Below are 65,953 nucleotides of genomic sequence, written 5' to 3'. Positions count from 1 at the left end.
AAGCCAAACCATCAGAGTTAGTTGTGGGATATTCATGGCATCTTAATTATATACGGAGTAATAATTATAGTCTAATTGGGTGGAGCCCTTCGATAGAGAGGGGCAAAGATACCTTGTGAAGTTCAAGTATAAAATGTTGAATATTCGAGTATCATACAAATTATCATGTGGTAGTTCTGTCTTCAAGTTCTTTGGCGGAGGACTAGATCTTGGAGTCGAATGAAAGCTACAGTTCAATCAACATTTTGTAGTGTATGGTCATCATTTGACGGTGGTATACAACAAACCACCAAAAAAAAATTATCGGTATTGAGGATGGTTATTCAGGTGATGGTTTTGACCTCAATTACGGTAAGATTTTTTTCTGAATGGAGATGAAATTAGTAATGATGCATGAGACCATATATTTTAGTATGTATATTTTTTTAGTCTCATTCATCATCTAATATTAAAGAGTCTTCATCTTGTACGTGTTGATATCAGTAATAGTGTATCAGCTTGGCTAGTGGATAAACGTGGGGACGATTCTCATGATTAGAATTTCATTCCGTCTATATCATTTGCCTTTTGTATTTCTCTATACAAAAAGAAAAATAATAGAGAGTATTAGTGAAACTACTTATGGCTGTATGATCTACAATTATGCATGTAATGCAACACTGTTCAACTCATTTTTTACATATTGATTTATGTGTAAAACCTCCAGCATTTAATGTAGAATAGAACTAAATTTCAAAAAGAAAAATAAATTCTTATACAACATACAAACTATTCCTCTCTCATTTGAAAGGAAGCCTATTGTTCAAGGGCAAATTCGCAAATTAAAAGTACCACTCCCCCGTTAGAGCTGTCATTTCGGGTAAACGGGTCGGCGGGTCAATTCGGAGTTATTCCATAACCTATGCGGGTCGGGTCTGGGTTGGATCATGCTTGAGTTGGGTCATACTTCTTATCGGGTTTGGGTCGGGTTTAGGTCGGGTTACATTCGGGTCAGGTGAACACTAGGTCGAGTTTAATTCTGGTTTTCACGGGTTAAAACGGGTTAGGGTAATTCTTGGGTTCGATTCAAGTCAAAAATTTGCGGGTTAAAATCGGTTCGGGTCATTCTCGGGTTTGAGTCGGGTTCGGTTCAAGTCAATAATTTGCGCATTATAATCAGACCGGGTCATTTTCAAGTCGGGTCATTCTCGTGTTCAAGTCGAGTTTGGTTCAAGTCAATAATTTGCGGGTTATAATCAGGTTAGGTCATTTCCAAGTCGGGTCATTCTCGGATTCAAGTCGGTTTATGTTCAAGTCAATAATTTACAGGTTACAATCAGGTCGGGTCATTTCCAAGTCAGGTTATATTCGGGTTCAACTAACTATAAATAGATAATTATCATTTTTATCAAGCTAATTATTTCCTTTGACTATAATATATATGACAATATACTAGGGAACTATAGTTTATAATTTAGGAAGATAATTAATTCCTTTGACCATACAACAAATATATACTATATTTAACTCTTAAATTTGAAGATGATGCTCCTTTCTTTTGTTGGTCTGGACCGACTTGGTCTCCCTAAACAAAATGCTTTGATAAACAATAATAAGATGGTCTAAATTGCATTTAAGGTGATTTGAAATCGGGTCAGGAACAATTTGGGTTGAATTTAGGTCGGGTCAATAACAAGTCGTGTTAATTTAGAGTCGGGATGGTAACATATCGGGTTGAATTTTTGGGTCGGGTAAGTAATAGGTCTGGTAAAATTCGGGCCGGGTCAATAACAAGTCGGGTTTATTTCGGATCGGGTTTGTAACAGGTGAGGTAAAATTCGAGTCGAGTTAGGAACGCTTCAGGTTGAATTCAGGTCAGGTTATTAACAAGCCGTGTTAAATTCGAGTTTTGACGGGTTAAAACGGGTTTGGGTCTATTTCGAATCAAGTCGGATTCAGTGCAAGTTAATTAAATTGGCCGTTGTAAACCAGTAAATCAGTGCAAGTTGCAAACCGGTAGATTGACCATTTAAAAGCAAATTGGATAGTTACACACACCCAGTTGGACTCCCGGAGAGTATTAGGGACCATGGTAAACGTTTCGGCAATTTTTATTTCTAGGCGAAAAAAAAGTCAAAAAAATTCCAAAATTGAAGGCTAATATCCACGCTTTTTGATAAATTTTGGAGGTTTTAGGGCCCGGTGCCGAAAAATCTTGAAATTCCAAGGGATGCATCTCGGGGTCATATAATGCCGTTTGAAACCTTATATGATCATTATTTGTTGTCATAAATGTTCGTGGTAGGCTTGAATTAATGAAATCGGAGCAAATTGTAAACCGGTGAAATGGTCGTTTAAAGGCAAATTGGATGGTTCCACCCATTCAATTGGACTCCCGGAGGGTATTAGGGACCATGGTAAAAATTGTAAAATTTCGGTAATTTTTATTTCCAGGCGAAAAAAAGTCAAAAAATTCCAAAATTGAAGGCTAATATCCACGTGTTTTGAAAAATTTTGGAGGTTTCGGGGCCCAGTGTAGAAAAGTCTTGATATTTTATGGGATACATCTCGGGGTCATATAATGCCGTTTGGAACCATATATATATGATCATTATATGTTGTCATAAATGTTCGTAGTATGCTTGAGTTAAAAAAATCCGTGCAAGTTATAAACCGGTAAATTGGTCGTTTAAAGGCAAATTGGATGGTTCCACTAACCCAATTGGACTCCCGGAGGATATTAGGGACCATGGTAAACATTTCGGCAATTTTTTATTTCGGGGCGAAAAAATTCAAAAAATTCCAAAATTGAAGACTAATATATCCACACTTTTTGAAAAATTTTAGAGGTTTCGGGGCCCGGTGTCGAAAAGTATTGAAATTATAGGAGATACATCTCGGGGTCATATAATGCCGTTTGGAACCATATATGATCATTATTTGTTGTCATAAATGTTCGTGGTAGGCTCGAGTCAATGAAATCGGTGCAAGTTATAAAGCGATAAATAGGCCGTTTAAAGGCAAATTGGATAGTTCCACCCATCCATTTGGACTCCCGAAGGATAGGGACCATGGTAATCATTTCGAAAATTATTATTTCCGGGGGGAAAAAGTCTAAAAATTCCAAAAATAAAGGCTAATATCCACGCTTTTTGAGAAATTTTGGAGGTTTATGGGCCGGTATCGAAAAGCCTTGAGATTCTAGAGAATACATTTCGGGGTCATATAATGCCGTTTTGAACCATATATGATCATTATTTGTTGTCATAAACGTTCGTGGTAGACTTTAGTTAATGAAATCGATGCAAGTTGTAAATCGGTAAATTGGTCGTTTAAAGACAAATTGGATGGTTCCACCCACCCAATGGTACTACCAGACAATATTAGGGGATCATGGTAAACATTTCAGCAATTATTATTTTTGGGCGAAAAAAATTCAAAATTTTCAATATTGAAGGCTAATATCCACGCTTTTTGAGACATTTAGGAGGATTCGGGGCCCAGGGTCGAAAAGTCTTGAAATTTTAGGAGATACATCTCGGGGTCATATAATGCCGTTTGGTAATATTTGATCATTATTTTTTGTCATAAATGTTCGTGGTAGGCTTGATTTAATGAAATCGGTGCAAGTTATAAACCGCTAAATAGGCCGTTTAAAGGCAAATTGGAATCCACCCAATTGGACTTCCGAAGGGTATTAAGGACCATGGTAAACATTTCAGAAATTTTTATTTTGGAGCCGAAAAAAAGTCAAAAATTTTCAAAATTAAAGGCTAATGTCAACGCTTTTTGAGAAATTTTGAAGGTTGCGAGGCCCGGTGTCGTAAAGTCTTAAGATTTTAAGGAATACACACTAGTTGAAAATACTAAATGAAAAGCGGTTCAAACCTCCTAATGGGAAGCGGTTCTGAACCGCATGCCCTTAAGGGGCTTGCCATTAGCCTTTTAAATGGCAAGCGGTTCAAAATCGCTTGCCATTTGTAGTGAAAGGGCAGCGATTTTGGCGCCAAACCGCTGCATATTAAGGCTAATATAAATTTTAAAAAAAAATATTCACTGAAATTGATACACAAATAAACTATATGTAAAAACAATAATATTTTTATTAATTAATTGTTGTAAGTATTACATTTTTAACCAAAAAAATTAAATTAATATAAGTAATTAAAGTTTGTTCCACCACCAGCACCACCACTTTCCACATGCACCACCACCACCACCATCCATGCGCACCACAACCACCACCACCACCATCCATGCGCACCACAACCACCACCACCACCATCCACGCGCACCACAACCACCACCACCACCATTGATGTGTCTATTTTATATATTATTTTACCCCCCGTCCCTTGGTCATAATTAGTAGTGTTTTTGGCTCTTTAGAGCCACTTTTATTACTAATTGGTGTTTTCTAGTGTTTTCATAGATTTGGTTGACTTTTGCAGGGATTTATGCTTTTGAAGTATTTTCCTGAGATATTTTGGAGCAATCACGAGCATTGGAGAAGCACGACCAGAGTTTATAGCCCAGGCCGGTTAGAGCCATCGAACCGGTGATTAAGGGCTCGGTATAGGTGATACCGGGGCATTTGGACCGAGTATTTAAGACCCAAAGAGGAAACCCAGATTGGCCCGAAGAATTGGAGCCCAATCGAAGTCCAAATAGTGGCCCAAATGAGCCGCCCGGCCTAAAAGGCTGGCGCCCGGAGGCGCGTCCGGCCGGGCGGGAGAAGCTTTGGCAGGCGCCCGGTGACGCGCCCGGCCGGGCACGAGATTTGTATTATGAGCAAAAAGGCGCGCCCGATCAGGCGGTGCCTCGCCCGATCGGGCGCGTGTTTTATTAGTTGACAATTAACGTAGTTTTAATTTGTTTTAGCTTAGGATTTTTGTACGGAGTATAAATACTCCTCCGTAATACGTTTTTAGGACGACTTATTTATCTACTTCTTTTTCTCTTCTTCTTCTTCTCATCTTTACTTTCTTTACTCTCTTAATTATTCTCTTAGAATTCTCTCTCTAAACTTTTATTCTTAATTCTACTCTTAATTCCAGATTTATTTCGGTAACGATTTCTCTTCCCTTAATCTTAGTTATTTATTCTATTCCTTTAATCATGTTTTATTTTATTGCTTTGATTTGTTTAGTTTCTATTATGTGTGAGTAGTTTAATTTCTAGGGTTTATGGGGATCTAATAAATAATATGAAGGGGTAATTTATTGTTGTTGATTATCAATGCTAGATTAATTTCCTATTGATTGATTTAATGCTCTGTGACTAGATTAGGCCTATCTTTTATGCATGAGTTTGACAATATTGATTCAAGATTCGAGAGATGAGAATTAATGTTTAGGTCTAGTTTCAATAGGCAGATTAATTTATAAATGGTTAAGTCGAGATTCGAGAGATGAGATTTAATACCGGTAGATTAATTATGTGATTGTAATACGTAGCGAAAGCCCTTTACAATCTGGTTAATTGATGCATTGATGATTGACTATTATTGATTATTGATATTGCATGATAATTTCCTATTGAATTGTTTTAATGTTTTACAATTGCGGCTTGTAAAAGTATAGCAATATTAAATTGATGAATCGAGCAGATGTTAATTTGATATTAAAGGCTATTTTCAATAAGAACTTAGATCTAGTAAATTGCGAGAGCCTGTTAGATCTATGTTGATTAATAAATTGCGAGAGCTTGTTAATCATGTTATTTATGCAATGTCAATGATTGGTTACTATGTTTTACCCTGGAGTATTATTTATTGGTGAACCTAGATCCTTTTATATATTGTTTTCTCCCTATTCCTATTCTTTGTAGTTTAGTTTCATACTCAAATACAAATATTGGTTACTTAGATAATTTAGATTATAATAATTAATTAGGAGTAAAAAGACTTGTTTCCCTGTGGAGATCGACCCTACTTCCCTATCTACTTTAGTTAGAGGATTTAGGTATTTACTTTTGATTAGGGGATACAACTTTACCCTGTCAACCATCCACGCGCACCACGCACCAAACCACCAACCAGCACCATCACCATCTACAGATCCATCCCACTTCGCCCACCAAAACCCCCACCAACACCAGATCGGCCTGAAACAAGCCAATTCAACCATACATCACCATAAATAAAATTTAAAAAAATAAAATAAAAAAAAAAACAAAAAAAGGGAACATACCATGAATCCCACTTAAATCACAAAATTGGATTGAAATTTGGTTTTAAGGGTCAAATTCGACTATGAAAACTCTAGATCTAGAGTTTTTACGGTCGAATTTGACCTAAAAAACTCGAAAACTCCACAAAATTAAAATCGAAACTCACAAAATTAAAATTGAAACCAACAAATTCGAAACCCACAAATCGAAATCAAAACCCACAAATCATAACCCACAAGTCGAAATTTGCTCGAAATTTTACTCAAAATGTGCTCAAATTTTTTAGGGGTTTTGGTTCGAATTTTTTGGATGTTTTAGTTCGAATTTTTACTCGAATTTGCCAGAATTTTTTGGGGGTTTTGGTCGAGGAAAGTGAGAAATGGAGGGAGTGAGAAAGAGATCGAAGAGAGTGAGAAAGAGATAGAGGAGAGTGAAATGGAGGGAGGAGTGAGAAACTGAGATACGAAGGGAGGAGTGAGAAATAGATCGAGAGAGGAGAGTGAGAAAATGAAAAAAGAGAAGATGAGAGAAAACGGGTGAGTATGGTTTTTTTTTTGTTAAAAAGGCAGGCGTTTCACGGTACGAACCGCTTGCCATTTGGGGCTTTTGCAAGCGGTTCACACAAAGCCGCTTGCCATTTACTATTTCGCAAGCGGTTCACCTAAACCATTTGCCATTTACAATTTTGGAAGTGGAATTCCATAACCACCTGCCAATTAGGGCTTCCCATTTACAATTTTATACTAGTGACATATGGGGGGTCATATAATGCCGTTTCGAACCATATATGATCATTATATGTTGTCATAGATGTTCGTGGAAGGCTTGAGTTAATGAAATCGGTGCAAGTTGTAAACCGGTAAATTGGTCGTTTAAAGGAAAATTGGATGGTTCCATCCACCCAATTGGACTCCCGGGGGTATTAGGGACCATAATAAATATTTCGGAAATTTTTATTTTTAGACGAAAAAAAAAAGTCAAAAAATTCAAATTTTGAAGTTATCCACCTTTTTGAAAAATTTTGGAGTATTCGGAGCCCGGTGTCTAAAAGCCTTGAAATTCTAGGGAATACATCCTGGGGTCATATAATTTCGTTTGGAACCATAAGTAATCATTATTTGTTTTCATAAATGTTCGTGGCCCTATAGGTTTGAGTTAATGAAATCGGTGCAAGTTGTAAACCGGTAAATTGGCCGTTTAAAGGAAAATTGGATGGTTCCATCCACCCAATTGGACTCCCGGGGGCATTAGGGACCATAATAAATATTTCGGAAATTTTTATTTTTAGACTAAAAAAAAAGTCAAAAAATTCAAATTTTGAAGTTATCCACCTTTTTGAAAAATTTTGGAGTATTCGGAGCCCGGTGTCTAAAAGCCTTGAAATTCTAGGGAATACATCCCGGGGTCATATAATTTCGTTTGGAACCATAAGTAATCATTATTTGTTTTCATAAATGTTCGTGGCCTTGTAGGCTTGAGTTAATGAAATCAGTGCAAGTTGTAAACCGGTAAATTGATCATTTAAAGGCAAATTGGATGGTTCTACCTACCGAAATGGACTCCTGGAGGGTATTAGGAACCATGGTAAACATTTCGGAAATTTTTATTTCCGGACGAAAAAAGTCAAAAATTTCCAAAATTGAAGGTTTCAAGGCCCGCGTAGAAAATTCTGGAAATTTTAGGGGATACATCTCGAGGTCATATAATGCCGTTTGGAACCATATATGATCATTATATGTTTTCATAAATGTTCCTAGTTGGCTTGAGTTAATGAAATCGGTGCAAATTGTAAATCGATAAATTGGTCGTTTAAATGAACATTGGATAGTTCAACCCACCAAATTGGACGCCCGGAGGTTATATGACCACGATTTTTGAGTAATTTTAGAGGTTTCAGGGCCCGGTGTCAAAAATCCTTAAGATTTAAGGGGATACATCTCGGGGTCATATAATGCCGTTTTGAACCATATATGATCATTATACGTTGTCTTAAATGTGTCAAGGTAGGCTTGAGTTAATGAAATCAGTGCAAGTTGTAAATTGGTAAATTGGTCGTTTATAAGCTAATTGGATGTTTCCATCCACCCAATTGGACTCCCAGGGGGTATTAGGGACCATAATAAACATTTCGGCAATTTTTATTTTTAGACGAAAAAAAGTCAAAAAATTCAAAATTTGAAGTTATCCACCTTTTTGAAAAATTTTGGAGTCTTCGGAGCCCGGTGTCTAAAAGCCTTGAAATTCAAAGGAATACATCCCGGGGTCATATAATGTCATTTGGAACCATATGTAATCATTACTTGTTTTCATAAATGTTCATGGCCTGGTAGGCTTGAGTTGAATAATCGGTGCAAGTTGTAAACAGATAAATTGGTCGTTTAAAGGCAAATTGGATGGTTCCACCCACCGAAATGGACTCCTGGAGGGTATTAGGAACCATGGTAAACATTTCGGCAATTTTTATTTTTCGGACGAAAAAAGTCAAAAAATTCCAAAATTGAAGGCTAAAATCCACGCTTTTTGAGAAATTTCGAAGATTTCAGGGCCCGTGTAGAAAAGTCTAAAAATTTTAGGGGATACATCTCAGGGTCGTATAATGTCATTTGGAACCATATAGGATCATTATATGTTTTCATAAATGTTCGTAGTAGGCTTGAGTTAATGAAATCGGTGCAAATTGTAAACCGATAAATTGGTCTTTAAAGGCAAATTGGATAGTTCCACCCACCAAATTGGACACCCGGAGGTTATTAGGGACCATGGTAAACATTTAGGAAATTTTTATTTTCTGGCCAAGATAAGTAAAAAAATTCCAAAATTGAAGGCTAATATCCACGTTTTTTGAGTAATTTTGGAGGTTTTGGTGTCCGGTGTTGAATAGTCTTCGGATTTTAGGAGATACATCTCGGGGTCATATAATGCCGTTTAGAGCCATATATGATCATTATATGTTGTCATAAATGTTCGTGGTAGGCTTGAGTTAATGAAATCACTCAATCAGTGCAAGTTGTAAATTGGTAAATTGGTCGTTTATAGGCAAATTGGATGGTTCCACCCACCTAATTGGACTTCCAGAGGGTATTAGGGACCTTGTTAAACATTTCGGCAATTTTATTTTCGGGCGAAAAAAATCAAAAAATTCCAAAATTGAAGTATAATATCCACGTTTTTTGAGAAATTTTGGAGGTTTCGGGGCCCGGTGTTGAAAAGTCTTGAAATTTTAGGAAATATATCTCGAGGTCATATAATGTCGTTTGGTACCATATATGATCATTATTTGTTGTAATAAATGTTCGTGGTAGGCTTGAGTTAATAAAATCGATGAAGTTGTAAACCGGTAAATTGGATGTTTAAAGGCAAATTGGATATTTCTACCCTCCCAATTGGACTCCTTAAGGGTTTTAGGGATCATAGTAAACATTTCGGCAATTATTATTTCCAGGTGAAAAAAAGTCAGTAAAATTCCAAAATTGAAGACTAATCCACGTTTGCGAAATTTTAAAGGTTTCAGGGCTCGGTGTCGAAAAGTCTTGAAATTCTAGGGAATAAATCACGAGGTCATATAATTCCATTTGGAACCATGTGTGATCATTATTTGTCGTCATAAATGTTCGTGGCAGGCATGAATAATTAATGAAATCGGTGCAAGTTATAAATCGGTAAATGGGTTGTTTAAAGGCAAATTGGATTGTTCCACCTGCCCAATTGGAGTCCCGGAGGATATTAGGGACCATGGTAAACATTTTGGCATTTTTTATTTTTGGGCGAAAAATGTTAAAAAAATTCAAAAATTAAAGGCTAATATCCACGCTTTTTGAGAAATTTTGGAGTCTTTAGGGCCTGGTCTCTAAAAGACTTGAAATTCTAGGGAATACATTTCGTGGTCATATAATGTCGTATGGACCCAAATATGGTCATTATTTGTTATCATAAATGTTCGTGGTAGGATTGAATTAATGAAATCGGTGCAAGTTGTAAACCGGAAAATTGGTCGTTTAAAGGCTAATTTGATGGTTTCACCCAACCAATTGGACTCACGGAGGGTATTAGGAACCATGGTAAATATTTCGGCAATTTTTATTGCGGATGAAAAAAAGTCAAAAAATTCCAAAATTGAAGGCTAAGATCCACGTTTTTTGAGAAATTTAGAAAGTTTCGTGTAGAGCTATCAATTCGGGTAAACGGGTCAGGTTTGGGTCGGTAAGGGTGGGTCGGGTCAATTCAGATTAATTCCATAACCTATTTGGGTCGGGTTTGGTCATGCTTGAGTCGGATCATACTTCTTATTGAGTTTTGGTCGGATTAAGGTCGGGTTAATAACAGGTCAGGTTATGTTCGGATTGATTACAAACTTAATTACGGCACATTAATGAGAGGGGCTAAATATTTGTGGCATAAATTGAGGACCGCCCATTCTTTAGTAAATGGGCCCCATAACTTCATATGATTTGGGATGGGGGGCGTCTGTTTCTGCCAATTTGAGCGATGCCCTTTCAAAAATCTTCCGGAACAGGACACAGCAAATGGCTGATGGCACACATGTCTAAATAATTAAAATTATTAAAATTAAAACAATTGCAAAACGCCAACTTAGACCAAAATGCCAATTGGTACTGCGTTTTACCAACCTCTAACGTTTCCCCATCATTTTACGAGGTTGGCCCTCTTGTATGAATCAAGGACAAGAAAGATATATTCTTCCGTTCTTTATCTATGGCAATAAATTAAGTAAGCACGTATATTAAAAGTAATACTTAAGGAAATGAGGTATATATAGAATGGAAATAGCATGCAGAAAGATTATAACGTAATTAGGAGGAATTAAAACAATATGGAAATTTACGTATGAGAAAAAGAACAATTAAACGGTGAATGATAGTTAGCTCCATTGGTTAACATTGCCAATAACACCAAGTCACTCGTGATATCATTGTTGTAAAAGATTTTATTTAGGTATCGTATTTGTGTAAAAAAAAAAAAAAAAAGGTATGGTATTTGTTGAATAGAAATCTTATAATTTTGAGACTTGTGAGTTGTAACAAATTAAGAAACTAATTAACTCAAAACTAACTATTATTTGTCGTGTCTTTTTTACTAAAACATAAATGTGCATTCAATACATAAAAGATACACATTTCACTCTCATATCACCATTCTACACGCTTGTTTCGGTAGTTAATGCATTAAATAATTAGCAATTTGAACACTACAAAATCAATTCTGTTTAGGACATGTGATGATAAATAATCAAAATATTATGGATTTTGCTATACATAGCCCTAAGGGCTATGCATAAGAATCAACAATTTCATATCATTAACTCTATTTTTCTTGTTCCAATGGAATCTTATAGTATTATTAATTTAAGTTATTATTAATTTAATGTAATATTGTTTATGGGATAAGTTATTATCAAAATGCATTTATTAACCCATTAAAGCTATTTTTATTTTCCTTTCAGGATTAAACTTTTGTATTTTATTTAATTAGTTAAGCACTAACAAATCTAACATCATACCAATAGAAAATTATATACACGGTAAAAAAGAAAAAATTTAAGTAGTATTAAAATCCAAAATAAACACCGTGCAAGTCAATCTTTTACCCACATTCTTTCAAGAAACAACATATAGCAACCAAACCATCTATTAGATAATACTAAGTGGACAATACTGCAATATATTAGTGTGCTGCTAAGATATTTATTTAAAAAAAAAAAATTGTTTATACGCCTGATTTGGTTTATTAGGAGATAAACTTAAGTTATTATCATCCTTTTCAAGCTTTTAATGGAGTACTATTTCCATGCCTAGCCAATCTTCATTGTTTCAAAATATTTTATTCATACATATCAAATAAAATAAAGGTATTTTACTAGAAGTGCCACATACGATCTCGCATATCTTCGGCACCCAAACAACCAGTTGAATCCATCTTAGGATAGATTGGACTGGAGAGAGTATGATGATATTGAACTTTATTTATTTATTTTTTTTTATTTTTTTTATTTTTGGAAAAAGCATTTTCATGGTAATTAATTGTTTAGGTAAGAAAACTAGAAAAGTATTAGTTACATTTTTGGGATGGATTAATTCTGGATTAATAGTAATATAAGATTCCATTGGAACAAAAAAATAGAATTAATGATATGAAATTGTTGATTCTTATAGGGCTATGTATGGCAAAACCCTTATAAACTCAATTTCCAGGCTGCAAAGGAAAGAGATGGAAGATTAATTTCTACTCACACCCGAGTTATGAGGCCAATTTGGCAATATATCACTTAACAACGAAATTAATCTATTTTCTCCTATTAAGGAAATAAAAAATTAAAGAAATAATTGAGGCTAATAGAGCTTAACCGTTAAAAAAATGCCACGTATAGTAACACGTGAGAAAGAAGTAGACACTCCTACAAATAAGTGGAGATTGAATGACTGATTCCTCACTCACTCCATTTTCAGTACAAAAGGGGTGTCCTCTTCTGAGAGAAACCAGCAATCAAAGCTTTCCTCGTTTAGAATTTCAGGTAAAGTTTTCATCTTTTTTGTTTAATACTTTAATTTCTGTGTTTATGTTTATGTTCTTGGTTTTGAATTTATCATAAAATGTTGTATTTGAATTGTTTTTCCTTGTAATTTTTGTTGAAATTTGGGATTTGGTAATGTAGATTTGTTGGGATTTGAGAATGGCATTTTAAAGTGTGTAAAGGAAATTAAAAAAGTTGCAATTTTTTAGAAGATTGCTGACATGGGGTAAGGGAATGTTTTTCAAAAATTAATTTTTTTATAAACATATAATAATATAATATGCTTTTATTGTGAATTTGTGATAATGTTTATGTTTTATCGTTTGAATAAAGTACTCATTTTTATTGTTATGTTCACCAAAATGTTTCTTGGAGTGTTTTACCCGTTGTTAGAGATTGTGACAACTTTCTCGTTAGGTGGGGGGATAAATTAGTGTTGGTTTCATGTTTAGTGATTTGACTTACTACCTCTGTTTCGATTTAGTTATCACCGTTATAGTTAGAGTAACATTACTGTGACGATTTTTCCAGGGCAAATGAGTATAATTTAGAAATTATGTGAGGTTGAATTTATAAGGAATTAGATCTGTAAAATGGCTTAGACTTTGTTCTCTTCAACTTATTTTGTAATAATATTTGCTAATTAAAATTGATTTGTACGGATGTGAACGGATTAAAATTGGTTTTTACTGATCAAAACTGATTTAAGTTGATTAGTATATCCTAAAACTGAATTTTGTTAGGTGATGAGAACATGTTTCAAATTCTTGGTCTAAGATCAGTAGTTAAATATGGTTCTGTTAGTGTTGTATTAATCTTTTCAGCCCATCTCGTCCCTTGTAATAATGGTGTCACTTTGTCTATGTTTTAGCCTATCTTTTATTCATGTTATTTGTCTTATAAACTGCAGTAAATCTTCTGATAAGATGATTTAAATTAATGGTCTAGGATCAGATTCTAAATACTTACTCATACTAAGTTCATGTATATTGGTTTCAGGCTAAGCAATGGCATCTGTTGCTTCCTCTCACTTTGTATCAAGTGGAGCGCGCATCGCAGGTCCAGAAACCAGGACAACTTTGGCGCAGATTGATCTTAAAAGCCGTCTCACCACTCACAATGGGTTGAGATCATTGAACATGGGTGACATGCTACAGATGAAATCCAACACGAAAGCATTGACTAAAGCTGTACGGAGCAAAGGGCACAAAGCTCAGAATGATGTGCCATTCAGAGCTGTTATACGTGGGATGAACATAGCATTTGTATCTACTGAATGTGATAAGTGGTGCAAAACTGGTGGCCTTGGTGATGTTGTTGGCGGTCTCCCACCAGCTTTGGCAGTGAGTCTTTTGATTCGCTGTTAGACTGTGTCGATTTAAATTAGTATTGACTAATGTTTTAGCATGTAACATTGTTTTTCTTCTCTTTATACCAATCTTTTAGAAAAGAGGACACAGAGTCATGACAATTGTACCTCGCTATGACCAATACAAAGATGCATGGGATACCAGTGTGCTCGTTGAGGTAATCTGTTACACTTCTGTTTGAAACTGTGATGTTTTGCTGGTCTACATCTCTATGTAATTGTTAAAATGCTTTGGGATTTGACAAACTGTTGATTATTCATTGCAGTTGAAAGTTGGGGACATGCTTTTCACTGTCCGATTCTTCCATTGTTATAAAAGGGGAGTAGACCGTGTTTTTGTTGACCATCCAATATTCCTTGAGAAGGTTTGCACCAACTCTATCGTGGAAAATAGTATAATTTATTAACGTGTGAGCTTTTCAGGTATCTTATGAACTCATGACCAAAATTCATGAACTTTCAGGTATGGGGCAAAACTGGTTCCAAGCTCTATGGTCCTACAGCTGGATCGGATTTTGATGACAACCAGCTTCGTTTCAGTTTGCTCTGCCAGGTAATTTTTTGAGTGCAATCTGATGTTATATTCTTTCCAACAGTACTAAGGAGAATGTTGGTGCTTCTAGCTATACCCAAGCACATTCATCCTAGTTTTTTTACTTGCGAATATGAGTCTTGAATATGATAAACTTTGTGCACTGATTTATTTGAATAACTTTTCCCTCATAAAAGTTCTGTTGGTTTTTTACCAGCTTCAAAGTAGTCACTGACTCACTTATTCATTAGCTAGCAGGCATTTGATGTTCTGTAAATACCTTTGCTGCAGGCAGCTTTGGAAGCCCCGAGAATTTTGAATCTGAACAGCAACCCGAAATTTTCAGGCCCATATGGTGTGTATTATTCAGCTTTTAGTTTGATTACATAAGATTCTCATCAACATGCACCACGATAATAAATATTTTATAATGCATATGCTGTTGCAATGTTCTTGCAGGGGAGGAAATTGTTTTCGTTGCCAATGACTGGCACACAAGTCTTCTTCCATGCTACCTCAAGTCCATGTACCAATCTAAGGGCATCTATCAGAATGCCAAGGTAAACCTCCTTTATTTGTTTTTATACTCAAATATCACTTAAGCAAAACGTGAAAACCAACCATGGATTGTTTGAAATGTATAATGATGGCAGGTTGTCTACTGTATCCACAACATAGCTTACCAAGGGAGATTCGCCTTTTCAGATTTCTCAATGCTCAACCTCCCTGACGAATTCAGGGGATCCTTTGATTTCATTGACGGGTAGGTGAAGTCATCATTCTGTTATTTGAAACATTCACCTTGTATGTTAACCAATAAAACTTTGTTTTAGAACCTTCTCCTTCTTTTCCTGATCCTGGAATTTTGTTGGATGTGCAGGCATGTTAAGCCTGTTAAAGGAAGAAAAATCAATTGGATGAAGGCCGGGATCTTGGAGTCTGACAGAGTAGTGACTGTCAGTCCTAATTATGCTCAGGAAATCCTATCAGGTCCTGCGAAAGGTGTCGAGTTGCACAACGCCTGTCGTACAGCAACTCTTACAGGCATCACCAACGGCACAGACATCCAGGACTGGAACCCATTAACTGATGAATACATTGATGTCAATTATGACAACACAACGGTAAAGACCCTTCTCCTCTTCCCCTTCTTTTAAAGTGATCTGTTTGTTGGGAGAAAATTAAGGTTTTAGCTTAAAAATAACCCCCAAGTTTTTTTTGTTTTTTTTTTTTAAATGGATTGTCGAACATAGCTTTACAGTCTTCTAGTCAAGTATCTGTGTGAAAATAAAAATCTAATCATCATGTGGGAACTTTTGTGCAACTTTCTGCTGCTTCCAGGTGATGGATGCAAAACCACTTTTAAAGGAAGCCCTTCAAGCAGAAGTTGGGTTACCAATTGATCCAGATGTTCCACTGATCGGCTTCATCGGTAGACTTGAGGAACAGAAAGGTTCTGATATTCTTGCTGCAGCAATTCCTGAATTCATTGGAGAGAATGTCCAAGTCGTTGTCCTGGTAAGTATTCTTTTCTCATGTTCTCCACGCCTAATGGTTGTTTCTTGTAAGGAAAACAAGCTGATGGTGTTATATCGTCTTCTCAGGGAACTGGCAAAAAGACCATGGAGAAGCAGCTTGAAGAACTTGAGACCATGTACCCCGATAAAGCTAGAGGAGTTGCAAAGTTCAACACCCCCTTGGCTCATATGATTATTTCTGGCGCTGATTACATAATGATTCCTAGCAGATTTGAACCTTGTGGTCTTGTCCAATTGCATGCCATGAACTATGGAACTGTATTGTCTTGACACCTTTCTGAACTTATGTGGTTGGTATATTGACTGATATCTATGTTTCTTATCGTCCCCTTTCCGAATGCTTGCATTGGCAGGTCCCTATTGTTGCCTCAACTGGTGGGTTAGTTGATACAGTCAAGGAAGGCTTCACTGGATTCCAGATGGGAGCTTTCAATGTTGAAGTGAGTTGTTTAATTCACTTTTTTTATGTTGAGATGAACTTTTTCTGTGTCTCCTATGAAACTACTATTTGCTGATGAAATTCACCTACTCCCTCCGTCCTGTAATAATCTATTTGTTAAGTTGTTACCTACTTTGGTAAAACTCCCTCCCCCCCCCCCCCCTCCTATGTGATGTGAATTCTAGCTTTTATCTTTCCTAAACACCAACCCTCTTTTTCTCTCAATTATATTCCTAAGCTTTCTCTTGCACTTGCTAATTTACCACTCCATCCACATTTTTTTTAATATAACCACTTTTTGCAATATCCCTACAGTTTTTTTTTAATGTGTTTGATTATAGGATGGAATGTAAGAATATCAGAGAAGTAAAATGCTGATTCTGTTCAAAATATTACATGCTTGATTAGCTTTGTATGACTGAATATGAATACTAAAGCTTGCCTCTATTATCTTCAGTGCGAAACCATTGACTCAAGTGATGTAGCCGCTCTAGCCACAACTGTCAAGAGAGCTCTGAAAACCTACCGTACCCCTGCAATGAAAGAGATGATCCAGAACTGCATGGCTCAAGATGTTTCTTGGAAGGTCTGTTACTTCTTCCTTTTACTTAAGACTTTGGCTTTCGATTTTTCATTTTGAAATGGCATTCTATGGTATTTCAATTATAGAAAAATTTGTTAGTTGGTCATAAATTAATGGTGTGAGTTGCAAAATACAGGAGCCTGCTAAGCTGTGGGAAAAGCTGCTGTTGAGTTTAGATATTCCTGGAAGCGAACCTGGTATTGATGCAGAGGAAGTTGCTACTTCTGCCGAAGAGAAGAAGGCTGCTGCTGTATGAACCTTTTGAATGCTGTGGGAACTACTAACAATACATTTATATATTATGCAAGCTGACATCCACGGGAACAGTTTCAGTGTTCCATCCTTATGTCCGGAATGAAGTCACATGTTATGTGGCTGAACGCTAATATAGTAATATGTATAGTATGTTCGAGCATTTGCATTTTAAAGAATGCGCAGTTCAATGCTAAGATGTATTTTATGTTCGAGCATCCGTATATGTAAGAAATGTGTGGTTATGCACCATGAAATCAATATAGGTGCAATGACACTTTCTTCCTAAAGCAATAAGTTGTATGAGGTTCTAAACCAGTAATAGAAACTGTTTAAGAGCTTCTTGTAATGCATTAGACCTCATTTCCACACCGAGGCTGTTGGTTCAGAATGCAATGACAGGCCAACCTTGGACCCATGGCACATAGAGACCCGTGGGCTGTTTCAGGACTGCACCAAGATCCCGGTGGGTCAAGGTTTGGCTAATAGCCCCATCTCTAAAAATCAGCTATTGAATTAAAACTTCTTTTAAATGTTATGTGCAACTTTAAAATATTTTATATCTCACAAATAATACCCAAAGTTGCATAATGTAGGTAGTAAATTGTTTGCATAAACACAGCAACATGACAATTGACAAACACACATGCATGATGCATCACAAGACTCATAACAGAGCTCTTGTCTCCTCAGATGATTTTAATCAAACAGGTTACAAATGTGGTCACCAAATATCAAGTGTTAGATTCTCTTGAAATTGAGTCATCGTTAGTCTAATTATTGCTGAAATTTCATTTAATTTCAAAGGCCTTTATCCATTTAACAACCGTCCCAACTCACAAATCATCAATAATCTCCTAATCTGCTAATCAAGTGATCATCTCTTTGATGAAGGCAAAAGTCAATAGCCCTTTTTGTTCCTATAAGTGTTTGTGCACAAGTTTAACCTTATAATGTATTGACAAAATAATGAAAAATTTATAGAATAATATTTGAAAATATACATTGATATTAATCCAACACTTGATATTTATAAACTAATATCAAATCAAAACTAAAATATTTTGGGTATAAATGTACAGTACAAGTACTACCTCCGTTAAATGTTAGGTATAAATTTGAGGTATTATTTGTGATATATGACGTATAAAATATTCCAAAATTGTACATAATATTTAACGGAAGAAAGAAAAAAAAAAAAGCGTGAATCATTATTATTTTATCCGGTTGAAGATAATAACAGGAGTGAAAGAACAAATGAACAAGGTCGGCTTTGAATATTTGAAAAGAAAGGTGGGCAAAGGGGAAAAGCTTACTTTGCAGGCACTTCACGTCTCTACTTGTAGTTTTTTTTTTTTTTTTTTTTTTTTTTTTTTTCTTTTTTTAAAAAAATGCTTAAATTATGTTAACGTTGTTGTTACAATCAAACAACAGAATACGCCATAAAATAAGATATGTAGTTAATCAAAGAGTACTACACTGTTGGTAAAGTGATAATAATAACTCGAAACGGGTGTAGTACATGTGAAAGCTGTCGGACCAAACCAAATATTTTTCACACTTGTTTGGTGCTCATAACAAGTTCAACTTCAAGTTCATCTTCTCAATTCAAGTCTAACTACTAGCTTTCCTAACATGGGTACGAGTGGGGCCCTTTTACCCATCACTAGAAACTAGAAACCATCATATTCTTATTCGTAGAATTTCGAGACTTGTCTTTCATCAAACCTATGTTTCATGCACTAAAAATCATGTCTAACCGTCAGATCTAAGTTGATAATCAACTCTTGATACTAGTTTTTTTTTAATGTTATCATAACTGATAGAATAGTCTATTTTCAGCAACAAGGTTAGCGACTAACCCTAATTAATGATTGATGTATATTCTACGGAGTACAATATATGTCGTTAATGAATTGAATTAGAGGTCGATTTCAAATTACTCGTAAGAAAGTAGAGTGAGCTAGAGTGAATTTAAGTTAGTAGCTTATTGTTTATGTTAGGTGTTTGATTGTGATAGTTCTTCATTCGATTAAATTCAACAATCAAACCTATAATGAAAGAGTTTAAATTCGTACCACTCTAATAATCCTCTCTCCTTGAATAAAAGGTAGAGTCGTACATAACAAGGTTATGTTTAATTTATCTAACTTAAATTAGGGTTTGTTCACATTTATTGAACTGAGTTGAGTTGAACTAAACTAAATTTATTGGAGCTGAACTGAACTAAGTTAAAATGAATATTTTATGAGAAAGGGAAATTAGGAGCTAAACTGAAGTGATTGGAGCTGAACTGAACTGATTGGAGCTGAACTAAACTGAACTGAAATTAATTAAATGTGAACAAGCTCTTAGTCTCGTTTTCATAAGTTTCAATGCAGGATAATATTTTAATTCACATGTGAGTTATTCTCTTAATAAATTTTTATAGTGTACTTCCTCCGTTCTGTTAATATTGTAACAAGGAGGAAATTACGCATCACAAAACACATTTTATATGCTAAATATCTATAATTGTGTAAGAGTAAAAATTATAAAAAGTTGATATTGTGAAAGTATTAAATGAGACGAATCCAACAAAGATCCCACTTGACTATATTTTGCTTAACGTATAACTCATATTATATGGTCAAACAAGAGTGATGAATAGTGCAAAAAGTCCATTGTTGCAATATTAATAGAACGGAAAAAGTATTACACTACTTAAAAGTTAGGGGGCCGAGGTTGAAAAGAAAGTTACTAGTAATGAAAAAAAAAAAAAAAAAAAGTATTGACAAACTCGCCAGCAAAAAATCATATGGGGGGTCATAAGCATAGGTGCTTTCAGATAGGAGTGGTGGAATCCAGAAAAGATGATAAAGTAGAAAAAGAAAAGAAAATAAGGAACCTTTTAAATGAGTGTTTACTGTAATTGATATTTGTTAGGCATAACTTTATCGTAAAGCTAAGTTAGTTTTATACAAGTCTTATGAAAAAATCTCGTCATTAAAAACTGAGACATCTGTTTTATATTTTAGTTATTCTGTATTCACATTTCTTAAATTTTAGCTATGATGATGACACCCCGTATAACAAATAATGCTAGTGAAAATGAGTTAGATACGATGTTATAAGGAAACTACTATCTTTTTATAGTTTGGAGACATGAACAAACTATCCGACTATCATACTCAAATAAGCACTTTGAAATGAACTGGCATTACATATTGTTTGCTCATTTTGAAAATTATTTTTCATTTATCATCCAATGAGCAAATATATACCTTAGATATATTATGTTTCTGAGTGTATATAACAATCTCTAATAAATTAAAGGTTGATGAAAAATAATAAGGCTTTTTCTTGAAAATTCATTCTCATCTCTGTCAATCTGTCATTTATTAATCTCTAAATAAAAATCACATTTCATCCATAAATCTTGTTTAATATCACTCACTTTTAATCAGTCAGATTTTTCCTTTTTTCCCCCTTTCATTCCAAATTAAGTTTACGTAATTCAGTATGGAGTACAAGATATTGAACACGTGACCTAAAAATTAAAAAAAAATGATTAACCATCCTTCCAAGATAATAATAAAGTCTTATAATAGTATTTTTACTTGTTTGGACAAAAATAACAAAAAAATTTGTATGCATTTTTGTATTCCTCTATTTCTCTAAATTGTATAGCATGAAATTTAAGATGAGGAGAGATAAAAAGACATGAAAATTGGCTATAGAGTATAAATCATAATTCTAACCTCAACCATTAACTTAAATAGACTTTATAACTCTAACAATTGGAACTTATGTAATATTGAATTCATGTAATGAGAAAAGAGATGAAGTAAAAGCATGTACGAAGTAGTGATTAGTGAAGTGCTAGTACACACATATGATGATATTGCAAATTTCTATAATAATAATTGTTGCAATTAGAGAACGGAGAAAGTATTATCTATCAAATGGACCCAAACAAAAGATACGTTAACCACTTTTAAGGTTGAGCGAATAATCTGCAGTTCTCCATGCCAAACCAACTAACTATGATAACATTATTAATTATTGGAGTGGTTTATTATAGATATATAAATATTGCTAGTCCTATTATTAATAACAAAAAGAGAAAGAATCAAGCAAGCAATACTAGTTGCTGCCTTGCTCGGTGCTGTCAGTCTATACACACTACTAAAGCACCTCCTCTGTCTTTGCTTCAAAAAAAAAAAAAAAAAAAGCACCTCCTCTGTCTCTCTCCCCTTCTCACTTCTCTTTTCTCTCTCTTACCAAAAAAAAAAAAAGGAATCATACCCATTTCATAAAAATCAAAAATTTTAAACTTATTTCTCATTAATTGAGTAGATCTTTCAAATTCATCAGTCTAATGGAGTCACCAAGCAGAGATAGAATCACAAGAACAAGAACAACCAAATACCCACATTCATCATTCTTCTTATTATCATTCATTCTTCTTCTTTCAGGTAATTACTCTTATTTTCATCTACCATTTTCCATGTTTCAAATTATTTGTAACGATTTGATTTGACATAAAGTGTGAATAAAAATTGTCTAATCGTTGCAAGTTACCGTTGAAAATAGTAACTATAATTTACGAAAATTCATCAGGTACAATCCCAGTGACAGTGGTATCACTAGGAATAAATTACGGGCAAATTGCCAACAATCTTCCAACACCAGACAAAGTAGTACCGCTAGTCAAAGCAATCGGAGCAACCAAGGTAAAGCTCTACGACGCCGACCCGAAAGTCCTCAAAGCATTCGCTAAAACCGGCATCGAATTTACTGTCACAATAGGAAATGACCAACTACCACAATTGGCAAAAAACCCAAAACAAGCTATTGATTGGGTTAAAAAGAATGTCCAAACTTATCTACCTGATACAAACATTACATGTATTTTAATTGGAAATGAAGTTCTTACCTTCAATGATACAACCTTAACTAGTAGCCTTTACCCTGCTATGCAAAACATGCATTCCGCGCTCCAAACATTGAGTTTGGATCGGAATGTTTGGGTGACCACAGCTCATAACCTGGCCATCCTGGATACGTCGTATCCGCCGTCAGCAGGATCGTTTAGGTCGGACTTAGGAAGTTGCATTTCGCAGATCTTAAGTTTCCACGCGAAGACAGGCTCCCCGTTTTTAATAAACGCGTACCCGTACTTCGCGTACAAGGGTAATCCAGAGGAAGTGAACTTGGACTATGTTCTGTTCCAGGCTAAAACTGCACAAGTTTTAGTCGACCCTGATTCGAGCCTTCATTATGATAACATGTTATACGCACAAGTTGATGCGGTGTACTCCGCAATGGGACCCAACTTCAACAAGAAGGTATTGGTTCAGGTATCTGAAACTGGTTGGCCGTCAAAGGGTGACGAAGATGAGGTCGGGGCAACACCGGAGAATGCGAAGAAATACAATGGAAATTTGATAAAGATGTTGGCAACTGAAAAGAAAGGGACTCCAATGAAGCCTGATTGTGATTTGAATGTGTTTGTGTTTGCGTTGTTTAATGAGAATTTGAAACCAGGACCAACTTCTGAGAGGAATTATGGGTTGTTTAAGCCTGATGGTACACCTGCTTATTCTTTAGGGATTCCTTCAATTCAAGCTGTTAGCAATGGGACTTCTGGGGATGATGGTGTTGATAGTCCGTCTTCTGCTGAGACTGCCGCTGGTGGTGGTGCTAGTGGTAGCGTTGGTGGTGGAGGTGGCTCCTCTTCTTCTGGGTATCTCTCCATTTCTTTTTCAACAGTAAGTTTTCTTTATTTTAATCTTCAACTTTTTTTAAAAAAAAATTAATGGTATTTTTTTTATTATAAAAATATAGGGTTTTGTATGACTGGTTTATGTTAGCCAATCTCAAATCATATTGGGACTAATGCTACTAAACTTTGCTTAGTGGAGTTAGTGGGGCTCGAATTTTGTAACCTCAACTCCAAAATGCTTGACCTACGGAGTTTAAATTGGCTAAATTTATAAGAGGTGTTGGTTCAGTAGGTCTTTCGTCTTAAAATTGGGACTATTGCTTTGATGTTGTAGGACTTGTAGTATTATAAAAATATATTTTGATTAAATTATTGGTATGTTTGATTCTTGCTGATTAAAGTGTGCCACCCAACTGTAAGAAATGTAAAAAGCATAAGATTCGTGTTTGTGACAGATTGGTGTAGATTCGCTACTTCAGCTTTTTTATTTTATTCCTATATACGTATTTGTGTTTTAGTTATTTGTAGTAGTATTTGAATTATTGATTCATTAAACCAGCTATATTTGATTTGATTTTTCTCAAGTAAATGATTGTTAGTACTTTAGAGGTATACTGTTTAGATGTGGAAATTAAAGGTGTGTAAATTTGGTAGCGTAACATTGGACATAGTTGCTGTTACTGTAATCACTGCGTACTTCTTTGATAGTGTAATCTGAACTAGTTACGGAGGATAGATATGTATAGAAAACATCGTACATTATAATGTGATAAGATTAATTCTATTGTTCAAGGTATAACTCAATTTTAAAAACTAATAGTTTTTCTGTGTGAATTTGCAGGAAAGATATCCCTCAGTCGGCTTCACGGTCACTTCATTAGTTATGATTGTTATGCTAGTAGTTCTTTAGAGTAGATTGCATCCATTTATGATTATATTCTTGGTGCGGAGCGCATTGAAGATCTGGAAGAGACTTGAGAGTTAGGGAAAGGAGGAATGTAGTTTCTTTGATTGTAATCCTGTTAATATCATTATTACTATTATTATTTTTAATGACTCATTCTTGTTCTTTTTGACACTACAACCATTGGATATCTTTTACTTTTCTTTCGCCTTTTACTTCTTTCTTTGCTTCTAGTATCTCCTTTTTTTTTATGTGTAGATCTATGCACACCACCTCAAGGCAAGTCAAGCTAGCTTTAGAGATAGGACTGTTATTTTAATCACATAAATCGGTTTATCATGACTAAACAACAGGGTCAATTAGATACTAGTTTGATGAAGATATATATTTTTTTACTACCATGTTTCAGATTATTCACTGCTTATAGTTAATGGTGACTGATGAACAAGTCTAGAAAAAACACATTCATAATCTTGCAACCCCTAATTTGAATGAGAATATAAGCACATAATATGGAGTACACATCATTTGGTATTATAGTCGGGAAAGCCTTGAGAATTTTTATTAATAACTCGAAGTAGAATATAGTTACACGATGTAATCAAGTGCAAAAAATATTATGATTTATAACCCGAATGTTGAACTTGGGGTACCACCTGATGCATACGCAACATGGCAAAATATACAACAAAAGAAAATTTCATCATGAAGGACGAAGGACGTAGTAGTTACATATCAGGTCATTCTCCAAAAGGAAACTAAATAAAACCACCAGAGGTGGAAAGAGTGTTATGAATGCTTCCTAGTATAATAAATCAGCTACTGATAGCCAGACCTATACGTAAAGCCTAGGAAAAATAATTCCAATAATCTATGATCTAGCTGCTCACTTCAAAATTTTGTTGAACAAATGAGCAAATGTTGGTGGAACAAACGAAGGCCTACCTCCCAATCTGACTAACCAAAATTCCGTGCTAATCAACTCCATCTAAAGCCATCATCAGCCTGCATCCAAAAGCTAATCTTCCGAATATTGCACAAAAAACACATTTATAATGTAGTTTGCCTGTAATATCCAGGCTGAATGAGTATTTGCAATTGTAGACATGCACAATCAACACTGCCTTTAAGAATGATTAGGATCCCAAGATTATCCTCTGGCTTCAGATTTTGCTTCAACTTTCACTCTACGGTAAAATAAGACATATGCAGCTGAAGTCTTGATATCTGCTTCACTTACTGGAGAAACATGACTGTCGTCAAAGTGATACCATTTGTCTTCCTCAATCAACTGCACAATTAACAAATAAAGCTCAATAAGTTTCCAGTTGAATGCACTCTACAGCTTTTAAGATAGTTAATACCTTCACTAAAAGGGCTAGACTCAATAGGAGTAACTAACATGATACATCAGCTTTTTTTTCACAAAGTCTCACACCAGTACACCACAACCAATTAAGGAGACAGATGCTCGTTTGAAACTGACTCAACCAACTGTTTTGATAGGGCTAGTTGGTGGGCCTGGACTCTTCCATCAGGGGGGGGGGGAGCAGCGGTAATAGTGTCACATGGTCTAGTTAAAGTAGCTCACTCAAATTAGTAAAAGACAAAGAGGAATCATTACACGTGATTGTTAACCCAAAATGCATCGAGGATATCCATAAACTACTTAACAACGTAAACATGATGACTGTTCATTGAAAGAATATTTATGAATTACTTAGCAAAAATGGATGAGAAAATCTGCCATGAACAAGGTCAAACCTAAGTGCAAGTCTATAATTACAATAAAAATGAAAAATAAATACTAAGTAGATTTTCGTAAAAAAAATATGCATCTTATGAACATTAGTGCTCAGAATCACGCACCACCAAGAAACGCAGTTTCAGCCAAAGAAGCAAAGCTTTACGATAGAATTCTGACCTTAGCATATGCAGAGTAGTGTCCGCCACCAAGGCCACCATAATGATTACTGATGGCATACAACTCGTACATGTAGGGAACATTAGATGAATCCTTTTCCTTCACATATTTGTCCAATTCCAAGTTTTGGATGGGGAAGCTCACAAATGTATCTAGCTTGTTCTTAAAATATCTGCTATATGAGAACCGTTTCAGGTGAATGACGAGTATCTCTGGCAATTTCCAAAGATCTAACTTCTTGGAAGCCTGTCTATGTTCTTTGCAATTTGGGCAATACCTGTATTCAAACAGAGAAAATAATAAATTATGCACGCTGTTTTTGAACACGCTGAATATAACCAAGTAGGCTTTGAAATTTAAAAATAAAAAGTTGTCCTACCACATATCATCAGGTCCAAGAGGCTCCTCCTTCAAAAATGCATCCATGCATGAAAATAGAGAAACGGCTTCCTGACGAGTCTTCTTGGCAGTAAATCCGGACTTGCACACCTCAGGAAAATCCTCCAGATAGCTAATATCATAAAGTTCATGTACATTATCAGTCCAATGAAGAGTAACTCTCAAGAAAGAACTGCTTCTGACATAATCATCATCAATTTGTCTGCCAATTGAAGAAAGCCTGTCCTCAGTTACAGTGAGCTGGAAAGGCAAATCGCTGCTACACTTGCATTCTGCACTGTCATTTATGAACCCATTTTCTGTTTCATCATTGCCTCCTGACAGAGAGCCATTTTCCTTCTCACTGTGATTCTTACTCAATGGCACATGGGCCTTCCTCAAGGGGGAAAGGATACTTGTAATGGCGATCCAAACATCAGCAACAGTTTGTGGCTCTTCTTGCAAATAGGTTACAAGTGGCGATCCTAAAAGCTTCCTGTCATCAGGAGTTACTATGAGAAATGTAGCTTTATAATGTAATAGCACAGCAGTGAAATTTGAAAAGTAATTTTTTAAATGTAGCAAAATCCCTGAAGATCAATACATTCTTTGAGGAGGGTATGGGGAGGAGATTTCTGACACCTACTTTTAGTGGTGTTACTTACTTTTCAGTGGATTGATGAACTATCTCCAGTTTCTTTAACCCTAATTTCTTAGGAACTCGGTAAGCTACAATATGTTCATCATCCTTGATGGAAGACAACGACTCCATAGCAGATTCCATGTACCGATAAATTTTGTGATCATAAACCTGAAAGTAAAATATAACATTATATAGTGACAGCTGACAAATGTATACAATTATATGCAATACAGCCAAGAGTAGCCAGGGCACAATATAAAGCATATCCACCTCAGCAAGGAGGAGGCTCTCATCAGTCTTTAGACAGCAAGCAGTTCCGAGTGCCTGGATCAGATCTCTACAGCATCCATGTTTTGAAACCGTCACAGTATATGGCATTGGAAGCCCAACTCCATTAGTGTACAGCACAGTAACCGTCATTGTTCTATTGGTCATTGATGGCAGGGGCAAACTCAAGTACATAAATGGATCAAATGTAATTGAGATCTTGTTGCAAACTGGACAAACCAGTGTAGACTTGTACTGGCCCTGTGCATCGAATTGCCACCAAACATGGTTAGCAAACAGCCAAATATATCTCATATGAAATGAAAACTACTGAATTTGATGCATGGCCAATAAGTTCTGCTGTTCTGTTGCAACTTGCAAGTGATCTTTGTATTTTTGAACAACACAACCAGGTTTCAAATCTCTCTCTCTCGCTCTCTCTTTTATTTATTTATTTTTTTTTTTTTTTTTGACGAATGGAAGATTTTAGCCTTTAGCTCAATATGAGCTTTTCATTGGGGTCCATAATATTGCTAATATTCTGCAGCAGCATAATATAGCCAACAAATCAATAATAATCATTAATTAAGTAGAACAAAGCCACTTTTGTGATCCATTGCAAATACTAGCTTGCCCAAAATGGGATATCAGGTCAATTAAATTTCAATAATACAGAGAGCAGTGACATATGTTGGCATTTTACCCATCAAACAGAATGAGAGTTGTTTTAGGACCTCATGTGGCCAATCATCCAATTTAGCTCAACTACTGATCAAGTTTAAAGCATGTAGTGAGCATATATAAGCAGAGAAAAAGAAATGAAGTTGTGCAAGCCAAAGTAAGTAGCTAAAGATTATGCAATTTGATCACATATATTCACCCGTATAACATTTTTATTATTATTATTATTATTAATTGCAGACATTTTTAGGCATAACACGTATTAAAGCACTTCAAGGCCATTAATAGCAAGGACAAATAATGGAAAGTCTGAAAACAAGAGATACACTTTCTAAAGCCCTTACAGTAAAATTCACCTCGTCAGAAAGACAAAAAAGATAAAGAACAATTTAGCAGGCAATAATTAATCAATAGAAATAATAACCCTTAGTAGATCAACAAGAACAAGAACTCTACCAACCTGACAAGTATCAACAATAATCGAATCATTACGCGCCTTGTGACTTCTCCAACACTCTTCGGCATATTCCTCATCTGGCCGGCCATCTGAATCTTTCATCTCAATGTAAGGTTTTTGTTTAACACGATTCAAATCTTCATGCAATCCATCCAACAAGAAGGCAAGCAGTTCCTAAATGATATAAAATTTTATCATTAAGCAACTTATGATGGATGATTGTAGGAAACTAGAAACTTACACATGAGAGGAAAATATTTATTTGGACGTCAGAGTGGGAATATAGCATAAACAATTGTATGCCTCGCCCTCAACTAGGCAAAAACTAGAAGTTTGCGGAATTAAAACTGCCTAAAATCAATATAACAGAAACCACCGGATTTGGTGGTCAAAGCTCACTAGCTTTGGTAGTAAATTTGTCATATATCCAGCTCATAGTAACATAACTTTCACCAATTACCAAGTCATTGTTTTGGTAGCACAACCCACCAACAACTGATTCTGTTAAATTGCTCAAAATCCTAACCTTCACCACCACCTCACTCTCCAACACAACCACCAATTCCTCTTACGAAAAGAAGCTCAACCACCAGCACAATACAACCTAAACCTCTTCGCACATTATCACCCTCTCTTCCCTTTCGTTGCCCCATCACTGCCATGATCAACCCTTGCAGCATTCTCTCTTGTCCAACCCTCATCAACTCACCCCAAAAGAAAAACATTCCACCAGAATGCAATTTTGGAGATGGTGATTGGGCACGGTGGTGAGGTAACAGGGTTAGCATGAGTGTGGAAGGGGTATTTCATTTGGTAGAGGTGGCTACAGGGCAGCTTATTAGATTATAAAATGCAAATAATGAGCACTTAAAGGCAATAACCTGAGAATCATGCTGATTATACCCACTAAACTGAGGAGCAAAGCGAGCAAGTTTCCCCTTAAAATGACGCGGTGCAATCGATGTCCGCCCAGAAGACCACATTTCCCTCAACAAATCACCGAATGAAATGGCCAGCTCACCCTGCACAGAAAGAATCCACACATCACAAGCTCAATACCTCATTCTGCATCAAAAATCCAGATAAAGACCAACTCAAATATACAGGAATGAAGAATATTTGAAAAGTGCATACATGCATTCCCAACGGGTTTTGCTTGTTTATCTCATCAGTATAATTTTGTAGAAAGTACTCAACAAGAGGTGCAGTATGGAACAAACACTGAAGAGCACTATTCATAAAGCAGGTATTCCCAAGATTCTGTAACCCTGCTAAGCCTCCTTTTTCCTTTTTTTTCTGACTACCATTGCTATCATGACCACCATTCTCAGCAGTCGAGCTAGTACTCAATCCAGAATACAAATTGGAACTGTATCTCGTCGAATAACCATTTGTAAAGGATGGACCCCCAGCAATAGTCACAGCAGACCTTGATGGTTCCATAGGAACCAAAGCAAGTTCATTTCCGGTTGATAAAACCCCAAGGCCAGCTGATACCTCCCCAACAGTTCGCACCTCGAAAAGAATCTACAGAAGAGTCAAAAGTCATTATAAGTGTAAAAACAACAAATCCATAAGAATCAATTGCAGATTTAAGAACTCGGAAAGTAGGGTAATAATTTATCTCCCTTCAAAAACTTGGTTTGCCAATTAAGATTGTTCTTATATAACAGCAACAAATCCACAAGAATATTCATCTCACTGGTGCAATAGTGGTATTTGCCCTAACGTTAAACGGTATTAACGTTTAGACGAATTGTCCCAAAATAAATTCTTTCACTAACACTTTTCAAAGAGCCCCCACAAAGTGAAATTTACATACGAGTTCTGCAAATTCAGTGACAACTATTTTTACACTGCAAATTAGACAAAGAAAGAAAGAAAGCACTACTAACATGCTGGTCCATTTGCAGATTAGCATCCTCCAAAGTCTTGTTGCCCGAAGGAACTAATATACATTGTTTCTTCTCATTGAAGTAGTCCCATATTTGGACCTGTTCAAATTATTTAAAACCCAGAAAAAATGGGACCTCAGGCAAAAGAAAATAAACTATGAAGTGTAATAATAACATTGGAAGAAAAAATAATAATAATAAAGTAGGAAAACATCTGTATAAAGAGACCAACACACCTTATCTTGTGGTAGCCCTTTGAGTGCACACACCTTTTCATAGAGCTCAAGGGTAGAAGCCTAAGCATGATGATCAACTCTTAAAATCAGAACTAGACAATTTTTACTTGAAAACAAAAAAGAAAGTATTTAAATCTGTGGAAACTGAAATCTAAGCGACATTATCAAGTACAGTACTAACTTCATTTTTTTTTATATATATATAAAATTAATATTCCATTGTTTAAATAATAAGAAGTGTAGACTATCTAAAAAAACAGTGACAATTTACAGGCTGATTCTAACAAATCCCAAAACTTGAGTTGAGACTGAAAGGAAAGTTCATCACATTATTTTCAAGAAGCAGCAGAAAAGATTCCACCAAAGCTGTAAATTATATCAAGCATTTTATACCTTCTTACTGAAACTAATGTCAGATTGGCTATTGTCCCTGGAATCTGTTAGCTTAAGAGATAGAGGATATACTTCAACATTGAACTTTTTGTTGATAGCACCTTGAGAAATCAGCTTCCTAGGTAGTGGAGGTCCTCCATTGTACCTAAGAAAATTAATCATTAATCAAAGGTATCACAGAATACAATATCGTTATAATAATGTTAGCACTGCACGAGTCTGGAATCACCCTTAACAATCATACTTATATAATGTTGGAACAAGGGTTGAAAATTAACAAAATCTAAGCATCCCGCACACATAAAACTAAAGAAGATGTGGAATGAGGCATATGATCACAGAAATCTTCTTGTCCCTGAGATGATTCAAACCATATTAGTGCCCATTATGTAGTTTCTCTCAGTTAACACAGTGAGAAATTAAAGGCTGGCCTAATTATGCAATCAAAAACAGGAGATCTGATTCAAGTGGGATGTTTGGGCACCAAATCCACTGAGTTATACTTCCTCCGTTTTTTAAATTACTTGTTCCCCTTTGACCTTGACAGTATTCACCATTTCACTTTTACCAAGATTTGATAAATGTACATGAAGATAAACATAATTAAGTTAGGTATTGTAATAACTGTCTCAATATACATTTTAAGAATAAATGGGGTGGGATCTTACCATTCCAATAGCTTCTTCCAAACTTCTTCAGGAACCAATACATAATGTTGTCCTTCCTCCAATGTTCTAAGAAGCTCTAAGTTATCAGCATCACCACCGTTTACATTTAAAATTAAATCAGAGTTGTCAATCGGCCCTGGTCTTTCAGCTGGATTTGGTAAATCTGCTGTATTACCATTCATTTCACAATCTTCACCTTCTTGCTCAGTATATCTCTGCCACCCAATAAACCATCTGAACACAAGGGAAAGAAAGGGACCACATCAACAACTATGAACAACTTAATCTGAGACCGCAAACTTTGATCTGTTCATATGCCCAGAAAAAACAAAATAGATTGTCACAGAATTCAAATGTGAGTAAATAGTGACAATAGATATATATTTTACAGCATGATGACAATCACTTAAAAAGGCATAAAAAATTGCACTGGTACTTGTTCAATCATACACCCTGCACCTGAACGGAAAGAAAAACAGCAGTACATGTAGGAGAAAAAAAGAAAGTGGGATCTTAACAAAATTTATCAAGGTAAAAAACCCAAGAAGCATAGAAGCTTACATATCCAACTACATTACAAACATCAATGATGTGTCTGTTTGCATCTCGGTTCATTATTATTTTCTTTAATCGTTTGAGTTTTTCTGGTCACCTATACTTAATTTAATAATTATATAAAACAAGAACCTAATGGCTTCTTAATCAAAAGAAGTGAAATTTTCTTTTAAGATAATTTAAACGTGGATAATAAGGTCAACAGCAATGTCTTAAGCATTGGTGTCCTAATCTTGAGCTATGTTACTTGGAGTCACATGCGGGTATGGATTCGTATGCTGGACCCAACAAAGCTGGAATTTCAAGACATGGGGATCCTGTTGTAATTTTAGACATGGTCAAGGGAATAGGGATCAAAGAAACAGCAATAAAAATATTTATAAAATAATTTTTTTTTTCTTAAAAAGAACTAAAAAAAATATATTGAATTGAAAAGGTCAAGAGAAAATCTATGAGCATCAATCCCTCATTACTCAAAGTTTGAGACTAGCAATGTTGAAGACAATGAACAAAAAATAAAATTCAGATGATGATAGGCAAAATGGGAAGTACTGCTATAAAGTTATAATATGATGTGGGGGTTTTATTTTTCATATACTTCATATTAAGTATTCTATTCTACCCCCTCCTTTACCTACCCCTAAATGAAAAATAAAACAACGCAGCAAGCATGTGAGTTACTAAGTTGACAACCTTTTCCATTGCCAGAAAAGACCACTGAAGCAATGATTATCACAAAATATCACATCAGTGTGATAGGGTTTACATTCTCAGCAAAAGCCCCATTCTTTAAACAACAAAAAAAGGTCCCCCCCCCCTCCTCTTCCCCTAATTCAGATGTAGGGTTAATATAATATATTGAAACAACTCTCAAATATCTTCTTTCTCCTCAAAATCACTCTTCCTTTTCGCCTGCCGTGTGTGACTGGCAGCCACATATGATGTCATACCCAGATGCAGATGCCATTCCCAGATCCAGATCCTTTCATGTCGAACTGGGTATGAAACATAAACAGTCTTGTCCGAGTAAAATAGCTCATGAGTAGTAGCTGAGAGTTCTAGAAAAGTACTTTCATGTTAGCCAGTTACTGTTATCTCAATAGATACTTATTAAGCTAAATATCTCAGTGAAACTTTTCCTAACAAATTGCGTAAACCAAGCTTGCAATTTCTACATGGATAAGACTGTGCCAATGGTGTAAAGCTATTTGCATCAGAGAATAATAATTAGCAGATTTGCCACTTAGTAGTTATATTATTATACCATAGACAGTCATATCATTCACATTGATTAAACAGTTTCAAAGCCTTATACAAAGATCTCAACAATCATTCCAATTGTAAACAAACAAAAATAGGAACTCCATAGGCATTCCAATTGTAAACAAACAAAAATAGGAACTCCATAGGACATGTATTTACATAGATGGAGCTATTCAGTTACTTATTTTCCTTTCCGTTTAGAAACACTTAGATACTATCACCTACATCATTGGGACATCCATACTCAGTTATTCATATAATTTAGTGGAACAGCAGTTCAACTAGAGCCTGACAAATGTATGGAACTCACAGCATATAAAACCTTATCATTAAGTCAGCATCACTTCCAAATGCCACTTGGTCCACTTCTCTGAGTCATATTCATCTTTAAGATGATCAAGTTTGGCTATCCATTATGCACTGGTCAATCAAATTCCACAAATTACATCCAATAACAGGCTAGGGAAAAGCAGGGTTAAGGCTCCAATCATATATATATATTCTTGTTCTCAGTACACAGTCTTTTCCATAATGAATTCTGCAAAATACCTTCCTCCCAAACAACATAAAGTCATTCTAAGTTGATCCACAAGCATCTTATTTCCATTCCTTGCTACCTATCAGCATGCCCTTTTTTCCATTCCTTGTTTCACAAATTAAGGATACATTGGCAGCTTACTACTCCTAACAACATCTTAGTTAAGGGCTAAGGCAATAGAGACCCTACTCACAAGCTGAAGCATGGACAAAAGATTGAGTGCATCATCCCCATTTTTCCCAGTAAGGGTTTTAAAAGGTGAAACTCGATTCAGTTAATAGTCTAACAGCAAGGGTTCAGCTAGCCAAAAAGCTTGAAATCAGTATTACATAAGGGGAGTCACTTTCTGACATTATTAAGTTCATTGGCAACAAAGCAGGCACAATCAAAACATAGCAAATGTAAGGAATCAATTTGATCTATACATGAAAGAAGCATAAAATAACTTATAGTCTTTAGACTCTTAACAGAGTATGGTTAGACCAGATGAACGGACTCCATTGTTGTAAATCCTTTCATTTAGGGTGAAATAACTCTCCTTTTTACAACAACATATTCCTCAAACCACAACATCTCACGGGTGGGAAGTGCCAAGATCACCATTGTGCTTTAATTCACAGTTACCCTCTGGTTGCACCCTATACAGGCTATATAGAGTAAAGTGCTGAAACGTCTAATTGCTATTCACGGTAATCTAGAAGAAATCAAAACATGTAAGCTGAAATGCTGATCTTGACAAGTACACTAGAATAATCGAATTCGCAAGTATACCTAGAGTACAAATTTACATTTCACATGATTCCCTCCACCCACCTAAAATCTCATCACAGTCTATATTTCAAGTTTCAACAAATTAACCAAAGAATTCAACAAATTAACAAATTAATTTCCCACTTCAGGCAATTCTACACATATAAAGATGGCCAAAATAGTAACAAAATTTAAAATTTCTTCAAAATCAAATTAATGAAATTGTTACCTGCTAGAGACAACATAGTATAAGTTGCCTTCTTGAAGATTAGATTCAGCTTGATCATTCAACTCCTTTACGATGCGTTTCTCCTCTTGTGGCGAGTAAATTACTCCATTTTTCAAAGAATTTGCATGCCCAGATTCAAGAACCCTCATTGTAGATCCTAAATCAGCTTTAACTAATCAATTGATTAATTCAACTAACTACTAAAATTTTAATTAATCCTGAAAAATCGACAGATTTAAAAAGGGGAAAAGAACACTAAAATCAAATTGAATACAACCCAGATCAGACAAAGAGCAAAATAATCAAGTAAAAATGCTAGGGTTAGTGATCATCAATTAATGCTTACCAGTGAATTGAAAAGTTGAAATTGAATGTGCAGATCAAGAAATGGAAATGGGGAGGTCGAAATAGGGAAGAAATTAATTCGAATAGCTGTGAATGAGAAGATTAAACAATGTGATTTGATAAGAAAAAAATGAGAAATTGGGGATTGAATTCGATTGAAAAATAGAAATGAATAGAAAAAGTTAAGAGATTGAAATCCCTAGCCGGAAAGAAAGGAATATGCGAAAAGCGAGGGTCTGATTGCAGAGTTGGGAAGACAAGTTGTAGTACGTAAATGTAATAACTAATAAGAAGATGTGTCTGTTTTTGGTTTTGTGCGACGACCCCTTCACCTGGTTAATCGTTAATGTAACCCCTTCGCTACTCCACCGTTTTGGGTGCACCAACAAGGTAGGGGAAGTGCACTAGTCTAACACTCGACGGAGCCGAAGCCAAAGCCTCTTAATTTGAAAATCAAGATTCAAAGTTTCGACTGATTAGTGATTTACATTATGAAATTTATGATTAGACCAGTTTGGATCAATTTTACTCTAGAATATTTTATATTTTATAATTACTCATGTCATTATGTAACTTTTTGGAAATAAAGAAAGAATAAATAAAACATCGGTCTGGTGTATACTGGTTTTTAAGGTTTTGGATCGGATTCGATCAATGTTGAGAAGTATGGGGTACGGAGTATGTTACTTAATCAAATTGATTTTTCAACGCCTCTAACACCAACTTGCTCGAAAAGATGGTGTAAAGCCTTTCTTTTTTTTTCAAACGAATTGAAATGATTGAAGTTTTTCTATTTGGAATCGTCTTAGGTCTAATTCCTATTACTTTGGCTGGATTATTTGTGACCGCATATTTACAATACAGACGCGGTGATCAGTTGGATCTTTGATTAATTAACAAATCTTTTTTTGATTGACCTCCTCCTTTCTCAAATCAACAGGAGGTCAATTTTCGATTACCCATGAATTATCCAGTAATAGGTCTTTCACAATGAGATCCACCTATACAGTAACGGTATTTAATTTTGAAAGTTAGCTGGATAGCTGACCCTGTTAGTCCGTTCTTCTAAAAATGGGAGCAGGAATTTTTTGCTCTTAAAAAAGGATTCCCCGCTAAATGGATAACGTTCGCTACCAATGGGAAATTTTAATTGTCGTATCTTAAATCCGATTTAGACTTCTGATTCGATTGTGGTGCCGGATTTTTCTTCGGCCGGCCACGTTTTGCCATTCCGGCGAGGTGGTGCACAATAGCAAGCATCTTGGGTAATGAAGTTGAAGAGGCATCTTCCAACAACGGATTGGACCTGAATATGCTGGTCCTTTGGGAATTCTTCAAGCTCTAGCGGACGGAATAAAACTACTTTTTAAAGAAAACCTTCTTCCATCTAGAGGGGATGCACTTTTATTTAGTATCGGACCTTCTATAGCAGTCATAGGTATAATCGGTAATTTGACAGCAAACGCAATAAAAAATCCAATATAGAATATTATTTCTAATGACACAGGATACGATTGATTAACTAATGTTTCTAAATTTAATGTTGGTTCATTGGAACCATATAAACCTACTTAATTATCTTGAATATATTAACCATTTCTTTATTTTCCGATCGCCTGGAAGGGGCAAAAGAAACATCTTGTTGTTTCTTCAACAATTGCGGATCTCTAGTGGACCTCTCAGTAGGATTTGAACCCAGATGAAGTTCTGACCATCTGCCCGAGAAAAAAGAACGAATAGATCTTGTAGGATTCTCAAGAAGTTCTTCGATTTTCCTACTGCAATAATTCTTGCTAAGAAGAACGCCCATGTTGTGGCAATTCCACCCAGAAGGTAATGGGTTACTCCTACAGCACGTCCTTGTATAATGCTCAAGGCTCTAGGCTGAGTAGCAGGAGCAACCTTTAATTTATTATGAGCCCAAACGATGGATTCAATAAGTTCGCGTCCTGTAGTAAGAGGAGTAGTTATGAACCCTGTAGACCATCCCCATGGGGGTGGTGAAGGGAGGGCCCCAATTGGGAGAAAAAACCCCACATTAGATTGCTTCTTTCCCTCTTTGCTTGTGTTGTGCTTGTGTCGATTCCTATAGTGAAAAAGAAAGGAAAGACTCAAATAGGCCAACTTTAGAAACATATATGTATAAAAAGAACATCTTTTTTTTAGCCCCTTCATGTCTACTCTAACTAGTTATTTCGGTTTTTTACTAGCGGCGTTAACTATAACCTCTGCTTTATTTATAGGTCTAAGCAAGATACGACTTTGAGCTCGGCTGCTTCTCTTCCACACTTCTTTTTTTCTGTGTCCGTTCCGCATGCGCTTTGCTCACCTTTTGATGCATACGGTTCAAACAAAATTGTGAAAAAAATCAATGTGTAGATTCTATATCCTTTTTGATTTTTCATCGAGGTTTTGCCATAAAGAATAAATTGTTTATAACTTGTTTGGATCCATTCCAAGTCTGATTTAATGTAAGAAAAATTGTAATGAGATATGTGAAAATATGCAATTGGATCAAAGTTTGAAGTGAAAATAATTTGATATGACTCATAAATTCATAATGTAGGTTAAAAAAATTCATTATGGTGATCAAATTGCAACATAAAGCGAAAAATCTATGTAATAATTGCAATCATTTTAACACTTTTCACCACGAGTCCACAAGCTTTTAAACTCTTAATCCTCAAATCCTATTAACTTTATTTTTATTACTCGTATTATTTTTATTAAAAAGAAAACCAGAAACTATCACTTTCCATCATAATTTTCAGGAAAGAAAAATTCTAATCCAAATTTGAGATTAATACGGAGTAATACATTCTGAATCTAAAAAGGCCACCAAGTTGTGCTAGTAACAATCTTAGTACCAACAAAAATACTTCTTTTTTTGTAACAAGCTACGGAGTACCAATAAGGCAACAAACATAGAAGATAGAATTTAGGTTTTGTAGGTAACAATCGACCTTTTTTTGTTGGTACTAAGATGTGTAATATCTATGTACGGCTTAAGTATCAACAAGCATTAGTCATTGAGGGCACGCATTATTAAAGTCTTAGAAAGAAATGACGCAATCCAGCTCCGACCACAGCCACATTAATAGCAACTACGAATAGAATAGGCAAATCAGCAATTAATATGAGATTAAAGAATTTACAGCACTTTATATATCAAAGTAATCAAGCTGGATCAGAGTAGAAAGAAACAATTATTAAATATCGTGATTCCTCCATCTCCCCTCAACCTCCAACAAAAGAGCTAAAAAAAAGGAATACTACAATTTAGTATTTACACTAACACCTACTTTGTATTTCTCTATAGTAAACACTAAAACTGGAATAATTTCATTTCCTCTAGGGGAAGAAAGCAGGCCCATCTCCTCAAAACTTGAAGGCAACACTTTTAACACTGTGATAACAGCATTCCTGCTCTTGCAATAAACCAAATGTTTTCCCAGGCCATATGAGGAGATATGTGATTGGCTGCTGAGAAACGACACTGCATTTTAAGTATATAACTCTCGATGTTGACTGGAGAATCCCGCACAACATATTAGTATATAACACTTGCTGTCAACTGGATTTTACATGCTTCAAAGTTTACACTACGAGGCATCATTATCAGCTGAACTGGCAGAAACTTCACTTTTAGCTGCACGCCTGCTTCCTTGGCTGTCAGCATCACTAGAACCACTGTCTTCACTGGAATTAGAAAATGTGCCAGAGTCATCAGAACCTGCTCCCTTCTTCGTTTTTCTACGATCATCTTTAACCCCTCTTCCTCGCAAGGCTAATCTCCTACGCTTTCGAGCTTTCCTCCTGCCCTTAGGAAATTCATCTTTATTTGAATCAAAGCTCTTGCTCTTACCATTTCTACGAGTTCTGTCCTCACCATCCTCTGACTCGGTATTAGAAGGCTCAACATCAACCTTGCGCTTCTTTCGACTAGCACTAGTCTGGGAAAAGGAAAAAAAAAACCCTTTAATCATTAGTAAAATGAAGCACCTATACATCCTCCACATGACCAAAATATATAATCAACAATTTTAACCATCTCCAGCATGCAGCTATTGGTAGGGACTAGAACAATCATATGCATGTCACATATCTGCTAATTAGTCTATAGTCATTAATAGCCAGCAGAGAGGGGTATACTGAAATAGAAAATCCAAAAATTCAAGGGTCAAAATACGGAGTATAAGTTTTCAGCTGAAAGATTTCAAAATTTTGGAACTATCATGAAAAATCCACAAGTTGTCTTTGGTGTAATTGGTCACCAAAAACAACAGCAAGAGTGATGAAGAGAATGACTGACGAAAGTGAGCAAAAATAGAGAAGAAGCAGTTGATTTAATGGGATGATAACATACCTTGGGACCACGATCAACCAATCGTGCCCATTCAGACCGATTCCTCAAACAATCAAGTACAGCTTGAGAATGACTGGAGTAGGCATACCTCTCGCCATTGTGCTTTCTCAAGTTTTGCCAATGCTGTAAAGATTAATCAGCAAAAAGCCATCAGAGATTCAGAGCCTCCCACTTGAACTGTAATACTATATTAAACACATCAAAGCATCATGCAAACTGCAGGAACTCACCGGAAGGACAGCATTACACAATTCTTCATAAGTCATACGCCTGCCCGCGTCCATAATTTCAGCAATAAGACCTACAAGTGTGAGGAAAAACAAAAACCATCCATTAGTGATGCCACGTTATTTGAAATCATAAATAAAATAAAAATTAATCACATTTTACTGCAGCAACCTGGTAGAGTGCGATGAATTGGAGCAAGGCCCTTATTGGTGCCTGTATCATATTCAGGCTTATTGACAGGGGAATCACGGGTAGATGATGATTTTCGCTCATTAGCATCAGTGGAGGATGGACCACTATTTGCTGCTGATGTGGAAACATCTTCACCATTCTTCCTCACAGAATGTATTGACTCACATTCTGCTTGAGTCAAAGCATCAGATGTTTTTACGGAATCAGGAGATGAAGGTGCCCTGTCTACCTTCCTAGCGTCATTATCTAGATCACGAGAATTGCGAGACCCATCCTTGTTCTTTCTTCTTGAAAACTAGCACAACAATTACACACAATCAGATGCTTGAATAAGAAATTGATGTAAGGACAAAATAGTCATAGATGAATTCATGTAAAGCAAAGATCCTTAACACCACTATCAGGCTCCAGGAAAGAAAATACAGACATAATAATAAAATAAATTATTTTTTTTAAAAGAAAAAAAAAAAAAAAAAAAAAAAACAGTTATTTATTAGATTTATTACTATAATAAAGGAAGCATCTTACTGTCTGCTGATCTTTCCCTCCAGAACTAGCACTGCGCTTGTTAAATATGCTTGTTGCAGAGGCAGAAGATAACTGAGGTAAGCTCCCAACATTACGTACACGTGGTACTCGAGGAACTCTGGGGGAGCTGTTAAGTTCCTGGTGTAAGAGCAAAGCAAGCTGCAATACAAAACCCAAAAATTGTAAAAAACAGCTTCTGTATCAATAAAAAAGAAAGAATAAGATAATAGGTAGTAAAAAAAAATATCGATATACTTATATTTATATCGAAAGTATACAATTATTTTATTCTAACCTCTTCATCACTTAATCCAGCAGGGGCACTTGACGAAGGTGGCAGGTGACCCAAAGATGACTGAGTTGACTTGGATGACTGCAAATTTGGCTGAAGAACTTTTTCCCCTCTATGTTGTCCAGCAGAAGCTGAATTTTTACTTTGCCCAGTTAAAGCATGTTGAGTCTGCTGTGTCCCAGCAGTCTCGTCAGTACTTGAAGGAAGCAAGGCACCATCAGTGGAGGACTTTTTTGAAGATAAATGCCTTGATGAATCCTTTCCTAGAGAAGTATGATGTCTAAGAATAGGACTCGTCAGAGGCTTGCTTGGCTGTGATGCCTTCAACACAGCATTGCTGGAAGATTTTGACTGATCTTTAAATATGCTTTTTGTTTTTTCATATTTATCTTCATCTTTAGCTTGACCATGAGGTGCATTTTCCTTCTTAGTACCCATACTGAAATTTGACAACGGTCGTTTGCCAATGGAACTCTGATTCTGTGAGCTTCCAGCCCTATTTTTATCAGAAAGACAAGACCTAGAGATGACAATAGTTGAAGAGCTTGGCGACGATTTTCCAACAGACACTGTTTTATGATAACTGGCTAGTGGAGGTAGGATTTCCCCACTCAATTTTGATACCTCACCTGTAACTTTTGTAACTTCTTTAACGTCTGAAAGAGTTCTCTGCACCTCATCGGAATTTTCTGAACCCTCACAATTCACTTTGTTATTACATTGATTTTCCACTAATTCTTCATCTTTCACGAGCTGATTGCCACTCAGTGCCTGAAAAGTTTTTTCGTTGTCTTGAACCTCTTGCCCAAGGGGCTGAGAACTAGTTGCAACAACCTCATTCCGTTTGGAGTCTTCACATTCTCGATCAGGAGATGATATTTGCTCAGAACAATGTAACTCCACATCAATATCAGAAGGACGACTCCTCAAAACCCCATTAGGCTTATCAGTATCTGATTCTGTTTTACTAGCACAATGTCCAGAGATCAAAGGCACAGTGGTCTCTATATCCTTAGCAACCCCAGTATTATTAACTTCTACCCTAGCAATATCTACATCTTCAGTGATAGGCTTTAGCATCGAAATATCACTAGTTCGGCCTTCTGGAACGACTGGAAGCACTCCTTGATTTTTATCCATGACATCTAAACCAAGTCCCTAGCATATAAGAAAAATCAGCAATCGTATTGTAAAGCAGTCATGTAAGGCTATTAATAAATAAACATAAAGCCGACAACAAGGTAACAATGCAATCATTCTTCTATAGCAGAACGTAATCAACATGGCACAAGTGTGAGCCAAGGATAGAAATGTAGCGGGGACTACTTAAACGTTTGGATTTCTTATAATGAATGTCTTAGAAGAAACTGACTTACACATATAGAGCTGAAATTGCAATGGTATTACCATTTCAATTACACCTATTATTATAAATTTATAATACCTCCTATTTTTTTTTTTTAGATGCATCACTTTTAAAATCACGGACTCCGAGGTAATTATAGGAGATGAGAGAGCGAGATAATTTATTTACTGAAAAGGAAGGTGATGCATGTATATTGAAACTTCTAAATAAAACATTGATGTATCTAAAAAAAAGAGGATGAAAACTAAGCTTACCAACAAAGAGGGGGGGAAGGGGGGGGTGGACAGAAAAGAGAGATTGAAAATATTGCTAGTAGTGTTTAAAAAAAACCCTCCCCAATCCCCATTCAATCAATTATCTGCTCTGCAAAGATAATTTCCATGGGAGTAAAAAGCTACAATCACATGCTAAGCTTTCCTTGCCCATTTGTTATTTCATCCTAAATTGTCTCTAAGACATTAGCCAGAAAATGAGTCAGGGATATTAGAAGAGGAAATGGCTACCTCTAATGACCTGGGAAGTAGCAGCATAGGCATTAGGGGCACAGCAAGAAGGCAGGCATGATGAACAAATCAGAATGCATTTTATTTAATCACTTCATAGTAAAAGGTACTAATCATACTCCTTTTGATCCTAACTGAACAACATACAACATAATATCGTATGTGCGAGATGCGATAGTTCCAATTCCCTTTCACTTAATGTTCAGATAAGGAAATTTGGAGACGGGAAAGGAATGGTAAGTAAAGTATCTACTTTTCCATAATTGAATGAGATGAGAAACGAAAGAGAAGAAATTGGACGCATAGCCAGTCATACTCAAAGATGAAGACCATTTGAAGGTTGTTGTCAAAAGAAAGTATTTTAAAAACCACATATAAAATCTTGTGCGTCAATCCTTGCAAACACAATGCATGTGAGTAGATGAGTGAACAAGTGTTAAAGCGTTCATGAATGAACAGAAATATGTGAACATGCGTAAAAGAGTCTTAGGGGCATACTTTGGTCAATTGCCTTGGAACCCAAATATTAGAAGCAAATTTGCAGCCAAAGTGGCTCAATCAGTCATCACTTTCCAAGGCTTCATAATATACACTCCATAATTATTAAATAGATAGCCCATCCATCAGATACAACGACAACATAGGGATTACTTGGTAACCCTACTAGAGATACAAAAAGTCATATGATGCAAAATGTATAATAAACTCAAAAATGAGTCATACTTACACTACTCATGTTAGTTTTTAAAACTCACTGTTGAACTATACTAGGGGTCGTTTGGTTGGATCATCTAGAATGGAGTTAGAATCTAGTTTTTGGTTTGGTTGTGGTTTTTAGTGAGGGAATCTCATACCCAAGGGGTTCTAACTCTCCCCCATACCCATGGAATCCCATACCCACCCCTCCCCCTAATATTCACAATACATTCCATTAATGAAGGATGGAATCCATTCCAACAATAAAACCAAACAACTTTGGACAAGTATGGTTTTTAGAATTCATACCTCTCTACTATGAGATTTCATACCAATCCATTCCAACTTGATGAACCAAACACCCCCTTAGTTATATTCATATTATTTTCTAAGGAAAAAAAAAAAAAAAAGATAATGCACAAACACTTAGCATATGAATTACAGCTGAACAACCACCACAGTCGTCCTTTTGTGGTATTGCCACACAATTTTAACTCGCAAACAACATGTTTCTCCTTTAGGACGCGTAATTCTGGATGGGAGTTTAAAGTCCTCATCCATTTGGGGCAATGGAAGGCTTCCTTGTAAAGATAAGTGTCTAAACACAAATATGTATTAATGTTTTGTAATTGCCCCATACGAACGAGAACTTGATCCTCCCATCCAAATTACGAGTCCAAAAGGACTCGGTCTTAGGGGCTAGAAAAGCTGACAACTAATAAGGATAATACGCTTATATTAAAGGTGCTTCTTACTTTAAAAAATTTGTATGCACTAACCCTTATTGGATTTTCCTGATATTAATGTCCTCTAAGATTACCATACATAGAGTACATTTTCATCCTATCAACATTTATTCACATTACATTGATACACATTTGGTATTTATATAAAAAAAAATAATAATAAAAAATAAAAAAATCCCCTCATTAACAACACCTTTAAGCAATAGTGTGAAATCAGCATACATAATAACAAACACTCTCAGTGGCGGACCTGGGCTTGTGCCTGGTGGGTCAAGTGACTCACCAGGGCCCAAAAAAAAATTTCAGTTTTTTTTTTAAAAAATAAAAAATAAAAAATAAAAATAAAAAAAATAAAAAATTCTAACGTCTGAGTTAGCCCTAGCCCACTTCGCCCTAGCCCACTTCGCCAGTTCGCCTCTTCCTCTTCGCAAGTTCGCATCTTCCTCTTCGCCTCTTCCTCAGACCTCAGTTCCTCTTCGCTAGTTCGCTTCATCTTCCTCTTCGCATAATTTCAGGTTAGTCATCTACTCATCTACTCATCTTTCGGCTTTTTTTTTATTTATTTGTGAAATGTAAAATGTTAGTTATCAACTCAATCCCTAATTGACTAATTGTTCATAATCTACTGCTCTTCGCTAGTTTGCTCAGGCTGTGCTGCTGGCCTGCTGGCTGCTGCTCGCCTAGTCGCTTGCTCCAGCCTCCAGTGCTCTGTGCAGCTGTGCTCTGTCCTCTGTCCTCTGCTGCTCGCCTAGTCGCCTGCTCCAGTGCCTAGTCGCTGACTTGCTGTCTTGCTGAGTGTTGGGCATGGCCCTGCTGCAGTGCTGCTCCGCCTGCTCCGCTGCTCGCCTCAATCATTCAGCGCCTGCCGCCTCCGCCTAGCAAGGTAGGTAATCATCAATTGATTCTTCTTTTTTTTTTTGTGAATTTTTGATCAAATTTGCATTACTTGTCTCTTAAAATTAGTATATACGGTGAATGTTCATTGAATTTGCATTATTTGTGTAAATTGTGTTTTGACTGTTAAATTGAACTTATTAGTTTATCTGTTTATGTCATTATGTGAAATTGTGAATATGTGATGCCGGACATTGTATAAGACAGCAATTAAACTATTAGTGTAAGGAGGATTATAAATTTATAATTAGATTACAGTTTGGACTGGTTAGTGCTTAGTGGTGCTAGTCGCATATTCGGCTGGAAGTTCCGTATAGACTAGTGGAGATATTAGTTTGTTGATTTTAGTCTTGTCAATTTTAAGCTTTTTAATTATTAGTTAGTATTGTAATCTTGTCAATTTTCTATTTGGATGATCTTTGTAAATAATTTTTCTGGGGAATATTGCTTGATTTAGTTGAATATGAACCGTCAAACCAATTATGAATAGGGGTAATTCGTTGTTGGGGTTATTTGCATATGATTCATACTTGTGATTTCATTTGTTTTGTTAACTTTGTGTTTGATTAGGTTGTTGAATTTATATGCAGGGAAGACTCAGCTTATCAATCATTTTCTAATCAACAAGAGTTGGTATATTGTTAATTTGTCTGGATATGGGTGAGTCTCTGTAATTTTGGTTTTAATTTGGGCAATTTCTGTAATTCTTGAATCTATTTCATGCTGGGAAAATTGTATACTTGTATTGTGAATCAATTGTTATTCGTGTTTATTCCTGATCATATGCTTGAATCATATTGAAGTGCCAAAAAAGGATTGCTTTTACGCCTTGAGGCATTGCTTCAAAATTATTGATCATCCTGGAAAACATGTTGCGGACTGATATGTATTTAGGCTACATCCGCTGTAGTTAATTTGGTCTCCAATCGTGTTGTTTATTTTCAAGTTTAGGAAGTAAATGTCTCCTTACATGTCATTGTGAAATTTTTTTTTACATATTTGATTATCGATTGTGACTCACCAGTCGGAAATTCCTGGGTCCGCCACTGAATACTCTTAAGACATAAGAGCATCTCCAATACGGGGCTTTAGAGAAAAATATTGTCAGAAGAGAGCCTCGGGCAAGTAGCAGATTGAGAATAGTTAACATATTTAGATACTTCATAATAGTTTTCACCCTGTTAAAAATGGAATGTTTTCTATTTATTTTTTTCAAACAAAGAATAATATGACTTCAACAAATGTATAGGTGAAAAATAATTTTAAAGACTTATACTCCTTCCGTTTTTAAATACTTGCTCCATTTCTCCATTCACGGAGTTTTAGGAGAAATTGGAGAAAGTAATAAAATATGGTGGTAGTTGGGTTGTTTGAAAAATATAACATTGTAAAAAGCAAAACTAGTAGAGAGAATTGAGGAGAGAGAATATGAAATTAATAAAATACCGATTTATGTTGGGTCTACTAGTTGAGAGAAATGAATTAATTATTGTAAAATCTTTCCAAATAAAGAAATAGAGCAAGTATTTAAAAACGGCCACAAAAGTAAAGTGAAGCAAGTATTTAAAAACGGAAGGAGTATGGAAGAATCTTACCATTGGACATTTGAGTCTCAAATAAAAGTAATTTTATAGAAGTATAGAACTAGAGTATCACCATTGGAGCTTAAAAGATAGTCATATAAAGTTTTTAAGACCTAAATTGAATGTCACGTGAGGAGGTGATATAGAGAATACTTTCTGATGCTCGTACTAGTAATAATATCAAGGAATTTTTGTCAACAACTACCTTTTAAAAGCAATTTTTTGTGAGAAACTACCTAATAAAAAAAATGTTGTAAGAAGCTACCTATTAAAATAAAAAGGAAAATGATAACCATAACTCTAAGGGCTATGTATAAAAAGCTAAAAAGAATATAATGAGGATAGATTATCATTCATTACACTGATCTGCGCGTGATTTTGTCATGAATTTCCAACTTAATTCCATTTTAAGAATTATATTTAATGCTTATACATAGCCCTAAGGGCTACATATATCATTACCCTAAAATAAAAATATTGTAAGAAACTACCTATTAAACATATAATGTTGTAAGAATATTGTAAGAAACTACCTATTAAAACATATAATGAATTAATTTCTCCAGCGTTTGACCACCCTCAATCGGTCACATGATAGGTGGCATTGTTGGTGGGGCATGGGAAAAAAAAGGTTTTAAAAGTTCACGTGAATGGCAAGTGGATGGTCAACATCGGAAAAATTAGTCAACGGTGAAAATCCACTAATAGACACAACATTTTCATTTTAATAAGTAGTTTCTTACAAAAAAAAAATTATTAGGTAGTTTCTCACAAAAATGGCTTTTAATAGGTAGTTTCGGACAAAAAACTCAAATATCAAAATCAACAAATTCTGGCAATGTGGCAGAATCCATCTCAACATACACACCATATCTCATATATGGGTGTGATATCTGTATCAAACTATGAAACTATGGAATTATAACTCACCCATGCGGCCACATCACGATTTCATAGTAATTTGTTGAAATTTCCACGGTTATGATTTAAGGATGTCCACGATGAACCAAAACAGAGCAAACACAACCATTAGGATTGCATCAAAATTCCACGGTGTTCATCAACTATTAGCACCAATCTCAGCCATTGTTTCTACAAACAACTAATTATAGGCAATAAGTAGAACCAAGAGCCCAAAAAAATTTGGAATTTCAAACACTCTTATGCTTAAAAAGTTATGATACTCATGACCAAACTTAGGACATAGTCACGACTCCGACTCTCCAAGTCCTAACAGTTCGAGCCACTATAAGCCATTATGAGCATTGATGAGTCATATATGCACCTAAAACCCGTATCAGATATCCTGGAACCCAATCAACAAAGCTATGGGGATAATGAGTGAAACAGTTATCAATAATCATCTGATACAAAGCTTTGCTAAAGCTGGGAAAGACTTTTCAGATATCCCACAAAGAACAACAAACAAAAATACAGAACAGAGGCAATAATTCTAATTACTCAGCAATCTCATAAGTAAATTACTCTAGAGTCTATAGCCTAGGAAATCTTTTATTACTATGCTAAATTTTGTGTGGCTAAACATGTAAAGCATGATTTGAAACATTAATAAACAAAAAGCCAGTCTTCTGTGCAAGCACATTAAGTCCAATTACTAATACAAAGGCTGTTTTCCAAAGAAAAGTTCCAATAAGTACACAAGGTTCAATCTACAACCACAATAAGTTCTAAACCATATAAATTGGGAACAAGTGAGCTTGGGTGAAAAGACACACCCAGACTCTTAGCTACAGAAGAAATACAGAATAACAATAAACATTAACAAAGATATTGTGTAATATTGCATAAGGAGCCTTTAGTTTATTATACCACGATATCATGGATACTATTCCATGCCAATGAAAGACATAATTATGTGGTCATAACTCATAGCAAAAAAAATAAAACATGTTCAACAGCATAAAGCACAGTGGAAGACCTTAATCAGCCAACATACCTCTTTCTTTATAGGACTAAAAGTGTTGTTGTCCTTCTCCGCAATTACTGCATCGGTTTTAGCAGACTTCTGAGAACCATCAGTAGCATCATGGCCAGGCTTTTCTGCTTTGACCCTCTTTTCAATTGAACACTCAAGTCCAGCCACTTCTGGGGACCTAAGTATCAAATTTCCCTCAACAGTAGCAGCATTTCTCTTGGGTTTTTCTATGTTACTACCCTCAGATAGGCTACCATTTGATGCTACTTTGTGAGCTTTGCTTTCACACACTTCAGCTTGCCTAGCACTAGTTGAATGTATGACAACTAACATAAAAATAAAAAACAAAAGCAAAATCAATGAGCAAAAGAAATTGTGCAAAGTGCAAAACACATTTAGCAATTCAGTATATCAATGAAACAGCATTAAGAGTTCCAGCAATTACCTGCTTTAAAATTTTGAACTTTACTCTTCTTCACATCATCCGGTTCTCTATGACTAGCTTTACTCTTCTTCTTCCCACCACGATCCTTGGACAGCCCCAAATCTTCTCTACTTCTCTTACTACAATGAACCACAATCGACCGACTCGTACCCGGTTCTTTCTTCGACAAACCAGGTGAACCCAACTTCTTAGATTCACCATTCTCCAATTTCCTATCCTTAGAACCTTTCCTATCAGAAGCACCCCCTTTAGACTGACCTCCCCTCATACTAACAACCCCATTCTCTTTCGACAAAGAGTACAACACACCAGCCCCTCTATCAATCACATTCTCAGGGCTCCCGTCCGCCTTCGCCTCATCCTCCCCATCATCCTGCTCCTTCTCCCAACAGGGAAACTCCCTATACCTAAAATTAAACTTCTTAGGAACATAACCACTACACTTCCACAACTCAGACCCAAATAGTATAGGAAACCCTTGAAAAAGACCAGGATCATCAGCACCCCCAGGTACCCCCTGCACATGTACCCTCTCCTCCATCGGTCGAGTCGCCCACAATCGATAAGGCGGTCTTCGAGGCGGGGGAGGAGGTGGAGGATGATTACTAAAACCATAAGAATTACTTGTACTATAAACATTATTATTCCCACTACTCATCTTGATTGTTTTGGTTGGCAATTCAACGAGCAATTGCGCAACCTCCGTCTCTTCGCTATCATTGTTAATTCTACTAGCTTTACTCTTGCACTTATCACAAGCAAATGATTTCTCCCCCTTTACGAAACGAACGCAACGAGTGTGAACCCAAACTGCACACTCGTCGCAATTCACCATCTCCTCTCCATCGTCGAAATTCACGCCGCAAATACAATCCACCGTCCATGAACCGTTCACCCAGTCATCCGGCGGGTCGGATGTCGGGTTACGATTCGACCTGCTCTTCATAGTTTTCGACCAACTATGAATTGTAACTCTGTTATAAAAATTCAAGATTTAAAGGAGTAGAATCTCAATTTTGGGTGAAGAAAATCCAGTGTTTTCAGATCTAGGGTTTAATCGGAAAAACCCCAAGTTTTGGGAATCAACAACTGGTAATAATTGAGAATTGAACATTGGGGATAAAAAACACCGGAAGAAGGGAGTATCGAGTTGCAGATGCGGTTATCTTGTTGTGAATTTTCATCGGCGTTGAACAGTTGCCGGGTTCCGGTCGCCGGAGAAAGGCGGCTGAGAAAGACGGTGGTTTTTTTTTTGGAGCGGATTATTTATTGGGAGCGAAAAGGGTGGGAAGTGGTTTGGTAAGAGGTAAGGTGCTGTTTGCTGAGATATGAGAGAGAGGCGAAAGAGGAGGGTCCGAGGGTGTGCGCGGTGGACTGGATCCATTTTTTTTTTTTTTTTTTTTTTATGTTTTAAGGTAAAAAAAAAAGGGGGGGGGGAAATCACGTGAAAAATAATTAAATAATTGCGTGAAATTTGAAAAAAATTGGAAATTGACAAATTTCAAGATAAAAAAGTTAGAGGTGATTATTGGACGGGCCGGACCGGGTTTGGCCAGATCGAATCTAAAAGTAAGCCCACTACTCGAGCCATGCCGTAATTTTTGTGTCCAAACCTGTCCAAAATGGGTGGGCCGTGCGAGCTTTTCGGGCATGGCCTAATAAATCAACTAAATATGTATAAAAACGCATTTCCAAACCCACCAAAAAAAATTACTCGATTTCGGGCCGAAAAAATCTACCCAAAATCGCGTCGGGCTAACTTTGATCACCTCTGGAAAAAATTGAGTGAATAACTAAATGTTGTTTTTTTTAGCATATGGTAAATTAATATAGACTAGGGTTTTTCTATATAGTAAACCTGTTTTTTTCACTTTTCTACGTTGTGCCCTAACATATATCACTTTCTACATTGTAACCCCAATATATTTTTTGTTTTCATACGGTAACCTTGTTGTTATCCTGCTGTTAAAAAATTTCGTTAGTGGGGCCCACTCTTCATCATTAATATTTTTTTATCAATTTGCGCGTTGAAAAATACTCCTTCAAAGGTTTCGGGAGCTGTTTTGGCCCTTATGTTACAAATTGAGCTCAGATTTAGCAAAAAAATAACGTAAATGCCTCGTTTTTCTTATTGAGAAATGTCTCGATTTACGTGTTCACATTTTAACACACAAAACGAGGCATTTACGTTATTTTTTTGCCAAATCTGGGCTCAATTTGGACCCCTAAGAACCAAAAAAGCCTTTGAAACCTTTGACGGAGTATTTTTCAACGCGCAAATCGATAAAAAAATATTAATAATGGAAAGTGGGTCTCACTAACGGAATTTTTTAACGGCAAGGTTACCGTATAGAAACAAAAAATATATTGGGGTTACTGTATAGAAAATGATATATATTGGGGCACAACGTAGAAAAGTGAAAAAAAACAAGGTTACTATATAGAAAAACCCAATACACTATATGAAGAACAATAGTAACAATGATCTTAAGAAACATCGGTGATAGTACAAGAATTTAAAATAGCATCTAATTTGGTTATATGGAATTGTACAATAACAAATCTATCATCAACGGCCTATGTGGCTTTGAGTGAGATATGCGCATGTTAAACACTTTCATATTTCACCTCCAAATCTAAAGTGTTATGTTTGATATGCAATGATATTACATTTACTTGTGTTATATTAAAAGTAAGTGTTTCTCTATTAGTGTATTTATAAGATCATAAAAGATATATTTGTATCTAATAATGCGCATTATTTGTTAGTAATTAAGCAATTAAAACGATAAATACATATCTTATTGTTGTGTAGACTAAACTGACAATTGTTGCATCATGGTGAATCATTGACTTAAAAGACGATAGATTCCGCACTACCCTTGGTGCAATAGTGTAATCCCCCATATTTTTAAATATATTATAAATGAAATTATATATTATTTATAATATTTATTTGTATTTTTCCGGAATTTAATTTCAAAAGTTTCAAATTATTTTTGGGGTTGATAAACGATTTTATTACAAAAAACTTTTTATGAACCTTCCTTTTATAATTTATGTCCAACAAACAAACCTAACCCACTTTACTTTCCTAATTGGCCCATTAATTTTATGAGGCTCAATCTTACTATTTACCTTATACCACTCTCTCTCATATAAATACCCCATACATCCCCAAAAATTTTCCCACACAAAAGGTTAGTGTTATTTACTTACTCCTTTATTTTATTTTTCTTTTCTTTTTCCTTTCTTTTATTTTTTATTTCTTTTTCTTTCCTTTTTCTTTTTTTTCCTTTCTTTTTTTCCCCTTATTCCTCCTTCCTACGTGAGAACTTTCTCACTGCTCCACCTGCTGCCCATTGCTGCCACCACCGTCGGCCGCCCGCCGTCAGCGACCCACCAATCAGCAGCCCTCGTGGCTGCCCCCTTTCTCTCCCCTCTTTTGTTTTCCTATTTTGCTTGAAAGTATTAATTTTGTTTATGTTTTGATTTTATGGTATAAAGTTCATATTTTTAGTATCAAATTCATGTTTTTGATAGCTTAAACTTATAATTTTCAGATTATAATGTTGATTTAATTTTCAGATTTTATAATTTATAAACCTAGGGTTTTAATTTAATCAAATTGGGATTTTAGGGTTCTAATGACTAATTAAATTGGGGCTTTTGTTCCTATTGTATTTCTAATGCATAATTAACCATAAAACATGTTTTTAATGAAGTTTTAAGGAGTTTTAATCTAAATTATATTGCTGGAAATTTGGTTAAGTATTAATTTATTATTGTTGCTTGTTTTCTAGGAAGTGATTATTTCTTAGGAGACTTTTAAGTGATTAAAAGTGGCACAAAGGATTGTTTATACGAGGTACGTACATGTCTACTTCGTTGTAAGTAGTATCATGTTTAGGTACCAAAGAAAAGAACTTAGTTTCATGATTAGAGAACACTTAGATGAAAATTGTTTGGTTATACATTTAATTAATTCATGTGCTTATGTTTATGAGATATGTTTTGGTGAATTGATTATGTTTGTATGGAATTATGGATGCAAACATGTTGAATTATATTGGATTAATTGTTTGTATGGAATGTTGATACAAACATATTTTATTGGATTGGTTTGTTAACCACATTTGGATTATTAAAGGATTGGATTTGAATGCATGGTTTAAGTGGAATGAATTTATTAATTATTCCACAAGGTTATTATTTATTTATTTATTACTCAATCATGACTTGTTAGTATGTTGAGTAAAGGTGGATTAAGCCGAAATGGCTAGGTGGGTTGACTATGTTCAATAATTTTGAATAATTTGGAAGTTTAATGGAATTAAAGGTCAACTTGTGATGTGATCACCATTGTCCTAAATAAGATCAAAAGTGAATTGATGTATGATTTTTATGTATGTTCTACTTGATTGAGTCGGCTATTAATTAAATTTGTAATCACGTAAAGTGAAACATGGATGAGCAATAAAACTCTGGAAAGCGTGCACTTTTAGAATATTGACAATTATGGGTTGGGGTACACGGTGGTAGCCCGTGGCTTTCCGAGGCTTGTTTGATCAACATGTCCTCTTTTCTTTTGGTATTTACATTTTATTTTTATAATGAAAGTTAGATGGGATCCTAGACTAACTTTGTGTGAATGGAGTCGCGCCCATTCTTGCATCGCGCTAAACTTTTATTTTAAATGGTCATTTGGGACCAAAATGATTTGGTGGATTGGACAACCTCGTCTATTGCTTACTCCAAATTAAATTAAATATAAAGAGTCAAGTGTTTGGATTTGATTAGCAAATATGTTGAGTCGATTGAATTGTTTAAGTGTGGAGTCTTAATTAATGAATTCGTGTTGTATGTTTATTTACTTAAATTAGTTGAGCATGCTAGGTTTTGTGCGTTGTAGCTTGTATGTACTCAGCTTTGCTGATTACGTGCTTTTGTGTGTTTTCTTTTGGTCATGGCCTTCGCCTTTCAATGTCCCTATGATGATCCAATTATTACACTTGTATTATTGGGGAGCAGTATTGCACAGGTTAGCTTGATGATGTGAAGTTCGGTGATTTGACATACGCATTGTCAAGGGATTGGTGTGATTGAGAGTATTCGTTCTTTGTGTTGAACTTATTTATGTTTTACTATTTTAATTATGTTTTGGGATTTTGAATATTGGTTTGGTTTTAATAAGGGCCTTTATGGTTCCAATTTGTAAGCTTTGACTTATTGGTTTCTAAACTATATTATTTTAATATTTAAGTTGGATTTCCGCTGCGATACTTTGATAAAGCCTTAACGTTTTAACACGTGGCGGTAACATGCAAATGGTTCTCCTCTATTTTTATTTAAAGTAAGTGGTTTGGAAAAGGGAGAATTATTGGGGTGTTACAAATAGAAATCAAGTGGCGTTTGTAAGCACTCAAAAACCTAATTGGAACTCAAAGTACTTGTCCAAAAATCGAAAGAACATGTCAAGAGAAGGGAAAATAAATTGTTGATTTTTTGGTAGTTTATTACGGAGGTGAGGAAGTTGTTTATATATAAGGAAATTTTCATTTTTACCACCTTCAAATAATGACTTTGTCAAATTTACCACCTCCAAAAAAAAAACATTTATTTTACCACCTCATAAAAAAATTAAACATCAGTTTTACCACCTCATCTGAGCTCAGGTGACGGAAAACGCTTGTGGGGCCCAGCATAACGGCTAGTTTTTGATTTTTTCCCAAATTTCTCTCGATTTCCCTTTTATTTAAACCTAGTTCTTCATTTGTACACCAAATTCTTGCAGATTGGAGATTAATTTTTGCGATTTTCTTCACAAATCAGTATTTTTGGGCAACCTTAACAATCCCAAACCCTCTAATTATCAAACAATCAATTGAACTCCTCGACAACAAGCATCAAAAAGGTAAGCCATTGTCGTTAATTCTCTAGCAATTTTCGTGATTTCTGTTGTAATTTTTTGGCAATTCGTTGCGTGATTATGTTGCATTTGCTAAGAGTAATTGAAATTGGGCGTTTTGTGAGGTCAATTAAACCCCAATTTCAATTAAAATACTTAGGGTTCATGTAAGATTAAATTAGATTGGGGGTTTTTGTTATGTGAATTGGCTACTGAAATTAGGGTTATATTATGGTGATTGTGTTCAAATACAATTAATTTCATTCTTGTTCTTACTGAATTTCAGAAGGGAATGTCTTCAGTTAGCATGTCACCCTCAAAGGAGAAAAAATGCCAATGTGGAGTTCCAATGTCTAGGTTGATTGCTTGGACTAGGGAGAACCCTGGACGCAAGTTTAGGACCTGCAAATTCTATGATCCTGTGACTGAGTCAAGGGGGTGTAAAGCTTTTGAGTGGGTGGATCAACCAGATGAAACACCTTGGCAAACAGAGGTGATTAACAACTTGCTGCTGGACAAGAAACTAATGAAGGGAGAGCTGAACGACATGAAGAGGGAAGTTGATGATGTTAGTGGACAAAGGAGGTGCTTGCTCAATGAGATTGACAGCTTGAAGATGAAATGCAAAGCTCTTAGCTCAGACAGGAAGAAGATGATCAAGGAAGTGCATGGCAGCAATGCAACAACAAAGAAAATGCTCACAGTACATGCTATTGTTGTGTTTTGTTGTTTTGGTTTGGTAGTGGCTATGTATTTTAGATCTTAGGTTCATTTAGGAATGCTTAGAAACAAAAAAAATCCCCAACTTATGTTGTGTTTTGTTGAATTATTATGTGTGGATGTTGGGATGACATTTCTTGTACTACTTTTAACTAAATCAATGAGAAATGGAACTTTTTGGTAGAAACATATCACATTTCGTATTAGTACTTGCAACACAATGTTTTTAATTGTTTTACATTGGCTGAGACAAAAGTTAAGGCACCTTTGTGCAAAATCATTGTTCAACTACCAAATATACTGCCTACTATACACATGTGTAGTTAATAAACTTGGCTGTCTATTACAAAATACTAATGAGTAGACCTAGGGTCACAGTTGATTGAGATCCTTGTCCTTCTTGCTTGTCATTACATGAAGCTTGGACCTGGTCTGTATTTTGACTTTGGGAGGAGTAGTTGTTGGCACTCTTGTGGGCTGACTCAGGCTCCTGTTGCTCTTGGTAACAGGCTGAGTTGGCAAAGGCTCTGTTCTTGTTGCAGGCTGGCTTGACACAGCAGTTGCAGGTGCAGCATTACTTGACCCAGCCTGCAATCACAGTATGACAAGACTCAGAAACAAAGCCACTGAATACACTCAAGTCACAAAATACACAAAATACCTGTCTTGCTGCTTTCTCTTCACTTTTAATTCTCTGTTCCTTAAGCCAAGGAGTCTGCATCTGTGGCCTCCCACCCTTTGGATTTGTTGCAGGTGGGTTAGGCTGTTCTGGTGCTGCTTCAGCCTTGCATGTTTTGGCAAAGTGGCCAAACCCACCACAGTTCTTGCATTGTTTCTTCACCTTTGGCTTCTTGCCCTCAGGTGCTGCAGAAGTGCCCTCCCCTGGTTCAAGCTTTCTCTTTTTTGCCTTAGGTCTTCCTGGCTGCACTTTCAACATAGGTGGCAAAGGCTGTCTGAGCTTGACCTTTTCCCAATTCTTAGGGCCAGGCATCGGCTGTATTGGGTTCTCATATGCAGCCAAGTATGTCACCCTATAGTAATGTGGGTGCACATACAACTCAGGATCATCCTTTTGTCCATTATGCAAGTAAATGCATGGAAACAAGGTATTCCTGTCAACTCCCATCTATAACAAGTGCATTTTCTCTCTTGTAGATCCACAATGCACTGATCATCCTTGTATTTCACCTCATAAATTTCATCCCTTGAAGCTGTAACCTCACATGTCCTGGCATACTTCTCCAACCCATCAAAGACTTTGTTGACAAATGGGGTTAGTAAACCTTCCCAAGACTTTGTTGCCTCCCATTTGTCATTACTCCTCTTCATCATATATCTTCTAAGCCATTCCATTTGAGTTAGAATAGGCTTGTCTCTGGCATCTCTAATCACTGCATTAAATGTCTCACACATGTTGTTTAACAACATGTTAGACTTGCAGTTTGTAGAGAAAGCATGCCTTGACCAGTGCTGGGGGTCAATGTTTGATAGCCACTGCCCACTGGTATGCTTCTTCATCCAAAAAATTGATAATTTCCATAGCAACTTCAAACTCAAACTGATACAACCACACACATGACAACCATTCAACACAACATAGACACATGGCATACAGTTTTCACAAAATAGAAAGACATGCAAATATGTGCAAAACTAAATGTAGATAAATGGGCAAAATTCACAAGTATTTGGGCAAAAACCAAACTGATACAAGCTAAACAAAAAATCACCTAGCATACATTATAGTTCACCATAAAACTGACATAAAAGAACCTAAATAGAAGCTTACCAGAGTGCTTGCCCTAGCAGCAGCCCAGAACAATTCCTTGAAAGTTGCACCATGAAATTTCAGTTTGAAATTTGACCAAATATGCCTCACACAAAATCTGAGCTCAGCTTTGGGGGCCACATCTGCAAATGCTTCTATGAGACCCTACACACAAGGCAAAACTAACAAGTTAGTGTATAGAAAAGTCAAATAAAGCAAAGTAATTTAAACACAAACACAACCCACTTACTTTCTGTCTGTCAGACATAAAAGTCAAGCCATCTCCTTGGTCATACACACAAAGTGCCTTGAGCAAGCTCTCCAGAAACACCAGTTGTCCTTGTTCTCAATCTCTGCAGTTGCCCAAGCAATTGGGAAGATGGCATTATTGCCATCTTTTCCAACTGCAACCAAGATCTGCCCAGGGTATGCCCCTTTTAGATGGCACCCATCCACCCCAATTACTGGTCTGCAACTAGAAATGAATCCATCCCTAAGTGCAGCTAAGCACACAAACATCCTCATAAAAATTGGTCTTTCAATTTGACTAATATCATCCACCACCACATTACACTCACTCCCTGGGTTCCATTTCAGCAGTGCCTTCCCATAGTCCCAAACCTTTGAGTATTGCTCTGATGAAGAGCCATATATTATAAGCTTTGCCATGCTTCTAGCCAACCAAGCCTTGGAGTATGTAATTTTGATCCCCAAGTCATTCAAGGCCCTGTCCTGAATCTGTTTAATCTTTCATCTGGGGTTGCCCCTGAACTCCTCCAAGTACCTGTCAGCAAGGAACTCTGCTGTCACCTTGTTGTTCATTTTACTCCTAACACACCTATGCTTCAGCCTTAGTGTCTTAATTTGCTAAGCCTCTGATTTCACAAGCCTTGTTGCATAGAACTTGAACCTACACCTAACACCCTTACTACATGTACACTTCACTATCCTACAACTGTTCTTGTTATACACACACTTGCATTTCCTTTTGCAATATGTTGTTAGCCTCTTTGAATCATTGTGAAGAAGGTAATACTCATACCTATTTTCAATTGCATGTTGTCTCAAAGCTTTTCTCATTGTTTGCACATCACTGAACCTTTGACCAACTACAAATTTGATAGCCCTTTCAAAGTCTGTCTCAGGGTTAAACCAAGTAACACTACCCTGATCATCATCTGAATCACCTTCCACACTCTTTAGCTCATCAGAATCACAAGTTGCCTCCTCTTCAACCCTCACTTCAATTTTCTGTAGATTTCTTTCTATGTCAAACCCTATTTCCTCATCATCACTTTGATCCCCTCCTTCAGTAACTCCCCTCAAACTGCCTTTCACCTCACTGTTAATATGGTCTAAATTTTTCTTCAACCACTCTTCATCATCATCAGAGTATAAGTCCTCCTCTCCCTCATCAACTTCTAACTCAAAATAACTCAACTCAGAATCAGAAGACTCTGTATCACCATCCTCATCAGTAAACACATCACTGTCATCCCTTAAGCTCCTCACTCTTTCTTTTATTTTTCTCACTAAATTAGCATGATTTCCAGTCTCATCCCCAACCTTAGCCTTACCCTTATCTGCAGCAGTGAGTTTACCCTTCCCTTTATGTGTATTAGCATTCACTTTCTCTGCCCTAGGAAGCCTCTCCTCAGCCTCTGTCATGTATAACAATGCCTTTTAACCTAGGGCTTCTCCTAAATGGCTCTTCTTCAGTGGGCTTACTAAGTTCTGGGCTGGGTTTATATACTTTAGGCCCACCAAACCTCTTTTTCAGTTCCTTCCTTTGTGCAGGGGTTAGCTCATTCCCAGCTATACATTTGAAGGGTGTTTTGTTAGTCCCTTCAATTGGCTCATGACTGGTAACATACATCTCACATGCCCCCTCTTTGTTCACAGACTCTAGGAAACCATTCACCTCACCATCAACAAGCTCCCTTTTACCATTCACCCAAGACTTGCCCTTTTGTTTATACCAGCAACTAAACCCCCTAGGAACCTTCACATTCACATACACAAACCCATGTATAGCTGCTTGCCTCAAAAAGTGTACATCTATCTTATTTTTTTCCACTTTTCTCATCCAATAAACCCACCCACCATCCCAAGTTAACACCCTCCTATTTTTACCAGCTAAAGAAGGTATAAAGGCACCCCCTACTGTAATTTTTAAGTCCACTGTGTCCATTCTGTAACAACACCAACAAAAGCACACACAACAATAACCAATTTCAGTAATTACAGTAAACAACAACAACCAATTCACCAGTTACATCAAGTAAAAGCAATTCACATTGACTGTGCACTAAATTAACAGTAAACAAGTAAATCTAATTAACTATTATTTAACAAATGCACACTCTAATTCAGTCAAAGATTCGCATAATTAGGGTTTATAATACTTTAATTCACAGATTCCCAAAAAAGGCATACTTTACCCCAATTGACAACCATAAATCCAACGAAATGTACTAATAAAGGGTTTAAAGTACCTCTTGTAGTCAGGAATCTCGATTTCTGTCAGCAAATTACCAAGCTTTTGGTCCCCTCCCCCTGTGGAAGATGACAAGAGAAGCTGATGTGTTGCAATTTTGTGGTTCCAGCTCGATTTCAACCACCCAAATTGATATAGGGTTTCAGTTTTTACAGAGAGAAAGAGAAAAATCAAAGGAGAGAGAAGCAGTTACAGTGAGAATCAAGAAAAATCAAAGGAGAGAGAGAGACGAAAATTGATGAGGAAGTGAGAAATTTGGTGAGACATTGATTATGGAAGGTGAGAAAAGGAGGAGACAGAGGGAAACCGATTTTAAAAGAATTAAATTGGAGGGAAGTGACAGTTAGCTGGGCCCCACAAGCGTTTTCCGTCACCTGAGCTCAGATGAGGTGGTAAAACTGATGTTTAATTTTTTTATGAGGTGGTAAAGTAAATGTTTTTTTTTTGGAGGTGGTAAATTCGACAAAGTCATTATTTGAAGGTGGTAAAAATGAAAATTTCCTATATATAACAATGGAAAGAGATAAGCGACCAGCAATCCCCCGTAACAGACAACAATAATCAACATTTAAGGGTATAACGACTATCAGTTAAACAAACAATATTAATCAGCAATAAAACCTACTAAAACAGCAATAAGAGGAAGCTAAAATCAAGGGATCATATCCCAAATTCCCAATAGCTATTAAATCTCAACAATCAAAATACTACATACAATATTGCAACCGATACAATTATCAATCAAAAACTATATACAATAAAAAAAAAAACTATATACTAAAGGCGAAATCAAGGGTATGAAGTATATTCTATTTATGCATTGGGAAAAAAAAAATTAAATAAATAAAACACTTATCTTATATATTTTATATATTAGGTACGCTATTTTTTTCCTATAAAATTCAAACATATACTACTTTGTATGTGTGTGAATGTACTATCATTCAACTTTGTCAGAGTATTTTTTTTTCCTAACCAGTTCAAATTATTTTGTTTCAATTGAAAACTGTTTCGGGGTTTTCTGATGTCCTGCGGGAGAGTTACAATTCCGAGACTGGAACCGGACGCCTGTACCTGCAAAACAAACGGATGCTCCGGATGATTGGAGATCCGCCTCCGACGGTCAAGTTAGTACTTGATTAAGGAGTAATTAATGCGGAAATTAAAGTGATTGGGTCTCTCTAGGTGAGAGTGTTTAATGTGCGTAATCTCTCTTAATGAGGTTTAAGGGAGGTATTTATAACCTTGGGAAACGTGCCAATCCTAGGTTTAGGTTAACCTTAGGCTGATTGGGCTTCCCTCGGAAGTTGGGCCTAGGTGGCCGGTTTCTCCATTAGGCATGGAGTATGCCACGTGTCCTGACATAATAGGTCCAGGGTGGACGAATAGGCGTGTGCCAAGTGGCAAGCCCTGACATTTCCAACCGGGGGACACTTGGCAGGACTTGATTGGCCCACGTGGCGTATTCCGATTGGTGGGAGCAAAATACCCTAATCATTTGCCCCTCACAGGTGGCACGTGACTGGTCACATGTTACCTGTGACAGGTGTCGCACTGTAACAGGCGACGGCTTGCTACAGGTGTCACTCGGCGAAAGGCCGAGAGATTCTCCCGCCCAAATTTTGAATTTTGGAAGTGACCCTTTGCCTTCTCACTTCGCCTATATAAGGGAGTGTTGACTTCAGTCATTTTCACACTTGAGAACTTTTTGAGAGAACATTCGGACCCCTGAACTTGCTCTGACATTTTGGACCCTTTCTGCCTACCGCCTGCTCTGACAAGCCGACTGCACAGGATTTTCAGAACTCCATCAACGTCACTCGTTCAGGTAACCGTCGGTTCTCTTACTCTTAATTTTCTCTTTATTTTATTCTTTTTTGAAATGGCACCACGGAAGCACACGACACGACCTAGGTTAGTGATCAGCCGGTCACCAGGGACGGCTGAGTCTAGGACTAGGAGTGTCGCCTGCCCTTTTCCGGACCCATCTTTGCCCTTTATACAAAGTCCGACTGTCTCTGTGTCTATGCAGAACATGATGGCCAAAACAAAAAGAACTGCTAGGATTTCGAACTCAGACGGCTCCTCCCACAGGGTGCCGATTAGTGAAACATCTGACCAGGCGCCAGATGTGGAAGTGAACCAAAGCGGCTTGAAAGCCTACAATTCTGAGGGAGGAGTCAAAGTGACCCCTTCCAATTTTACAGTTGACAAGTCTACATTCTCTCCTGCTCCTTTTAAAGGAGAGGAGGCGGGCCCCTCTGGGAGAGGGGAGGAGTCGTCCTCTTCGGACTCGTCAGAGGACGAATCCGAGTCTAGCTCTTCTGGTCATGCTTCTCTGGACACAGAAGAGAAAAACAGTCGCCTACAAGAGGCGAGGCTTTCTCACGCAGTTGAGAAGGGGGACAATTGGGCGGAGCCATCCGCCTCTTACCGAGAGCAAAATACCCCCTACTACTGCACTGTCCCACGGGGCCGAATCACGGCCATGCAAGAGAAAGTGGGGAGCTTTATTGCGAACCACACAATGGGCCCCGGCTTTTTAGTGTTCGTGCCGAATCCAGAAGACACAGTCGTCTGGCCGGCTGGTACTAGCTATGATGGCGCCTGCTTTGGCTGCTACGAGGCGGCCATCAAGGCTGGGCTGCGCTTCCCACTACATCCGGCTGTTCAGTGGATCTTGGATGGGTATGAGTTGGGGTTATGGCAGTTAGCCCCGAACTCCTGGGTCAACGTACTCGGCTATGTGGCCGGGTGCGAACTGCACGGGGTTGAGCCAAACTTCGAGGCTTTCGCCCACATGAACTACCTCAGCCGGACCCCTAAGGCAGGCGGTACCGGCTTGTATCAATTGACAAGCCACAGAGGCTACCTCATGACAAGAGGTAAAGCAAACAAGTGGAAGGACTGGCGAAGCACCTTCCTTATCATTGAGAGTTCAGACACAGAGCTGAACAAGCGCTTCAACAGGTGGAACAGGAATCCGCCTCTTCTTGCAGGCGGCCGCAACATGCCGCCTGTTCCCCCCAAAGCTAAGAAAGAGATCCTGGATAAAGGACTCTTTAAAGTAGAGTCGAGGGTCGACTCTACTTCAGGGGTACGAGAGCAAGTACCCCTGCACTGCGTCCCGAGCTTCAAATGGCTCTACGACGAGTACTTTTTGGCCGCCTGTGGCCTCAGCAGTCTGTGCTCAAGAGGTAGCCGGCCTGTCGAATACTCTGTTTTTCCATGCATTACTGTTATGACTTTTTATTAACTTTGCTATTTGTTTTTGCAGCGGACGCCATGAGCAAAATTACCACCTCCAAGACTGCGGCGGCCATGTTGTGGGCCTCCATCATGCAACAGTCCTCAACCGACTCCCCCAAAAAGGGGGCGCCCTTGGTGAGCTTCGAACCTTTCACTCTCTTTTTGGAGTTGGGTTTATGCATATACTGACCGAGTGTTGTTTTGTTTTTGTTTTTTTTTTTTTTTTTTTTTTTTTTTTAGACGGGCGCTCCAAGAGCTTCTTCTTCCCAACAGCCGGACTCCAAGACCCGGAGGACGGCTGTTGCGAGCTCTCCTGGTTCTGCCAGGAAACATGTGGCGGCTGACTCGTTCAATGTTAGAAGTATGAAGCTGTCTTTGTGAATTTAGACCTGTTCCTTTCTTTACTAGGTCTAACTCGTTCGTTTATGGTTGATGCAGCCGACCCTCAGGAGCCTGACTTGGTCGAGGTGGCCAAGTCTATGATCAAGGCCGTCCCTCCGGCTGAGAGGGAGGCGGTCAGGGGTGTCGAAACCCTTGACCTAGACGGGATTGCAGGGGTCCTTGCTGAGGTATACTTAGCATATTTTTGGTTATTTAAATTCCAGGACGCCTGTTTTTTGTTTGAAAACTGACGCCTGTTCCCTTTTACTTAGGCCCTGCTCCGAGTGAACGGCCTTCGCAAGCCGCTTGACAGGAAGAACAAAGAGGTAAAGGCTACAAAAGCTATGGTCGCCTCTGACTGTGATAAGGCAATGTTTCAAATTGCCCAAAATGAGGTTCTGACAATTGACATTCTTTATTATCAGGCGCAGGCTACTTCTGCTGTCCGGGCTCAGTTAGAGGCGGCCCAGAAGAAAAATAGCGAGCTGGAGGCGCCATCAACAATCTCAAGGCCGATGTGAGACCTCTTCGCCAAAAAATGTCCTCATACGACACCTTGGAGAAATCCTTGGCGCACGTTAAGGAACGCCTGGTGACCCAGGAGAAGAGTCTTACTCAGGAGCTCTCGACAAAGGCCGAGCAAGAAAAGAAAGAGCTGGTCCGGGAGATGATGGAAGACTCTGCTCAAATCCAGCGCATGACCTGGGGCCGCCTCTTCCCCAATGCCGACTTTTCCTCCTGGGAAAAAACGTACCGCCAGTGTTCTGGTAGATATAATCAAGAGATCCTGGCGGCTGCTGAGGACGAGGCGTTGGAGGAGGAGGAGCCGGTAGTGGCGCTTGTGCCGCTTGGGGGTAATGCATCGAAGAAGGATGCAGCTGAAGCCGAGTCCAGCAAAAAGAGTGCTGACCAGGCGGCAGCTGCTATTATTGAAGATCTGCCCCCTTCTTAAGTTTTATGTCTTCTTTCACGGCCTGCGTGCCGTTTGTTTCTATTTACCCGGCCATGGGGCCGGGGTTCTGAATATTTGGCCGGTCTTTAATGACCGGCTTCTTTTTTATGCCGAAATATTTCGTTTTTGTTTTGTTTCAAATTTGTTTAAGTATCGAATATTCTGATATCCAATTGCACACTATACCGACTGTTTTGCATGGCCGATAGTTGCGGACAGGTATGAGATAGTTAGTCACGCCACCTATGCCCCTGGACGACTGGTTGTCTGTTTCCAGGCTAAGCGACCAGTCGGCCACTTTAAAGAATGGATTTCCTTCAACCAAGTAGGAAGGTGGTTTCCTACCTGCCTTGTTTGTTTCTTTGTTTTTTAAGCTAGAGACTCTAGTCGGTCCAGGCCGACTGTTCCCCGCCACTTTTAATCTAGTGTGAACAGGCGCTGTATGAACACCTTTTTAGCTTCATACTAAATTTTTTAAGGAGTGACCATGGAAACATAATTGTTACTAGTCGCCAAGTGACTGAGTAGTAGAGGTATCAAGCGGTGGGTACCGGTTGTTCCCCTTTATTCGCCAATGTTTGTTGGCTATTAACTCATAAGATACCAACTGTTCTTATCCCAAGTAGTTCAGTCGGTTGGTTGACACGGATGGTTACTGCGAACACTTGTTTGACCTGATTAGTCAGTTAAGTGAGAGGTATCCTTGTCCGGGAAACGGCTACGTGGTTGTCTTGGTTAGACAGTCGTATGGGTGCCGTGTAATGATTTTATAGAACAATGTTCCACCCAAAAGGGAGCTGCTCTCTGCGACGAATTTCATCCGGATGGATGCCGTCGGACGCCTGCTATAATGTTGGGACAAGTCGAATTGAATTTATATTTGGATCAGTTGGCTTGGCGCCTGGTCTGATCATTTTAGCCATGAGCCTTTGATAGTTCTTGGTGAATTGTGTTATGGGAGAGTAACCGGTTGTGTGGAACAAGTGGCGTGCCCCTCTTAAGTAAAAATTAAACATGGAGAGTAGCCGACTGTTTGTCAGTAGGCATGCCCCTCTTAGGTAAAAATGAAAATTAAACATGGAGAGTAGCCGACTGTTTGTAAGTAGGCATGCCCCTCTTAATACAGAATTGAATGAAACATCAAACTTTTATTAAGTAGCCCTCGACTATTTACATCATTCAAAAGAAATATTTCTTAAGATTATCTACATTCCAGGTTCGAGGCAACGGTTGGCCGTCTGGTGTTTCCAGACGGTAGGTACCGTCCCTGACCTCTTCATAGATTCGGTAGGGTCCTTCCCAGTTGGGAGTTAGTTTGCCAGACTCATTAGCCCTACCAACTGCTTCCATTTTTCTAAGTACAAAGTCCCCCACTTTGAGTGGACGCCTGTGTACTTTTTTGTTGTATGATCTAGTCATTCTCAGGCGGTAAATTTCATGGCGCAAGACAGCATTGCCCCTCCTTTTTGGGAGTGAGT

General features: G+C 36.9%; 4 protein-coding genes and 1 long non-coding RNA gene across 5 annotated transcripts; 3 read left to right on the top strand and 2 right to left on the bottom strand.

The window, feature by feature from the left end:
* The first annotated feature begins 12,568 nt into the window (after positions 1 to 12,568).
* LOC110722789 (granule-bound starch synthase 1, chloroplastic/amyloplastic-like) lies at positions 12,569 to 17,761 on the top strand. The gene is made up of 14 exons (XM_021902084.1): positions 12,569 to 12,679; positions 13,679 to 14,022; positions 14,126 to 14,206; positions 14,315 to 14,413; positions 14,512 to 14,601; positions 14,872 to 14,935; positions 15,040 to 15,140; positions 15,234 to 15,343; positions 15,461 to 15,704; positions 15,922 to 16,098; positions 16,185 to 16,376; positions 16,472 to 16,558; positions 17,015 to 17,143; positions 17,277 to 17,761. Exons 2-14 carry the CDS (start codon positions 13,687 to 13,689, stop codon positions 17,394 to 17,396), a joined length of 1,830 nt encoding a protein of 609 aa, XP_021757776.1. The 5' UTR covers positions 12,569 to 12,679; positions 13,679 to 13,686; the 3' UTR covers positions 17,397 to 17,761.
* Positions 17,762 to 21,435: 3,674 nt separating this feature from the next.
* LOC110722790 (glucan endo-1,3-beta-glucosidase 11-like) lies at positions 21,436 to 24,218 on the top strand. Its single transcript, XM_021902085.1, has 3 exons — positions 21,436 to 21,849; positions 21,995 to 23,145; positions 23,941 to 24,218. The coding sequence occupies exons 1-3, from the start codon at positions 21,753 to 21,755 to the stop codon at positions 24,007 to 24,009; spliced, it is 1,317 nt and encodes a 438-aa protein (XP_021757777.1). The 5' UTR covers positions 21,436 to 21,752; the 3' UTR covers positions 24,010 to 24,218.
* A 316-nt stretch (positions 24,219 to 24,534) lies between these two features.
* LOC110722788 (ubiquitin carboxyl-terminal hydrolase 10-like) lies at positions 24,535 to 35,515 on the bottom strand. The gene is made up of 14 exons (XM_021902083.1): positions 35,227 to 35,515; positions 34,881 to 35,037; positions 31,546 to 31,779; positions 30,878 to 31,022; positions 30,485 to 30,544; positions 30,249 to 30,347; positions 29,488 to 29,880; positions 29,235 to 29,375; positions 28,357 to 28,527; positions 27,219 to 27,476; positions 26,971 to 27,116; positions 26,307 to 26,801; positions 25,928 to 26,204; positions 24,535 to 25,294 (listed from the first exon to the last, which is right to left on the bottom strand). Exons 2-14 carry the CDS (start codon positions 35,027 to 35,029, stop codon positions 25,154 to 25,156), a joined length of 2,709 nt encoding a protein of 902 aa, XP_021757775.1. The 5' UTR covers positions 35,030 to 35,037; positions 35,227 to 35,515; the 3' UTR covers positions 24,535 to 25,153.
* A 2,821-nt stretch (positions 35,516 to 38,336) lies between these two features.
* LOC110722786 lies at positions 38,337 to 50,404 on the bottom strand. Its single transcript, XM_021902082.1, has 8 exons — positions 49,001 to 50,404; positions 48,577 to 48,881; positions 40,835 to 41,989; positions 40,540 to 40,698; positions 39,991 to 40,306; positions 39,822 to 39,892; positions 39,592 to 39,714; positions 38,337 to 39,178 (listed from the first exon to the last, which is right to left on the bottom strand). The coding sequence occupies exons 1-8, from the start codon at positions 49,944 to 49,946 to the stop codon at positions 38,828 to 38,830; spliced, it is 3,426 nt and encodes a 1,141-aa protein (XP_021757774.1). The 5' UTR covers positions 49,947 to 50,404; the 3' UTR covers positions 38,337 to 38,827.
* On the top strand, positions 42,007 to 46,010 carry LOC110722787. Its single transcript, XR_002511637.1, has 2 exons — positions 42,007 to 45,025; positions 45,627 to 46,010. It is a non-coding gene; the product is annotated as an uncharacterized LOC110722787 (long non-coding RNA).
* Positions 50,405 to 65,953: the final 15,549 nt, after the last annotated feature.

This window comes from Chenopodium quinoa, unplaced genomic scaffold (genome assembly GCF_001683475.1).
Source record: "Chenopodium quinoa cultivar QQ74 unplaced genomic scaffold, ASM168347v1, whole genome shotgun sequence".
Lineage (NCBI taxonomy): Eukaryota > Viridiplantae > Streptophyta > Magnoliopsida > Caryophyllales > Amaranthaceae > Chenopodium > Chenopodium quinoa.
Note: the sequence above shows the minus strand (reverse complement) of the source record. Positions and strands in the feature narration are given on the sequence as shown.

What these genes read in the sequence shown, in the direction of transcription:
- LOC110722789 (XM_021902084.1), top strand. Translation starts at nt 13,687, where the DNA reads ATGGCATCTGTTGCTTCCTCTCACTTTGTATCAAGTGGAGCGCGCATC. An exon ending in TCCTTTGATTTCATTGACGG is followed by an intron (nt 15,344 to 15,460) that starts GTAGGTGAAGTC and finishes TTGGATGTGCAG; the next exon opens with GCATGTTAAGCCTGTTAAAG. An exon ending in ATGTCCAAGTCGTTGTCCTG is followed by an intron (nt 16,099 to 16,184) that starts GTAAGTATTCTT and finishes TCGTCTTCTCAG; the next exon opens with GGAACTGGCAAAAAGACCAT.
- LOC110722790 (XM_021902085.1), top strand. Translation starts at nt 21,753, where the DNA reads ATGGAGTCACCAAGCAGAGATAGAATCACAAGAACAAGAACAACCAAA. An exon ending in ATTCATTCTTCTTCTTTCAG is followed by an intron (nt 21,850 to 21,994) that starts GTAATTACTCTT and finishes AAAATTCATCAG; the next exon opens with GTACAATCCCAGTGACAGTG. An exon ending in TCTCCATTTCTTTTTCAACA is followed by an intron (nt 23,146 to 23,940) that starts GTAAGTTTTCTT and finishes GTGAATTTGCAG; the next exon opens with GAAAGATATCCCTCAGTCGG.
- LOC110722788 (XM_021902083.1), bottom strand. Translation starts at nt 35,029, where the DNA reads ATGAGGGTTCTTGAATCTGGGCATGCAAATTCTTTGAAAAATGGAGTA. An exon ending in TGGAAGAAGCTATTGGAATG is followed by an intron (nt 31,023 to 31,545) that starts GTAAGATCCCAC and finishes TAATTTTCTTAG; the next exon opens with GTACAATGGAGGACCTCCAC. An exon ending in ACATTAGTTTCAGTAAGAAG is followed by an intron (nt 30,545 to 30,877) that starts GTATAAAATGCT and finishes CATCATGCTTAG; the next exon opens with GCTTCTACCCTTGAGCTCTA.
- LOC110722786 (XM_021902082.1), bottom strand. Translation starts at nt 49,946, where the DNA reads ATGAAGAGCAGGTCGAATCGTAACCCGACATCCGACCCGCCGGATGAC. An exon ending in AATTCATCGCACTCTACCAG is followed by an intron (nt 39,893 to 39,990) that starts GTTGCTGCAGTA and finishes TCACACTTGTAG; the next exon opens with GTCTTATTGCTGAAATTATG. An exon ending in TGGTTGATCGTGGTCCCAAG is followed by an intron (nt 39,179 to 39,591) that starts GTATGTTATCAT and finishes TCCTTTTCCCAG; the next exon opens with ACTAGTGCTAGTCGAAAGAA.